The 71272-nt window shown below is 44.4% G+C and overlaps 7 protein-coding genes across 7 annotated transcripts; 6 read left to right on the forward strand and 1 right to left on the reverse strand. All coding sequences in view use genetic code 11, as the record gives it.

Annotated features, from left to right (window-relative positions):
- Positions 1–2864: 2864 nt before the first annotated feature.
- On the forward strand, positions 2865–3575 carry EGR_08619 (hypothetical protein; the record flags this gene model as incomplete). The annotated part of the gene is made up of 1 exon (XM_024497868.1): positions 2865–3575. The coding sequence occupies one exon, from the start codon at positions 2865–2867 to the stop codon at positions 3573–3575; it is 711 nt and encodes a 236-aa protein (XP_024347693.1).
- A 2976-nt stretch (positions 3576–6551) lies between these two features.
- Positions 6552–19886, forward strand: EGR_08620 (Reticulocyte-binding protein 2 a; the record flags this gene model as incomplete). Its single annotated transcript, XM_024497869.1, has 9 exons — positions 6552–6695; positions 7479–7634; positions 8907–9349; positions 13543–13583; positions 14344–14437; positions 18102–18327; positions 18482–18565; positions 18798–18924; positions 19855–19886. 9 exons carry the CDS (start codon positions 6552–6554, stop codon positions 19884–19886), a joined length of 1347 nt encoding a protein of 448 aa, XP_024347694.1.
- Positions 19887–20975: 1089 nt separating this feature from the next.
- Positions 20976–22342, reverse strand: EGR_08621 (Serine/threonine-protein phosphatase PP1-beta; the record flags this gene model as incomplete). Its single annotated transcript, XM_024497870.1, has 2 exons — positions 20976–22128; positions 22260–22342. 2 exons carry the CDS (start codon positions 22340–22342, stop codon positions 20976–20978), a joined length of 1236 nt encoding a protein of 411 aa, XP_024347695.1.
- Positions 22343–25165: 2823 nt separating this feature from the next.
- On the forward strand, positions 25166–25737 carry EGR_08622 (hypothetical protein; the record flags this gene model as incomplete). The annotated part of the gene is made up of 2 exons (XM_024497871.1): positions 25166–25216; positions 25528–25737. The coding sequence occupies 2 exons, from the start codon at positions 25166–25168 to the stop codon at positions 25735–25737; spliced, it is 261 nt and encodes an 86-aa protein (XP_024347696.1).
- A 12527-nt stretch (positions 25738–38264) lies between these two features.
- EGR_08623 (Collagen alpha-1(IV) chain) lies at positions 38265–56368 on the forward strand (the record flags this gene model as incomplete). Its single annotated transcript, XM_024497872.1, has 33 exons — positions 38265–38299; positions 44264–44333; positions 44810–44896; positions 44977–45111; positions 46315–46359; positions 46592–46654; positions 46735–46857; positions 47526–47561; positions 48237–48299; positions 48408–48578; positions 48655–48708; positions 48853–48915; positions 49004–49048; positions 49119–49238; positions 49316–49523; positions 49615–49908; positions 50205–50383; positions 50594–50791; positions 50905–51109; positions 51540–51620; positions 51712–51909; positions 52095–52235; positions 52313–52447; positions 52524–52838; positions 52912–53219; positions 53300–53540; positions 53622–53924; positions 54036–54140; positions 54488–54757; positions 54976–55107; positions 55226–55851; positions 55960–56220; positions 56273–56368. 33 exons carry the CDS (start codon positions 38265–38267, stop codon positions 56366–56368), a joined length of 5406 nt encoding a protein of 1801 aa, XP_024347697.1.
- Positions 56369–57562: 1194 nt separating this feature from the next.
- On the forward strand, positions 57563–58951 carry EGR_08624 (hypothetical protein; the record flags this gene model as incomplete). Its single annotated transcript, XM_024497873.1, has 1 exon — positions 57563–58951. One exon carries the CDS (start codon positions 57563–57565, stop codon positions 58949–58951), a length of 1389 nt encoding a protein of 462 aa, XP_024347698.1.
- A 1072-nt stretch (positions 58952–60023) lies between these two features.
- EGR_08625 (hypothetical protein) lies at positions 60024–61280 on the forward strand (the record flags this gene model as incomplete). The annotated part of the gene is made up of 1 exon (XM_024497874.1): positions 60024–61280. The coding sequence occupies one exon, from the start codon at positions 60024–60026 to the stop codon at positions 61278–61280; it is 1257 nt and encodes a 418-aa protein (XP_024347699.1).
- Positions 61281–71272: the final 9992 nt, after the last annotated feature.

A 71272-nucleotide genomic window follows, 5' to 3' on the forward strand; every position in this document is an offset into this window, starting at 1 on the left:
AAATGTCTGCCGACTTTAGTCTACAACTTTGTTCCTCCAAGTATGCGATGATAGCATCTCGCAACATCATCCACTGTAATCCACTCTTGTCTACTGGAAGCGTGAGCCCAGTTTCACGTGGAGTAATGGCAGAATTGAAGGTGGAGGGGCTAATTTGTCACTCCTAGCAAATAGAAGTATTTATTGCATTCGGTATACATTAGACACTTTGAGACTCTACAAAGTGAGAAAAAAATTGTCCATGGATTGCGAATTGCATACAATTAAAATTTAAATGAAAAACAAGCTTGAAATTATTCCATCGGTTGAGGAGTAGATGCCTCTGTCAATATAAAAGGCGGTGGAAGGTGAGTGGTCGGTCTACCCTGCAGTGAGGTTGAGCTGATTATTTTAGTATGTTTAGTTCGCAGCTATATCCTCCACATTATGTAGAGCAGGACTAAAGCAATCTGTGAATGACACTTTTAGTAAAGTTGTAGATCCAATTTCATTGAGAGGGATACGTGTATCCAGGTTCACTACACAATGTAATCGTCAATCACCGGCTCCAACTTCCCCAACCATCAGTTCTCAACAGGTTAGAAATTCGAGATGGACCCATTGTACACTGCTAATGTGGTATCTGCTTCAGCCGTATCACCCCGTAATTCCTGGGATTGTGAATTGTGTGATACACCTCTGCATCTGCAAACAGGAAGACAGACCAAATCCTCCGAATGGTCAACATCTTAGGTAGCTCAAGTTTGTTGACATGCAAATAAAACTTATTCTCTGAAGCTCTATATTGTTATTTCATTGTTATCTGGCCAACCTTGTATAACTCACTCCTGTCTCAACCACGACTTCAACTTTGTCCTGCAGGTACCTCCACAGGCAGCTACAAACCACCTCCACAGTTTTATGCATTGGGCGGTTGGTTGCATTGTCGCCCCTTCCCTTGCCAAGCTTGGATTTCAGTGTTTCATGAGTGGGCTCGCCTTGACTGTTACGCTGTCTGTATGGAATTCGACTGTTCCTGCTACTTTGCTGTGTTGTGTGGATGCTTGAGATCGCGTAATGAAATTTGGCCATATGATACACGAAGAGGTAACAGACTAGATGAGCCTAACCATCCATGAACATCTGAAAAAGAATGTGCTATCCTCACCCACGTATGCTCTTTCGCCCTTCAGTGCCAAGCCGACGCCTCAGTCTCCAATATAAAACTACTTCTTCAGCATTGCGTTCTTCCCCATATGTCGATTTGATAGCTATCTCAAAGCTAATTTGCACTTAAAACTATGATCTACTTTATGGTGTCAGTCCAAAGGAAAATAAACTAACCGATGATGAATGAGTTCTCCGTAAATAAGTTTTCTTTTGCGGAGAAAATCAAAGCACTCTGCTTAAATTGGCCTAAATATGTGCCTACTCTGCTCGGGTAATCATACCCCATCCATGACATGGCCATTAACAACAGGCACAACATCTTTTCCAGTTGTGTCTGTTGTTGTTAAATGTAGCCTCCTTCAAAATTTTATTTTGTGTGTCGCCCTAACAATGACCCAATTTGCATTAAGTCAACATATAAAGCCTAACGCATTACTGCATTCCAGCAGTTGGGTGCAGTGAAATACCTAAGAGTATCAAGAGAACCTTTCCATTAATGAGGCTTTGATGCCTCTGACGGGCATGGGGTGCAACACCGCCCAATAAGTATATGTAAAAGAAATTAAAGCCTGACTACAGTAAGGCCATAATTCTGGCTACTTACATTAAATATAATTCAGAGCATGAGTTAACAATAGAATACACTTCTACCGAAGTTGTCTTCAACAAGTAGCATGCCAATTTTCCCATTATTTGTCTGGAGAATGTATGTACAAGACAAATGCAAGTCAGCGGATTAAATCAATATGTTGTCCGTGAAGTTGCCATGGCGCCACGGAGAGGAACCAAACCCGTATCCACAAAAATATTACGTAGTTAGTATAATTTTCAACACCGCATTAACGCAAAATCTAATTTGTATGTAAGCTCAACTTCGTAAACTGAACACTAGCATTGGAAAATGTCAAGAACTTACAGTATCATATACTACAATAAAATATAATGTTATCGGTTGTCTAGTTAATCAAATTTGCTCTGGTTATTTAAAGTTTTTGATGGATACCTTAGTAGAACCGAATAAATAAATGCACCAACAAGGCACGATTTTGGTAACCTGTGTCTTTACCTAAGAGTTTTAAATTACTGCTTTCGTTTGTCTGAACAAAATGGGTTGAAATGACCTAAGACGTGTTTACGCAAGCCCTTTGGATTTTCAATGTGATATCTAGTTGGAACATGGGGGGGATGTGTGGCAGAATTCGGAACTTGTGGCGCTTATCATTTTTATTCGCGATAATATTAACAAGTCTCGCCAACCTCTTCAATTTCATAAGTTTTGTTTCTCCTCACTGGATTGTTTCAATAAATAAAGAAAACTTTGGTTTCGTCCGTCTGGGTTTATGGGAAGTCTGTTTTGACAACTTTGTTTTTGCTGGAAATTACATATCAAAGGCCTACGATGGTTGCTGGTACATTTTTAGGCAGGAATTTAAATATATCCGGTTTTGGATTAACCCTTGTAAGTGGTGTTTATTTATGAACCTCAAATGGTTTAGCGTGGTTTATATTTATCCAAGTAGCATCGATTGTGAACATAATATTTAGCCTTGGAAGCCTTTTGCTTATCCTCCAAAACGCTGCAGGGATAGAAACGATTTTCTGCAAGTTGTCAAATACTCCAATCATATTCCTTCAGTCTGTGGTCGGTAAGAACTTTGATGGCTAAAGGAGAACACTTTATTTTAGTTGCCTGTCTGGCGGTGATCACGATAACGATGGGCTTAATGTCTAAGGATCGAATGTGGCTGCCCTTCTCCGATCGCAACACCGTTGGATGGGGACTGGGTTTTGCTGCAACTAGTGGAATCCTCATGCTACTCAGTATTTTTTGTCTCATCGTTGACCAGATAGCCCACTATAGTGAGCAGATATACTACAAGCTTCTCGAAGAAGGCGGTTTGCCTGCAGTTCAATTGATTCCACCTGATTTCACCTCCGGTGTGGGGGAACTGCCTGCTCGGACAATGCCACCTGGCGCTTCTGCAATCGGTGCTGCTTCTGAGTCCAAATTGGGTGGAGTTCCTTCACTCTTTTTGACCGCCTCGCTGCCGTCCGTTGCCGGCAGTACGGAAAGTGGAGGTAGACATGGGGGTGGGGGACCAGCTGCTCGGATTTCTTCTGTTCTGGGCAGTGCTAAGAGCGCTCTCCTGACGCGCTACGGCGAGACAAGAACTGCGATTCCTGGGATGTCTATGAGGCCCGAGATACCAGCAACCTCGGGTGCTTTGGCGTCTGCAAAATTGAGGCAAAACCTACAGTGCGAGAGACCGACGGAACCCGTGTCGACAGCGGCAGCGGCGGGTGCACAACCATCCAGCTATTCGGCGCGCTCACTCAGTCTTTCGAGGATCGGTGGGAAGCAAGAAAAACCGGTTATCGTGTACGGAACCTCGCAAGGCAATATTCTAAAAGATTCTGCTGTCTAGCTCTGCATATTTCAACGTCAGATAATTCTTTCGTTTACTCTCTGGTCGTTTCTTCTTATGTTAAAGAGTCCAGTATTTTGGGAGCGTAGAAGTACTTTCTAGCCTTCTAAAAGTGCCCAAAAATTTTTCAGGAATATGAGTTACTACTTGGTTACCTCTTTCATAGTGCTATTTTTCTCACAAAAACTGGCACTAGTACCAGAAATAAACCGTGATGTTATTTTCTCTCCCACTGTTGATTGTTCACTGCAATTCCCTTCGATCGAAAATCATCCAACTTTTATTCAACGCCTAATTTTACCTAGAGGCCTCAGGCTTGTGTTGGGTTCTACTGAATTTCTTTAAGTAGCTAGTTGTTTGAATGATAGCAGGAGGTGTGCATTAAGTAGGCCAAAGGCTTTTCGTGTAAGTAAACTAGGTTTTAAAACAAAAGCACTACGGAAGCTTTGATTTGTTAGCAAGGCAATTTTGGGGGCATGTGGACTCTAGAATGACCTTGTTCCAACTCTAACAGGCGGAAGGGTTTAACAGTGTCATTGATAAAAGGCGGGAGCTGTCTTTTAATCAAATTCCACTGGAGTCTTGAAGGAATGGACGCACTTTGTTAGGGCATCGGGACTGGGGCGTCTTCTACGTGCTATTCGTATGAATAACGCATAAAGTGATGCATAGCTCTACTGGATCAACAGGAAGGGAGGACGGCCGTGAATGAAAGTTTGAGACAGGGATACTGTTGCTTACTACTTGAGTTGCCTACTTTGATTGCACATACATAGTCATCTGTCAGCACTCAGTACCCCTCACAGCGTCAATCACCTCTGTGTTTGAAGGAAAAGGTGATGGATTTGAAGGTGTTGGATATCCTCCATCACCGCACCTGGAAAACACACGTGAATTATCGCAACGGCGAGGGATCAAGAGCATCCACAATTTTATCACACGTCAATCAGTAACTACCAACATCTGTTTAATGTTATTCAATTCTCAATGTCATGTAAATTAGAAGGGAAAAAATGTCTCTTGAAACCTAAAAATAACATTAGTTTCAACCAGCAACAGGCTACTTTTGTATTGGTGTGGATGGGCAACACTCGTGTGTAAGACCATCCCCCATTACCATTGAAACCACTTCCATTTACTGCCGCTATCGTTGGGGCGCTTTAAGTGAGGTTGACTTTTTCGTGCCCGCCTACTCATCCCAATGAGCTTAGTAGTAATGATTGACACCGACCATGCTGCCATGCGACGGATTTTACTCTCCTGCTTAAAACCGATTGCGAAAAGTAAGGAAGTCACCGTCAAGTAGAGCGCCATTTACCGGACTCGGTATGAGAGGTGAAGCACCACCAGTGGTGCTTCACCTCATGTTCTAATCTCTGTCCTCTGATCCATAGCCAATTCCTGTCGTTGGCTGCCGAGCCGTGGCTAAAAGCAATTCAGGCTCGTGGTGGATGGGGTAGTAGTTGTACCCCTTCAAAGCCCGCAGATCGGAGACCAGAGACAGGCCAAAATTATGGATTGGAAGATAAAACGTGATGACCCACATCATGTCTCGTGAGGTCACCGCACTTGGTGTGAGAGCAGACCACGCCACCCTACAATTCACTATATCACGGCATTATGCTGATTTCGGCCTTCTGGTGAAACACATATTCACTTATATATTCTCGCCCTCACGCATCCGTCTGTCCTTCCATTTATTCATTCATCGAAGATCCACTTCGGGACTCCTTAACTTGTCTGATCGTGATGTAGAAGTGAACTGACGACGGCAGTTGAAGTGGATAGCTTACTGCCATTCCTTGAGCAAATTTTTAACAGGTAACGCACCCTTCAGCTTTAAGCAGTCACCTATCAATGCAATCGGTGAGGTTTTTTTTATGATGGCGCCATATTCCCTTTCCTCTTCTCTTGATTGGACCATTGGTGCGAGTCGCAAGGCGACTCCACTGTTTGGCGATGCCTTCCCGCCGGATTCATGTCTATACCCAAACTGCTCTCAACTCCGCGGGCTAAAATCCACCTTGTTTAGTCGGGACATCACACTTCCCTACTAAAATTCCAACTAGTCTTTGAGGAGAGATTCCGCATCCAAACGGTGGGTAAATTCTCCCGCATCTGCTTTCCGAATTTTTTAAAAAACACCGCTACTTACACGAGCATACGTCTACTCCATTTGGGTTATTTATGGTCGAGAGCCATCCCACCAGTCTGGCATTTGAATACCCGTTGTCATTGCGGCAAAGAGACGACTTGATGCTTTCGTTCCGCCAATCGCTTCACCCGCTTTCAAGGTCACTCCTGGCCTAGTTACAGGACTTGGACAATCCTCTGCAGGCACTTTTTGACCGAATTTTGCGCCGGTTCACAGAGTTCCCTCCGCCCAATTCGCAAGCAATGTCATTTCAACTCCGTCAACACCATATCAAATGTATAGCCTTCATTTTTTGGAAAAAATTTTCCCTTTTTAACAAATCTAGGTGTGGAAGAGACTCTGTGGCAGTTGTTTGTAAGTGCTGGCTAATCAACGACTGAATTTCCCCCCTTCTTCTTCTTTGTCCCCCTCCTCTCCCTCCTTCCCCGTCCCTTAATCCAGAATCCGACATGAGGTTTTGACACAAAGGAATGCCCCACGCCGATTGGTCAATTTGGCTCTGTTGTCTTACTCTCGCGCACCTGACTACTAGCCAAGTCAGCCAAACAGCGGTGCTGTTTACATCCGCTGACGAGGCATGTGATTCGTCGACAGCCCAGCCCCATGACTGGCTTTCATAACAGCGGAGACGTTTGGCATGGAGGGTGTTTACTCTCGGTGGGGCCTCCGCGCTCTAGGCGGCTAGACGGCGAACAATGCCCCAGACAACATCAAAGAATATCAATCGCTTACCTTCGTCTAGCTCGACATCCACCTCGGCAACGGATACGGAAATGCTACTGCAGTTGCTGCGGAGGGAGTTACTTTTAGCCTTGGAGAGTATGGATGGTGCTGTCTTTAGGATGAAATTGCAATGGATCTTGGAGAATGCTGGAGAATTTGTGGATTTGGTGTTTATGAGTGGACTGGATTTTGAGGGCAAAACCGCCCTCCACATTGCAGTGGCGAATCGTTTCGAAGAAGCGGTGAGTTGGCGTCTTTGCAAATGCTCACAATATGTTACCTCTTCTCGCAATTTTTGTTGCCTCGCGTCATCCTAACTTACTTGTCAGCCGATTTGGAAGTACACAAAATCACATGGCGTTTTTCCGCCGATTGTGTTTCATCAGAGAGGCAACAGAAGAAGTCCGGACCTACTGTCAATCGAAGTAACTGACCTAAGGGAAGTTTTTATTAGGAAACGGTTAGTAATTTTATCTTCATCTGTGAAAGTGCTTGTGATGTGATTACAAGTAATCAGAAGAGTTTCGGACTGTTATCTACAAATCCGTGTTCGTTTTTTGAAACATCTTAGATTCCGACATAAAAAATCTATCCCCTCTACCTCTAGTGAAATCTTTTCGGGTGCTATCAAAACACGTTTCTCCAGTTGTGGTACAGTGGCTCTGATATCTTTATAAAGGCGTAAGGGGTACTTAAGTCGATGAAAAGATGCAGTAGCTTGACAGTATGGAGGAGGGGCCTACCACTTAGTGTTTTTGATTACACTGCAAAAGTAATAAATGGATCTGACAGCTAGTAAGCGGAATCTCTCAATTCTTGCCATAAATTCTATGAACAACGGGGATTTTTAATTTTGTTTCGAAAATCCACGGCTAGATAGGCAGGATTGGCATGTGGATTAATGGTCCCTCTTAATTGTGGCGAAAAAAACTTTCCTGAAAGTTTATCAACGTCGTCGCTTCCCCTTCATTTTCAGCATAAATGAATTTCATTTTTTAACTGCAGGAAAAGGTTGAGTAAAATAGGTGAACAGTCAAATTAAAGCACAAAAGTACTTTTGTACTTTACCAAGTAATGCAGCATCTCACTTGGGTGGGAGATCTATGAATGTGCGTTCCAAAAGTGGAAAAAAGGATAATCCAATTTTCTCTTTCTACTTCCAGTCATCGCCTAAACTTCATGTAACTTTTAGAGTAGTCCATAACATTACAGCTGCGGATATTTATTGCCAAGATTTGTACTTTAATCCTAAAAAAAACAACAATGCTGAATAAAAGGGAACGCTCTGAGTAACTCAATTTTGCTGAATTTTGTTAAACTCCCAGTAGGATTCTAATTATATGCGGTTTAGGAAGGTTCATTGCTTTGAAACATTACTTTGCCAGGCCCGGCTTGATTTCTTTGAGTGTAACATTTTTGCAAATAAAATTCGCTCGAATTGTGGGTTTTTCTCTTTAAAAAGGACAATTGAAAAACTCACTGACATTGGTGTTCGCACAATCCACTTTACAGGAAAATGGTTCGCCCTTCCCGTCAAACTTTAAAATGACTGTTGTACCGCCTTACCAATTGAAGTGGTGCTTCGGTATCATCTGCACTGATAACATTGGACATCTTACCTTAATTCGCCGTATGAACTGTGCAAAAATTGGGTGTTTGAAGAAGTGGTTCGTGTGGTTTCAGGTGTAACACACCATAATAACTCATTGTTGTTTGCAGGGATCCAGAGGGTGCATTCGATTGCTTTTTTTCGCACATTACGGGAAATAGATTTGCACTATTCTTACTATGGTGCTGCTTATTGTACTCGGCCGTAATTTCCATCTATTTTGGAAGCATACTCATTTCATCGACCTATCATTGTACGTTGTGGATTTGACTCCAGTTTGCCTTGTGCGCTCCCAGAAACAAGTTGAACTCGGCTCCAAAGGTTAGCTTCAAGCCCGTGATAAGGCACTCAGAGAGGGAGTAGTAGCGGAATGCGATGGTAGAGAAGGGTGCCTCTCAGTAATGATCAACAGTCTAGGGTGATGACACACCAGGATGGATGCACCATATGCAGGAATTGCTCTTCGAGATTGGAACAACTTGTTCGCGCCTATGCTGGAAAAGCGGGCGAGATGAGCTGAAGGCGAAACAGATGCGGCTGAGATCTGTCAGCTTCGTAAAACTGGGAAGAGTGCAGCAGTAACTTCTTCAGGAACGGTGAATGTCCAATCAGTCACTTTAAAGAAGTTTCCCTCCCTCCACAAGAGTATGTAGCAGAACCTCTTACTGCACGCTGCATGCTAAAAAGTTGAGTCAGAGGATGACCTCTTGCTACTTGGAGTGAAGGTTTTTGGGGTATATCCCACCATTGCTACTTCTGAAGACTCTGAGAAGTGTGTTAATCGAATGGAGTGACAGTGAAGCCGTGAGGGATATCGCACTAATCTTCTCTACATCGTTTCAAGGTCAAACTTTTGGTCTCTACGGCCAAAGTCGACCTCCTTGCAACAGCTGGAGACAATGGATGGAGTGCTCTACATACTGCAGTTGATCTTGGTGATGCTAAACTTACACAGCTTCTTCTACCGACCCACAATACAACTCTAACACCACATCACGTCCTCTCCTCGCTTAAACAAGCCACTGCTTCTCCCTATGCCGTCACAGCGCTTCACATGGCAGTTCGTCGAAATAGTGTTCCGTGTGCTGTAATGCTTTTGCATACAGCAAATGCCCTGCTTAATGATCATTCAAGTGGCTGGACATCCTCGGAGGAGGAGTTAGCAGTAGATGAGATTCAGCAGAAACACCACTTCCATGGACAGGCAGGCAAGGGCTCCAGAAAGTTGAATAAACTGAAGGATAGGAATGGCGATACACCGTTGCATTGGGCAGTGAAGACAAACAAGTAGGTCATTTCAAAATTGGGGTTGCTTAAATCGGCTTTTAGTGGTAAATTTTACAAAGTATTAACGCAGTGTCTAGTTTACCACTACAAGGCGTAGGAGCACAGATATAGCCCTTTTACCGACTTATAGGAGAGGTTAAAGGTCAAGAACTGGTTTGAGTGCTCCATAGTCTTTTTTCCCTCCTCATCTGAGTGTTGTAGTCGCTCCACCGTCCGAGCCATCTCAGGAGTTCCATAACCACGAGACTTTTACATTCGTTTTTGAAATGAATTTGCATCAAGCCCATTCCATAGGTCTAGCGCCACTTTTAGCAGCTTATCAAATTGCGATAGAATCGAGATTTTGCATTCCAACGTGGCATCTCCCTCTCAATTTGGTTTTTGGTTTACTATTGAAATCGGGCATTTCAGCTATGCAATGGCTCGCCTCCTTTGTTCCTATGGCGCCCATCCGCGTCATTCACACAATTGTCAGGGCCAGACACCCTTCGCTTTGGCCAAGTACGTCCTACGTAACACCAAAATGACCAAACTACTGGCCAGCTTCTCACCGACATCCAGCACAAATACCAGTGTCACCGACAATTTCGAAGATGATAACGAGGAGACTAGAATCAAGGAGGATGAAGCAATTATGCCCTTGAAACCACCTTCACCAACTGAGTCAACCCTTCGAAGAGTCGTAAAGGCATCCGAGGTGGATGGTAGTTGCCAAAAGCTTCAACAGACGTTGATTCGTGTGGAGGTGCCGACTCCAACGCCGGGGACGGTGACGGCAGTAACAGCGATGCCTGTGAAAAAATCGCCTTCCGGCGAGGCATCAAACGGAGGAAGCATTTTAGGAAGACCCTACCTTCACCGTGAGGTCAAGTCAACTATCCCCCAAGGTAAATTTATTACTCGCGAGTAGAGAAAGGGGGATCAAGTTTGTGTACTCTTTAAGAGATTCGATGCAGTTCGCGGGAGGAAGGGGAGAGAGAGGACATATTTAAAGTGTGTCCGCCCACTTAGGGGATTTAAGGAAAAGCTGTTATTGTTCAGTCTGCTCTGAACCATTCATTTTGTTTTTTTCTGATAAAAAGGCGGCAAAGCTGAGTATCTTCAAAGAGCCGAATCGACTATAGCATGGGAGGATTGGTGGTGGGAAGTTTATGCTTGAATGTGCTAAAGCATAGACCTGGGTAGTTTTAATGTTTACGACTGTAAAGAGACAACTGGGTTTTGTTATTTTTTAATAATGAACAACTAACAGCAGAAGGTTTCGTTAAATATTAGAAGGGTTTATTTTTCACCATAGGTAAGCAACTTAGCTCTAGCCGCATCCATCTCTGACTCCTTCTCTCTCTCAAGTATTTGTCATACTTTCCATGTGATGCTCATCACTTGGAGTTCGGTGTAACAGAGATAGACGAGTAGGGGGAATAAGGGTGAGAGTAGGGTCGGAGATGCAACAGTATCTCCATCCATGCGTCCATTGTCTTTTCCATCCTTAAGTACGACACGGGGTCACCTCACGCATAAGTTTTGCCGCTTGTGGTGTGTGTAAAGAAGACCTGCATTGTCTTGTCATTCCAGTAACTAATGTACTAGCCTTGACCACTACTGAAGACGATGGATTAGCTACTGCTCCTGTACACGTCTCGTTCTCATGAGGTTGAGAGTCCTCGGCTACATTTGTTAGGCCTTGAGTTGGGGAACATTGTCCAATCAGCAGTATCGTCCGAAATGCGCCAACCACAAGGCAGGGCTTGTGCTGATGAAGCGATGAATATCTCAAGGGGTCTGGAGCGTTGGAGGGTAGGTTGGGTGAACTAAAAAAGTCCTTCCTCCCCACAAGGAAATCAGTAAGTTGGTTAGTAAACAAAAAATTGACAAGTGAGAAGAGGAGGAACAGCGATTTGAGAGCTCTTCAAGCTTTTTGTTCGGCATCTATGGGTATATGCCATGTGGGTAGAACCCATGTGCTTATCTTTCACCCCGGTTTTTCTGCTCTCCTCTCCTCACCCTTTAACCCCACCGTGGCAGCTACTCTAGCCACGAGATTATTCACGAATAAAACGAGTAATTCTTCATCATCATGAAGAATTAACGAGATATGGACAGAGGGGTGGATGAAAATTGAGAATGTGATTGTTAAAAGAACCGCCTTTTAAACACATTTCTCAAGAAGTTGGAGACCGATCCACCAGATTCATTCTCTAGATATTTAATGACGTCAAGACGGAGTCCAAATGAAAGGCAGGTGCAACAGGTCGCTTCAGGAGACCCCCCAATGACCTAGTACACCTGATTGGAGTAAATGGGTGCTTATTGTTAATTGCTTTTGACGTCGCTCATTTTGCCGTATTCCTTCAAGGGTCACAAAGTGGAGAAAAACAGTTTATTCGTTTCGTGGAAAAAAAGACACCCTTTTGAATAGATTTTTCCATTGATCGCTTCCAACCAATCACGTTAGTGATTCTGGTTAGGTTTTTTGAAACTCCCTTTTAATTAAAGGCTAAATTTCTTGTAGCATAGCCAACAAAAGCTCCATTTTTAGTACTAACGGGTCACTGTGGTCAGTAGCTCTGCCGAAACTCCCAAGCACTTGTTTGATCGTATTTGACAACCGCCATAGGGGGGTGGAGTTGAAAAGCCGCTAAATGGCGGTTCTGATAGGTCCAACTTTTTTCTCTTCTTTATGCCAAGTTTTTCGTTCTCTCTTGTTAGAAGTTTTCTCCAAAATTTGGCACATTTTATTAGGCTTCTGGTAGATTGTCCGTGGGCAAGTATTTGGATTTTTTCCACCTGTCACCAGTCAGCGCCTTTTAATGCCATCCTGATGGGACATTAATTAGTTCAGCTCTACAAGTTTTTTTTCGAGGAGCTGAGAAGTTAAGTCAAGACTTCAAATCATCTCGTTACATGGCTTCCCTTCTCCGGCCCTCCAGATAGTCTCTCCTTCGCCTCAGACATGAGGGCTCTTTAGGCTGCAGACTACATTGAAGGGGTTTGTTGACGTACCACTCCTTCAGGTCGTTCAATACGCCGAAATTAACGCGTTTTTTGCCTGAAAGCAGAGTCACTTGATAAAACCCGTGCGGCAACTTCACAGACCTGATGTTCACGATACATTCCCTCCTTGCCACTTCGTTCCTGTCTCCATGCTAACCAGTTCACCACCTCGGTTTCACTCATCTGGAGTAGGTATAACACCTCGGTTGTTGGCAACTTCTTGGCAATTAGAGGCCTGGTCACTTCGTTTCACTTTGGTATGGACGTCTGGAGCGGTTGACGCAAGTTGACTTGAATTTAACACCTATTTTACGGTTCCAGCTCTTCGCACATTGTAGTTGGGTGTTGAACCAGGCCAAGGGAGTCGCGACCATTGTTTTTTTTGGAGCTGATCAAGGTATTGATGCAATGAAGTCTTCCTTTTTGAGAAGGCGCTACCCTCTAGCAGTGCTACATGCTGTTGATCTGGTGCAGGTCCTTTAGCATCGAATCCTTACCGTCTGCTAGAATTGGGAGTCTGTCAGTGGTAGGCACCGTTTCAACTTCCCTCTAACCATCTACAGCACACGTCTACTTCTTCGACGTTTGGATTTCGCATCCAATCAGTGGAACGGGTCCTGCTGTCCATTTGAATCAGGGTCGACTGCGGGTCGGGTGTCACCACTGTAGCGAGATGAGTAGCAAGAATGAGCTGTCTTCTTGTCAATGTCAAGTCTCTTTAGCTCACGGGAAGGCGAGGGAAAGAAAGCAGATGGATGGGTGGACGCGGATGCCGGCAAATGCAAACACGATTGATGAGGTGGAATTTTTAAGGACTTTCCATCGCTGAACAAGATAGTGGCCACTAAAGAACTGTCAACTTAATGATTAATGAAATCAGATAATTTTTAGCGCAAGGCTGTCAAATTTGTCTTCTCTTGACAGGTTCACTGGATATGAAGGTCGATTCGGACACCCTGGAGGCGTGTAGACTTCGATCAAACAGCCTGAAAGTGGGACGAAGGGAGATGGATATGCTGCGTCAGAAATTACCCGGTCTCCTTTCTCGACCTCTTCTCAAGAGAGCAGTGGTGAGTTGCCAATGAAGCCTTGTCAAAAAGAGCGCAAATAGGTTTCTAAGCTGTCAGATGTGTAGTAAAAAACATGACAATTGGAAGGTGACAGCTTTAATTGTGGCTTTCCTGTTTTTATTAATCAAGATTTCTGGATTCTGTTTGCGTTCCTTCTGAACATCTGAAGTGTTACGTCCACTTTTGACACACATCGACACCTGGTACACCCCCTAGCCACTATGCCCTCCTATTTCTTCCTCCTTGATGGATCAAGCTTCAGCTCAGGGTGAAGCAGTTTGAGCAACAAGGGTATTTAGCCGAGTAAATACGCCTCCTCCTCCTCCTCCTCCGTTCCCTTCTCCTATTCCTCCTCTCCTCACCTCTCATTCATCGCTTCCAAAAGGCAAAGAAAGTAGACGGTGAAACTTTATGAATGTCTCATCCGTGGTGTAATGGTGGATTCATTAGTGAAGGCAAGATTATTCTTAAAGTCAGTACCTTGGAGATTGCAGGATGACTAGCAAAGTAAAAAGATGTGAGCTAACTTCTTGGCTATGTGTGGCAATAAAAACAAAGGAGGGAACCACAAATCTGATCAAATTCCGCAGCTTTGAAGTACTATGGGAACAAGGTCTTCCGTCCATGTCACCAAGGCAGAAGTTCAGTAAGCAGTAAAGTAGGTAAAGAAAGGCTACTTGGCTAGTAAAATCGACGCTAAAAAGGTTTCCGCTGTAAGGGTGAACTCTTGTAAGGAGCGACGGAAATGGAGGACGAGGAGGAGGTCAATTCTTTGTGAGGGCTTGATAAACCAATCAGACACCATTCGAAAGTGAATTTGTTTTCCTTCTTCTGCAGCACTTTCTCTGGTTTCCCTCAGTCCTTCTCACCTCTAGATTAATCGTTTAAGTGATTTCGTTTCATGGAAATTTGATTATTTTTAAGAGGAAGTTTTACCGGATGATGGGGAAGATGGAGAAAATGGACTGTTGGATGAAGGGAAATCGAAAAAAACATTTCGTGCAAATTTTCTTCAAACACGAGAGTAGTATCTTACAATGGAATAACAACACCGCCTTAGCCTTATTTATCAAATAAGCATGAACCAAACAAGCAACCTCGTCCTACGCATCCATTTTTCTACCTCCAAACTGTCAACACCATTTCGCATGCGGTCAAGTGACTGTCTAGCGTGAAATGCTGAAAGAGGTGGTGCTCGTCATGAAGGGAGGCTTGGAAAAAGTGGTCTCAGGAAAGTGAAGAGGGGGCAGCACCTCTCCCCCATCTTCAAATGCACTATGAAGTCCTTTCATGGACAAGTTTTGCGGTGTGACAGGTGAACAATGAGGTTTCTACACTTTCAGTAATGCCTTACCTAGACAACTTGGACTTTCATCTCATTTGGAACTCAGTCTACATATCAACACACAGGAAGGCTGAGAGACTATTGGTCTTCAAAAAAATACTCACGTTTGATTCACAAGTTAACAGGACATCAAATTATTATCTCTTAGGTCCACCGGCCACGTCCAGTTTCCCTGAAGGCTCGTCGAAAGGCTAGTTTGATGGATCCCGTCGAGTATTATCCCATGGCAAGTCCGCGACGCGGTATCTGTGTCGTGATCAACAACATGACTTACTGGCATCCCAAGTTTCAGGTGAGGTGTTCTTCACTCACATTCCTACTTCTCACCTTGGAATGCATTACCCAAGTCCGAGTAAGACCTACCATTAAAGTGGATTGTAGACGGTAGTAAGGCACCATAACATCAGGTCGGTGGTTGGAAGTTGCAAAGATTGAGGTGATTGTTTCTTTCTGAAGCTGCCTATGCTCGCTCTCCTCCTTCAGCTGTCTCGTGAAGGGCTTTCAACGATGGAGCGAGGATGCATGGGTTCAACGACGCTGAAGTCCCATACAGATTTTGATGAAACCACCACCTTCATTGAAGAAGTTCAATGGCTAACTGTTCCTTAAGGTGGGACAGCGGTCTGTTACAAGCGCATTTTATGCGCCCTTTGCTGCTCATCTAAAAGCGGAGTCATTTCATTAAACCTGTAGGACAGCTTCACAGTCCTCCTTACCACTTAGGCTACTGCCCAGCTAAGTACTGGAAGCCTGAAATGAATATAACGTCCGGGTTATTGGTAGTTTCCAAAAAATCTGATGGGATTCTGGGGGCTAGATACAGTGGAGTTATAGACAGTAGCTTAATCAAAGTATCAGCAAAGTTGAAACACTAATAATCCTGTTGCAGAATCGCGGTGGCTGTGATAAGGATGAAAAGCGAGTGGAGAAGGTCTTCTGCGGCCTTGGCTTCCTTGTAAAGGTCCTCCGTAATCTGTCCTCCGGTGAAATGCGCTCTGAGCTCGCCTTTATTGGTAACAAGACTGACCACTCCGCTTATGATGCTTTTATCGCTGTGATCATGACCCATGGAGGACTGGGAGAACTCTACGGAGTCAACGGAGACGCCTTTCCAGTTCACCAGTTGACCCTTGACTTCACTGCAGAAAGGTGTCCATCGCTGGCTGGTAAACCGAAGCTCTTTTTCATTCAGGCCTGTCGTGGCGACGAATATCAATTAGGTTACGCGTTGCCAGCTACTGGAATCACCGAAGATGCAGTAACGTCGAATCCGGGATCTGCGTTGCCGAATCCTCTTCAAATTGGTGACACGCAGGTGGAGGGGGAGGCAGTCGAGGAGGCGACAGATGATGTAGAAGAGAAGCCGGCGATAGTTGCAGCAAAGCTGCCCCGGAAACAGCGACTGGTTCCGAATTATGCGGACTTTCTACTGAGTTATGCTACTTTGGCCGGTTTTAAGGCGCAAAGGGATCCGCAAAAGGGATCGATCTACATCCAGACCCTGTGTCACCACCTGGAGATGCATGGAAGGTCAAGAAGCTTGTTAGATATCGTCACCTCGGTGCATCGAGAGGTGTCAGAGAAGGTCTTTCGAGAAGTGGAATCTCCCGATCAGGAGGGCACGGTGTTCCAACAGACCCCTGAAGTTCGACACACCCTGACTCGGAGGGTTCAGTTTGTGTGATACTTTTAAACAGATGAAAATGTATTTAGAAACAGACTTTTTAATGCGTAACGAATGGGTTGAGGCAAGTCGGCCTAGCAAAAGCAGATGCCTGAGTGGGTGCCGTTCATTAAGGTCTGGCGAGATTTGGGGTTTGAGGGTTGGTGAGTCAGTGACAGGAAGACCTCAGTGAGGAGTATGTCCCAGTCAAATTGTTACACGATTGGGGCGGCCTATTTATTCATCTTGAGAAAAAACTTATGGGGTGGGATTGACTCTACGTACGGCCAAACTTAGCCATCGGGTCGGCTGTTGTGCAGCATCTACCGTCGTATTTTATTTTGGGCGCTAAGGGAGAAAATTAAAAAAACTTTATTGAGACGGTTTTGAAAAGCTTGACAAAGAACTAAAATAGAGTTCAGCAATGTTTACTACCCCAAAGACTAGACATGTGGAAATCTGAGATTCCCACCTGCTCAGAAAAGGTGAAACACGACTTCTTTCTCTGTGTAGTTTATACTATGGAGATCCAAATATGTCCAAGCAGCTGTCAGTGATTATTAAAAAAGGAATTCAACAAGCTGTAACAGAGCTAAACAGCAAAGAGTGTATAAGATTACAAAGGAATATTTATATGTTCATGCAAAATCCATAATGATTTCATAAGCTCCTTGCAAGAGTTGATTGTACGTTAAATATGCAAACTTGTGTGTACTGCTTTGGTGGTTTTCCCTGCTTAGCTTTGCAAATGCGGACTTTCAATTTTCCATCAATTGTTCTTCCACTCGGTTGCATGGCCTTCTAAACACGCAGGTAGACTCTATTCCTCTGTAATCAAGTAATACATTTCCCTACACACCACCTTGCCATCTTGGGACTTTAAAAGCCTTAATCACTGATGCTGTGATTAAAAATGTTGGCAGAAATATGCTGTTTAAGTACAACTGTTTAACTTCACAATATTTGCTTCTCAAAGATGGATGCCTGGCTTGATATCCTTACAAGTGCATCAAAAATCACCTATGTTAAGGCGCTAGATTAATAATATTTTTAAAATTATTCTGCTGAGAGTGGGCATATTATCTTATTTGTATTAAATAAACTTTGATCCCTTTTGATCAATAATGCTGCATCCAGATTACGAAAATATTAGTCTCGTGCCAATTGTATTCAATTTATTTATAAATTTTCATCGTAAAGTCAGGATAACAGGTTTTATCATAGGAGTATTTGCAGATCTTGGTACTTGCGTCGGGTGAATTTTTTTACCAATAGACTCACAGCTGTTCATTCTGACATTGTCTTTTCAGCCTATTGGCATTTAACCTTTGTGCCAGTGCTTCTCGCTATGGCCAAAGAAGAGGAGAACTCTAGCCTCTCCAGATCTTACTCGCGGAACAAGACAAAGTTGGCACATTCGAAGGTCTCATTTTTTAAATAGACGTGTCCACAGTTCAAGCAGTAGTGAGAGTCATTCGCACAGTGGGTTAAAAAATGGCACCTCCAAAAAAGAACGACTTGAAGAACAGCGAAAGAAGGATGAAATGAAAGCTGAAGAAGAGAGACTTACGTAATTAAAGTTGCCAATCATTAAATCTAGGTTTTTTGTGCATTATAATACCAAACTCAACTCTTATTTTGCGCATTCTGACGTTTCTTTTACACTGAACCACCTTCCAGTCGTCAGCAGTGGGCTGAATCGAAACTTCTTGAAGAAGAAGTTGCCAGGCGCCTAGAAAGATACCTTGAAGCAGAATTATCCGTCCTTTTGAAGGAGCGAGAGGCGGAGTTTAATGCTGAGGTTGAGAGGCGTGTTGCCATTGAACGAGAGGCGTTGGAAAAACGGAGGAAAGAGGAGGCTGAACGAAAAGCCCGAGAAGAGGAGGAAGAAAAGCGTAGAAAAGAAGTAGGGCATGTTAACCGGTCATTTTTTTGTATTTTAACCGCTAATTTTACCTCATAAATCTCGTTTATAAACTATGCTACTGTATTCTGATACTATCGTCGAATCATAAAAGTGCAACTTTTTTAGTTGCATCTGCCAATCTCATTTTTTTCAGGAAGAAGAACGCCAACTGAAGGAACTTAACGAGCGTTTGGCTCGTCAGCGCGAAGAGGAGCTAAGCGAACTGCGCCGGAAGGAGGTAAAGTCACTTCCGCTCCCCCTTCCTGCTAGTGCTACCCAATTTGTTGGTTTCTTCATTCCCTTGTGTAATCTGCTTACTCGGCTACTTTCATCCTTCCCGCGAGTGTTCAGTTTGTGCTCTTGTGGCCCACGGACAGCGTGAATAGCATGGCTTTTCTATTTGAAATTTATTAGTAGCAATGCTTTTCGCCCACCGTATTGACCGCCGATTTCATGGTTCTTCCATTTAGGAGGAGGTACGCCAAAAGCAGTATGAGGAGGAGCTAAGAAAGTTGGAAGAGAAGCAACGTTTAGAGGCGGAGGAACAACGGAGGATAAAAAAGGAGCAGGAGATAATCCTTAATCGTAAACGGGTTCGTCCAAAGCTAAGTTTTACCTTGAAGAAGTAGCCAACCTCTGCGCCTTACCTTCCTGTCAAATAATGCTTTTCAGCCCCTCCCTTTGTTGCTTAAATTCTTGTATTCTATGCTTATCGGTCTTCCTCAACCTATTTACGTGGGCTAGGCTACTTTTAAGGTCATCCCTCAAGTAGGTCTGGTGCTGGAGATGTGATCCCTTGTCTAACCGTCCGTGGATGTTTGTCCGTCTCCTTTTTCCTGTCTGGCCTCGCGATGACTAATGACTGGCCTTAAAGCGGACCAGCGTAAATGTTTTCCCATTAGTTTTTCTTGCGTTTGAGGCCAAATCAATGTCGAACTGGCAATATTTTACTCCTCTTCCTGCTGGATTGGAGTCATCACTTCCGAATTTTTTCGTGACGTGGTTATGCAGCGCTTTGGGTCCTCTTTGAAAGTCTGTTGGGGAAGAGCTGAATAGCTATGGGTTTAAGGGTTCCTTTGACATTTTGGATATCAAAATGTCGCTCCCCTTCTCGCATTCCTTTCACACAGAAGGCTATTGCTGACTTGTCTTTCTGGCAGCCTTTATCTGCATCAGTGGAATCTGGAGGAGCAGTCCACTCACTCCGTAGTTGTTCCTCCCCTTGAAACATATATTTCCTCTTCGACGTGGATGTTCAGTTGATTTGATTGATTGGCGCTTATCAACGATGCCAAATGACATGGACTTTTGTAGTACGTTTACACGCAGCAGATCTCGAGGGTTCCCTGAACTTTGGCACTTTTGCTCCGCACCTTCTACTCTCACTTATCAGCCTCACGCACTCTTATTTGTTTGGCCCTGCTCAGGTCAAGGAAAATCGCTAATTAGCTGACCATAGGAAAGTAAATTGTTAACCTACTGGCGATAGCCGTTCACGGACGCTTTTTTTTCATTTCTTTTTTTGAGAAAATCAAATGGGAGAGAGTTTAGTTGGTTGATTTCAATTTAGAGAGGCAGTGGGGGAGTGAGTAGGCCTTATTTGGAAATCGGCATACAGAGTAATGAGAATTTGATAGACTGGAAAAATTGCGGTTTTTGTGGTGCCTTTTTTTGTTTACTGTTGTTGTTTACAACTGAAAGAAGATTGTTCGGCATCTAAAGAGGGAGGGACAGAAACTGAAATGATAGCAATAAGCACAAATTTTTTGGGGGGAGAGGAAAGATGAGAAGAGGTGATTGAATCACGAGAACACACACTTTGAAAGGCATTGATATCGAAAAATATAATTAAATATTTTTTTTGTCCACGTCTAACATAGAAGACATAACTTCAAATTCAAATGAAGAGGTGAAATGGCGCGCTGCTAATAATCTCTTAGCTGGTCGTGGTGGGTTAGTGGTTGCATTCACAATTTCGAAGAAGACGAAGGGACCGTGGTAATGCGTTCTCAGTAGCTAAAATGTGAAAAGAACGAGGAACAAGTGAGGAATCAACGTGCCACATCACTCGAGAAATGACCTTAGAGTAAGGTGGAGTCTTGACGTTCTACCTGAATGGATCTGGCAAGGATCAGAAATGAGTGATCGAAAGACAGACGGATGGTTGGGTCTGGTGAGGACAGCTAGGTTGGGGGATGGTTCCATCTGGTCCGGACAAAGCGGACGAGGAATGGATGGGTGGATGAATGAGGCCTAGATAGGCAGATCGGGTGTGGATGGACTGAGGATTGGAAGGGTTGACCTTTTTAAAAAATGGATGAGCGGGCGAATGAACAGAACCAGGATAGATGAACAGGCGAGTAAAGAAGACGCCTCTTTTCCACTGTGGGGTACAAGGTTGTGTGGTCTGCGGTAATTTGTCTGCCTGCATCTTCTAGTACCTACAACACACTGAACTAGGCCTCGGGATTTGACCTTTCATGTTCACTGACCTGGTAGAAAACCCACCCACAGACAAGATCATTCATGCTACCAGAAAAGTACTCCGTGAAGCGTGTCCTTAAAGGCAACAGCTTCATTGAATTGGAAGGACATAGGAAGGATCACTACTTGAAAGAAGAGGGGAGATTTTTTGGCTCCCTGAAGATTTACTCAAAACTTATGCGGGGTGAGGCGATCCCAGGGAAGGCAAAAGGAGGAGGCACGTACTTCTTAGCAACGCTGCTCCGTCGAACAGTGGAGGAGGATTTCCGTTTCTCCGGATATAGGATCTGGAAGCTGCCCTCTAAGTCAATCTCCTCTTCATTTGAGTTCGGTTTAACGGTGACATTTCGGCTGAGGCAAAAGATGCCACCTGCATTGTCAAATTCACCACAGTAATTTGGCGCCGAGAAGATAGTTACAAACGATCGGTTGGCGAAGAATTCATAACCATCCTCCACCACTTGATGTGCTCTAACCATCAAATCTAATCCGAATCTACTTAAAAACCGATCTACCACATCGGGACTGAAGACATACGAGACTCCGCGTTCATTCGGTCCGAATCCTGTTTCCGTGAATATCGGCGGTAGTTCATCAGCATCTGGATCCAACATGTCAGGATTTAGTGGATCTGCCCATAAAAGATCGCAAACAACGCCCTCTTCGGGTACATCTGTAGGCCGTGGAATAGCTCGGATTCGCTGTTTGAGATCCTCCAAATTTGTATACTCAGGTTTAAGGAACTCTGGTGAAATACCACCATGACAACAGAAGATCTGATTCTCAATCACAGCAGCCACTGGAAGACAGTTGAACACGTCCAGGAAGTGCCTCCACAATTTCACATTGAATCGCCGTTTGCATTCATCAAAGAATCCGTAGATGCGAGTAATCGCCTGGCACTCGTGATTACCTCGCAAAAGAAAGAATGTGGTAGGATATTTCACCTTGTAGCCAAAGAGGAGACAAATTACCTCCAAACTCTGCTTGCCTCGATCCACATAGTCTCCAAGAAAAAGGAAGTTTGTAGTATCCGGTTTGCCGCACAAATCAAAGAGACGAAGAACATCACGAAATTGACCGTGAGTGTCACCACACACCTTCAGCGGGCCCTCCAATTCCAGCAAGACTGACTGACTCATCACCACATGCTTGGTCATCTGGCAGAGGGTGATCATGTCCTGCTCCTTCAGATTCACATTCTTCACACCTCTGTCCTTACTGGTGGCTAGGGCCTCCACAAATTCATCAAGGTTAAATGCGGACGGCCGCAGGGTTGACTTTCGCGATTGAACAGACAGCTTGAGGCTACACTTGCTATTGGCGGATTATGGATCAGTGGACGGACGGGGAGCATGCGCTGTCTGCGCTCTAAACGCGCCTTCTATTTTCGGCTCGTGGTGACCTATCGAATTTTGAGAGAGGCGGGATTGCTAGTCCCCTCACACCTAGACAAACGTGACTCCCAGTCAATCGATGGGGTCGCGTGAGGGCGAACGCCTCGACAGTCACGCTTGCGTGTCTCCAGCATGGAAAGCCTTCAGTCGAAAGGTGACCTTGAAGGAGGTGGGTGTAATGAGGGGTCATTTTCTGTCCCTTAGTAACTTTTTTCAAGGTGTATAGACAATCTCTCCCAGAAAAATATGCGTTCCACGTTTGTAAAGGCAATTTTTGAATATAGCAAACTTTTGTTCTGGTTTTGGAATAAAAAGAGAGTAAATTTAGTCTTTTTTTGTAGTGAACTGGTACTTGTTTGAATGCACCTTTATCTACGCCGACTCGTTAGTACTCGTAGGACTTTGCAAGCCACTAGTCAACCGTACCCCCATATGGTTATGCCTTGTCACGACTTCAGAGACGCCTGGGGTCGCTGCATTGTAGCTAGTGGCAAGCCAGTGCCCAAACTTTAACTTTCTCGAAGGAGGGAGCGCTTAATATACGGAGGTTTCCATACCCACCTTCCCGAATCACTCCAGTCTTCTCTTTTCCAGTAGGGTAATTTAAAAGTGGGGCAATACGAGACCTGAGGAACTTGAGGAGATCGTTAGTGGAACAGTCTACGGGGATGCCTGGATTACACGAGCAAGCGATATCCCCTCCTCCGCGTCTCCGGTAGCTAAATGGAAACCGACTAATGGGGACTGGTAAATGACATGTAGCCTGGGCATTGCAAAAGCATGATACAAGTGATCACTCGACCTTTCTGCCCTTCGAAGTAGAAGTGCGATTAAGCTGTAGTGGTTGGATTTTGTTTAAACTGTATATTTCGCTGGGCGGGTCCTTCGGTTCCGATCAGGTGTGGTTCCATCTCAGCAATATGGCCTGCCGGTTGTGCTAATCACCATCAAATTCTTCTCCATCTTAATTCTAACTCGTTGTTTACATTAATGCGGCTTATCACGACTTTAGGGTATCCTTAAAGCCTCCATTACTGACCCCGTAAATCTCCGTAAAAAGTAAATTAGTGGCATACGATTGGCCGTGGAAATGAGGAATTGTGACTGCTTTCCAAACCAACAAACAATCTCTGCTAAATTTACAGCCAGATGAGGTTGCATTAGTGCCAAAATTGCATGTGATTTCCTTTTCATGTGTGCTAATTCATTTCAAAATGGAGAGAAAGTGATTGGGGTATTTTTAGTAACCATTCCTATCGCTGACTGATGTGCAAAAAGGATCTGCCTGCTTAGTTTGGCTATTTTTAGAGGGAGCAAGGCGGGCTAACAATCAGGAAAATACCACCACAAACAATGACTAGTCCATTTCGGTGTAATTTACTTTTCGTCTTTATTTGGCTTAAATATATTCTAGATTGAATCTATTGCTTTGAATGGACTTTGCCTCTCCCCGCGCTCATCGTTCATTTTTTTTTCCTGCGCAAAGCTCCTACCTCATATCGCTTTCATGTATAAATAGTACAATTGGTACAGATGTCGCTTTTTGCGGAGATAGGCCAGATCTTTGTATGATTTATTGCCGTAAAGAATATATAGGAAAATGTAGATCGCTCTATCAGCGATCTCGGAAATCTCAAATCTCCAATAGCAGTAGCATTGGCCAATAAGAAGGCAGTCGATAAGCTATTGGTCGGGCGTTAAACCAATCAGCTTATGCCAACGCAAATCAGATTGGTTTTCAATCAATTATTTTTTCCTTCTGAATACAATGTAGAATGTGCATTCATTTTTTGTGGGGCACTAGTTTGCTTACAAACCACTTTGCTAGCAACACATCTCGATTCCATTGTTAAATTTACGTTCTTCAAAAAATACCGAGGCAAGGAGAGCCATACAAGGGAGGGATAGTGTTGCGCACAAAGATGCGTTGTCTTTTTGTGATAAAAAGCACTGCAGATTGGTGCACATGTCCACAAAATCTCCGCATTAATGTGTACCGAAACCCGCAGGTCATTCAATCGGATGTGGATGCAGAAAATACAGAGCGGCTATTCAGCTGTTTATTTTCCTTAATTCTTTGTTCCTCAAATAAATTATTATCTAAGCGAAAATTAATGCTTTAGAAGTCTTAAAAATATGAGAAATCTTGGCCACGCAATCTTTTCGTCCAATAGCAATGATGATGTTCAGTCGCATTTTATTGATTTCCTTTTTTCAACCGACCAATCAGAGCTCCCCTGAAAAATAATTGGTTGGTTAGGAGATATTTAAACTAAGAGCATCTCGTCTCACTTTGCGGATCTATTATCGTGTAGTGTTCCTAATAAGTTGGAAAAATAATGGTTTATTCTAAGCCAGAGTGGTTGCAGAATTGAATTATCTAGCTTGTCGTAGCGAACCGTTGGAAGAGTCGATTGAATGATCAGTTGAGTGAATGTCGTATCCCTGAACATACCTAGGAAACAAACACTAGATTAGCCCTAGTACTTTGGAAATCTCCGAGACTGAAGCTGAAGACATAGGCTTTCTTAAAGGTCTGAGGCCAAAAATGCTAAAACCTCAAATACAAAGTAAACGGTTATATCGCGTGAAGAGGAAAAGGGGAAAGTTAAAATTAAGTATCAATTCCCCTCCAAACATCACATACATAATTATCTATAGAAACCAGTTGTCCAGGAATGCGATCTACCGGCTAGATGTATTTGTTAGGACTTTTGCGTCTGGCCAAAAAATCAAAACACGGATCATCAGACTGGCGCGAATTCGCCACTGGAATTGGGGCTGGTTGTCCGTATGAACTGCCCAACTTAAGGCACCGTTTTAAAATAATCAACCGTGTTTATTGTTGGGAAGTCAAAAAGGACAAATTTGGATCTACCTCGGGTGCATTGGGGAGTATTTGAATGAGTGCATAAGTGCCAAATAGGTAGGCGAATTTCAAATTGAAAGGTAGATTGATGGGTCGCCGATGGATAAATGGTTGGAAGGAGGCGTGGGATGAATTACAGGTGAATGGGTTAAAGAATATATGTGGGAAGGTAGGAATGCCGTGTGGAATATATGGGAAGGAATAAGATAAATAGGCACATTCAGAAATGCTGTAGGAACAGATAAAATGAGGAGATGCCTTTAAATTAATGGAGAAACGGGGTGATTTGGTAAACTAATAAATGAGTGACCGTTGCAGCGCCTTTCCCTAAGGCTAAATAGGCTCAAGTAAGTAAGTATCTTCCCACAGCGGAAGTGGTGGCAGAAAGAGATTCGCCCCTTCTACTCTCACATTTGGCTCTCTCGGTCCATTTGGTATACTGATGTCCAGACAGCAGCCAGTCATCATCACTATCCCGTCATCAATGCTACTGCCACTCCACATCGTCGACCCACCCCACTTTGGCTAGACACCGTCCAACAACTCTTGAAAGGTGGAACGGCCATCTGTCTATTTCATCGCCTCCGCCAAGCTGATGCAAGTATGCGTGGTGCCCTAGCTACTGCCTATTTACGTTCGCGTCGCGTCACATTGCATTGAAGACTCCTCTAACGGACAGGTATAATATCAGAAGCTGCTGCATTCTTTTCAGGATTCCAAGCCTTCTCACTTGGCTGCCGCATACTTGTCCGGAAAACGACTTCTAACCCTACTTTTAATACAATTGAAAGGGTGGAACAACACTTTTATTTTGCGTGCTTACAGCATCCCTCTATCGTGCGTGGACTTTAAAGGCTCCAAGTTCCAGATTTCATGAAATTTCTCGTCCAGACGCCAATGCCCCTTTGTGAGAAACAGGATAATTACAAAAAAATCAAGTAAAACTTCTTAACGCCTTCTCTTTTGCTATAATTTCTGCAGGCAAATTAACTGCCACAGCCCAGATTTTCTTGATTACTCCAACATAGAATCTACCTTTTGCTCTTTCATACCCCCAAAACAAACCTTCAGTTATCCTCGGATTGAGAGCATATCGCACCTAAATTGCTGCTTTAAGATAAAACAGTTTGTTAAAAACCCAAAATCGGTTATCTAAAAGGGGCGAAATGCATGTCACGCATTTGTGACTGACGTAGGATTGTATAATTGGAGCGTCACGTATGTGTGACGTTAGTATTTTACATGCCATTTACCAAATTTTGATGAATCCTGCTGCACAATACAACTTCAGTAATCAAGTTATAATATTTTAGGTCTTTTAAATACTTTAATTTGCCGATTTATTACCCTAACCTTCGTAGGCCTAAATTGACACTGTATCTCTTCTAAAAAATGAATGGCCATTTTCTTTAAGCAGTTGTGTTCAATCTAAAAAAAGGATGCCTTTTCTCTCCCTTCGCACCGTATATAACGCTTGTGCAGAAAAGAATAAGCGTGAAGAGGGTGAAATAAGAGTATCCAAGACAGAAAGGCCTAAGGTGAAAAGGGCCGGTGCTATTGACGCACAGTTCTGTCTCTAATGGTGCTACTGCTGCTACCTCTGACACCATTGTTCGGGTTGGCATGCACTTTGCACGACGCAAATGTCAGTAGCCGCTGACGGCATGCCACTTGAAATCATTGTCAAACAGTGCCTTTAGAAGTAGGCATTTTACGAAGGGGTGTCATTAAGTCGGTAGTGATTTAAACCCTCCCCCTCACCCGCCGTCATAGCGGCTGAAAAACTAAGTGACTCTGCTCCCCATGCGTTTCATTATGATGGCTTAAACAGGTTTTGTTTAAATGGGTCCTAATTTTCTTTTTTATATAAAACTTGGAGGGTTTTTTGAGTTTTTTTACATATTATTGCTCTGATGCTTCAATGCCTGAATCTGGAACGCTCTCTACCCGGTGTGCTGAAACTCTTGACCCTAGTGAAAAAAAGAATGCCCTAATTTACACATATGACCTTCTAATTCCTCTGAAATTGATAGTCTAATGTTGTTCATATAAAAGAGCCTGAATGCCCTGAGCGGTAAGAATATCTAAAGATCAAGGAAAATCTTCCCCCTAGTGTATACACGCTGTCATTTGACATTCATTGGCATTTCATGCAAGATGAAGGGAGGTTTACACTGCGACTTTCTTTTTTGGTTGCCTTTGGAGGCGGTGCACTGGTGCATTGCGGCACAAATTGCAGCACTGCGCGGCACCACCCACTCATTCCCATACAGGAGATGGAGGGCCACATTGGAATCAATCAGCCGATGTTGACTGTGGTGTGGCAGTGTGTCCCTGATGTTAGGCCATTGTGACAGCAAAATTCACATGATTAAGAGTTCTAGAGCTCACGGGAGAGCTCAAGATTTCCGTTTTCTGAACTATTCGATGGGTTTAAGAAAACGCAGATTTATTATCCAAATCGGATAGTTTGCCGTTAATGACCTTAAAGTGGCTGGTACCGCTAACTTTTTACCTGACCCCACCTGCTAGGTCATGAATTCATGGCAATTACTTCGTTGCCAATTTGTCGCCAAGTGGCTGCCATAACTCGTGTTAATAATTAATTGGTAGATTGTAAGATGTTTGAACAGACTCCGGATGGTCTTCTTCCAAGAAACGAATTACTCACTCGACTTTAACGTTAGACGCGTCCTCAAAATCTATTAAATATGCCATGTAACATGTTTCAGACAAATAATAATCTGTATATTTTGCGATTTCGAAGTACAAACTCGTCATCATGTGTGCGCTGACTTCACGGTTAAAAGTAAAATGGCCGTAAAAGTGTGGAATCATCGCCCTTCTAAATGAATAGGATGCTTGAAAGGAATAATTTTTAAAAAGTCTTGGTATTTTTGCTCATTTGTTATACATCTCGCCATTACAGTTAATGGGCTGGACAAGGTACAATCTTATTGGCTAACAAGAGTCCGCTCTACTCCCATTGGCTCTTTGGCAATGCAACTCCAGTGTTTAACCTTCTTGCAGGAGGTCCTACTTTTTCGAGTAAAGAATGGTCAATCAATTTCAATGGAGTAGTAGTATGGTTGCACCTAGGAGGTATTTGCGAAATAATCTATTTTTTTACAAATTAGGCACATCATACAGCGCTGTCATCAATATGGCACCCTGGGGAAAAGAGGTATCAGATTAACTTGAAGCCAAACTCACGTGACTGCAGACATGTGTATGGGATGTTGTCTTTGGCAACCTTTACGAGGAATGCCGTAATTTTCATGGCAACGGAACACAAAAAAGTGCACAGTTTCGTACGCGTGTGTGGGCAACAGAAGTAGATTGATGGAAGGGTGGGTGGTTACTTCTAGCAATTGAGGGAAATTGTGTGCTAAAAAAGGCATTCCATACCTTGCTTTGCAGTATAGTTATAGCTAGAATAAGTTTTTGTAAGTGAAAAAATCGCATCGAGGTGACCTAACTGTTGAAGGAGCTTTTATCTTGATCGCGTAGGGCGATTTGGTGGGACTTGATACTGCCACCTTCAAATAACCACGCATAGATTGTGTGTGGGGTGGTAAAATCAGCGCGAAAATTGCCAGAAGAATTAACTTGACTACCCCGGGGTAAACAAATGTCGCAGCCTCCCAACTTTGATGTTAAAAATCATTCCCCTTACTTGCGACAAGATCTGATGCAATGCAACCACTTACCACAAGATAAAAGGGAGCCTTGGATTTGGCCCTTTGATGTGCCTGTGTTTGAGGAGGGAAGGTTTTGCAATATAACAGTACGCTCGAAAATTGGTGAGAAAATGCACGAAGTCTATTCATGAGTGGAACTTCAGCTTCTGTTTTGCAGCTCACCTGACAGCGTAGGCTGTGACAGCGTGGTAGTGATTACAACAATAGCACCTACGCACGCAAAATAATGCAAATAGGTGATGAAGGTATCAGTGGTGCTCGCCATAAATCTCCACACCCCCGGGGTCATTTCTCTTACCCTTACACCTCTCCATCTCACCCAGGTGTCATTATAACTGCATGGAAAAGGCTGTAGCACAGGTGCCACACATACTCGGACAGCGTTGGCGGAGGCTATGGAACAGACAGACGGCTGCTTCATCACTTATGTGGTGATTTACGTCGTCTAGGCCAAAGTGGGGTGGGTCGACGACGTAGAGTGGCAGCAGCATTGATGATGGGACAGTGATGACCACTGGCTGCTGTCTGGATATCAGTGTGCCAAATGGACCGAGAGAGCCACTTATGAGAGTAGAAGGGGCAAATCTCATCTGCCATCATTTCTGCTGTGGAAAGATACTTACGTAGCCTATCTGGTGATGGGGAAGGTGCTGCTGCGATTCTAGATGAGGTAGGAACAAATGCTTCTAACCAAAGGGGTCTATTGGGGTAAATGTTGAAGTAGAGTTGGCCACAGGTTGGACGATCTCCCAACAACTCTCCAACCAAATGGAATCCCATGCTGTAGACAAACTCAACCGTAGGGGCTTTCCAACACCGGCTCTCTTCTCCGCGTAAGAAGTACCAATCTTGTATTTCAGAACCGCTTCGTAAAATCAGGGCCACGACAATCGTCTTTAGTGCATGAGAGTCTGGAGCTGTGGACCAGTTTGGAGCTCAGAATTGCCTTGAATACACTTTCATGGATTAACTGAACTCCTCTTACATCCAATATCAAAGTATGTCTAGCAAAATTCAAAATTGCATATTATTATACAAAAATCTACCTCTTTTATTTTTCTAATGTAGCTAAAGCAGCCGCTTTTTTCCCCTTTTGTTCAGCCTTTCTGTGTGTGGCGCCACTACAAAACTCCCATCATTGCATCACCAAATTTACCGACGCTTAATAAAATCGTGGAGCCGATAATCCCCGACTGTCTCCTGAACATCTGTTATTATAACTTAATTGACCAATAATTTTACTTCCTCCGCATTGGATGCCGTAGCAACCAACCAAGAAAACATCTTTTTGTGTACCGAATAAGAATATTAAGCTTGTCAGGTGATATAACACCCATTTGGCGATTTAATTTCCAAGCGAAGTACCTATTGACCCAAATCCTTTCCTCCCTTGCTGGATCAAAAAATATCAATTTTCGGTATGACAGGTAAGCTGATACATTAACACAAAATGTTTTTAAAGCAGTGATTTTGCCTACAGTGCCTACTGGGACACTGGAAGTCCATCCCCTTACTGGGTCCACAATGGCCTATTTATAATGTAGTTGCACAGGGCGTACTGCCTCAAAGGTTAGGAGGGTTGTGATTGTATGCCTTTCTTGATAAATTATCGTAAACTCTAGCAATGGGAGGCTGGACCCTGCCTATCTTACCAGCGCTATGCCTAGGCGAGGCCATTTCCATTGTTACTGCTTTAATGGCAAGAAGCTTCGAGATCACCATAAAACAAGCCCGGCAAGCAAGTAAACGGGTGTTCTCCAAGTGGATGCAGCGTCGGACTTAAAGGAATGATGCTTAAGTTGTGTTAAGATTGCTTGTGATTCAACTATTTGTCAAGATCCAAACTTTGTTTAACCTTAAATCACGACATTTGCTACTGAAATTGCCCCTATTAAGTAGTTTGCTAGTCATGAAGATCAGTATTTTTGTGCTTTAAGAATGTCAGATGCATACCCCTGTTAGGAGAAAATAGAAGATAACAGAATGGAGTAAAATGTTGCACGCCTCCCGGTAGATGATGACGGCGATGCACGTATTTATGGTCCACTCAACTTCTTTTAGCGAGATATGCTTTTGTACAACTGAAAGGGAGAAAGACACTCCTCCTCCAGGATGAGTAAAAGGAAAAATGAGCATGTGAAAGGAAGGCAAAGTCCACAGAGGTTCCACCTCAGGCGTCTGCACGACGTAGGTAAGGTCCCACGTCTACCTTCACTACTCCAGTCTTCCTGTCTCTTTCCTACTCATTCCGTATAACCCAGATCCATTTATCCATCCATTCCTTCATTAATTATTTATCCTGCTAGATGCTTCTCATCCGCATTGTCTTTTTTCAAGCCTCCAGTTAGGAACAGAGGGTCAATGCGCTAGACCATTTAAAGCAAGCAGATGAAGTGAAGAATTTGGGTAGCAAAATGAGTCCATTTTTGGCAAAAATTGGATTCTAGAAAAGATGATATTCATATTTAAGCGTGCCTCTCTCAACAACATAGTTTTCTTTCCCTGTAAATTTAAAGACCATTCATATGTTGCAAGATTAAAACATCCATAAGTGGGAAGATCAACCAATAATTTTACACACTGAAATTGAAGAACAATAGGCTTCAAATGATTGACGTTTTGGACACAAACAGTGCGTATTTAAATGTGTTTAATCTGGAAATGAAAAATCTTGCAATTATGCAAGGAATTACACTCACCGGTTTCCTAATATCGATGTTGGGTAAAGAGTAAATTGCAAGTTTTTAAGTAGTATATTTCGAAGAAAAACTTGAATCATTATGTATTAAAATGCGATTGAAATCCAAAAGACTTCATAGTACATGCCGCTTCTTTGTAAGGGATACACCCTTCGAAGGCCGTACTCACACTGTTGCGCCCTGACCAATCGGCTTCAGCGAATGGTTGTCCAGCTCAACCAATGAAATGAGAACGCGGAAGCATGCGATTGGCCAATAGTAAACGAATGTCAGAGTACATGTCATGACATTAGCCTATTTTATTGAGACAGAAGTAAGTTGATGTCACCTTTAAGAAAAAAAAATTATTGAGTGATGGAGGCTTCACTTAATTAGATTTTATCACTCAAGGTGAGTTCAGGCTTCCAGTCTGCAGCCCATGCTGGAATACTATCCTACACTCAATCTTAGACAAAAGACAAATTCAGATTCTACAGCCACTCAAACTTGTCGAACTGTAAGGGCCGTCAAGCGGATCATTTTTGGTTTAAAGATGAGCCCTAGCCACCTTTATCTCTATCCCGCTTCTGCCTTCTAACCTTCTACTTAATACCAGTCCCAAGAGGTTTGGATGATTAACCTTAAAGACGATGGAAGAAGAGGATAAGGCTGAGGCTCCAACCCTTGAACACTATCTGGCATCTGCCCATCAGTGTTTGAATTTTGAGATTATGCGCATTTTTTTCTTACTGAATGACTAGTCTTGCCTGTTTCTGGAGAGTCAACCTTTTCTGCCCATCCTTGAGACGTTCCGTGTTGATATCTCCGCCATGATTGGTGGTTGGCAGGGTTTGGTAGGCATTTACCTCCCAGTGACCATTTGCCACCGCAGTTTAAAACACACACACAAAGAGAGAGTGGTATTTTACTTGGAGGTGAGTGAGCCATCATGGAATAGAGGATGATAACTTGGCCAGCTTAACCAGTGCCTCATTACAAAAGTCAATTATCCTTTCAAATTAGTGGGTAGACAACATAAAATTGACGCCACGTATCTACGCCATAAGTGAAGGAGGTAAAGCTTACTACCTTAATTTTCTGCTACAATTTTTTGCTTCCAGTTGATGTAGCGCAGCATAATTGTTCAAGCATTCCTCTTCCATTGACCAATCTCCAGGTGGCTGTTCTTGACACGTTTACCTCCAATGAATTATGACACGATTCTTCATTACCATGACCAATCAATGGTCTACCCAAATGAAATTTGGTATCTTTGAATGATTTACCACCCAAAACACTTTTTATGCCCCACTGCTACCACATGCCACATTCTTTCCAAAGAATATATGATGGATTAAACAGAAAGATAACTTCTGCAGCCCCGGAACGCAGCCCGCATCACTACACCTCCATCAGGTTTGTTCATTCGACACCTGACGTAATAAGAGCGAGTTTGAAGTGGGGAGAAAGTGGAGGACGACAGGAAAATGACTAATTTAGTGGGCTAGTGCCAAAGGCAACCGAATCTTGTCATTTTAAGTGTATTGAGGACAAGTTGAGTAAATTGCAGCACCTGCGACGAATGCGGAGCCCTCTATACCGCCATTCTGTCTGCCATCACACCTACAATAAGTGGAAGGAGAAGCTAAGGCCTATCTTACAAAAGAAGCTAATAAGAGCAGATAAAGGCGCTTTGGATCATAATGGTGTCAATTACAAAATAAAACGACAAATGAAAATCTGCAGAGAAAATCGCAGGTGCACTTTTGGGGGATCAGATGTTGTTGGCCAATGCCTTGAAATGTGGGAATCTTTGCTTCAATAAGGTACGTCACGCGTGGGTGTTATGGTAACGCGAAACACTAAAAATTGGCACGAATCCAGGATTATTGCGTCGTAAAATTGGATGACTGTGCTGGGAAGTGAAGCCGTTTAATCTGACCTACATTTTGGCTTTAGCTCGATTGTGGACTTTTTAAAGGAGGGCTTACTTCAAGACGGCTGATAATTGCCCACTTGTAGGCCCTTGAAACAAACTTCTAGAGGAAAAAGGCTGGACTGTGCCTCAAGTCCATCAATCACTCTGAATTAGACTTCGGATTGGTGACCAGCGCTTACGGAGAAACCAAAAGAACCAATCAGGTTGCAACTTCTGATCACCTTTTTTCTGTAGTGCGTTTTGTTTAACAAACAATATTTCCCTCCCAGTTCTCACTTCCTCTGCATCCACCTTCCCCCCTACAAATAAACGTGACAGTTGAATGGTGAAAGTGACCTGACCTAGGCACGGGTCAAGGTGTTTAATGCCTACGGAGTTGTCATCCCCCCTCAGTCAATTGGATTTAAGAACTGGGCCCTAATGATTTGACATTAAATGGCCAAATAGGCTGTCAGTCTCCTGCAACTAAGGCAATTTCTTCCCTTAGTGTTATGGAAAGGTGACTTTTAGACAACAAAATTGGTTTAAGGTTTTAACAATGCTTCAAAAAGGGCATTTCAAGGGTTCAGCTATTCAGGAAAAGTTTAGAGATGGCTTAATGAAGGAAAGCGGAGACCTTTTAAATCTCGTTATTTCTTTCCATGTGGAAATTTCTTGATTTAGAACTTCCCTGCCCTCTCCAAAATCTGGATGCAGGCTAGTAGTGGTTAATTTTGGGTTAATCATCCTCATCAGTTTTCCGCCAGCTTTGATTTTAACGGTCGGGACCGCCTCAAAAAATGAGGAACTTTCAATCCCTTTTAAAAATTAGGAGGCTCTCACGAAATGCCGACGGGCATCACTGTGAGAGAAATTTCACTCCACCGGAGCTGCTGCTACCCGAGTGCATAAATGTGTCGGTAGCTGCCTAGCAGAGGCGCCTTTACTCTTTTTTAGTCCCTGTCTTCAAATAAATGTTAGATCGAGCCGTCTTTGAGGCCGCTCCTTTTTTACTCGACACAAACAGTCGTTGTTTCTTTGGCTTTTTTCTCCCAGAGGTGACGTGATGCTGAAATGGTGATGATGAGGATGCAAATGCATCGTCAGGATCATGGCACTCACTCACTGTCAGTACTCATAGCACTGATTGCCTAATCTGTGCATTTCCAGGTAAAACACCCCATCAAAACTGCTAAACGGATATAAGAGTTTTGTGACATTACACAAATATTCTCTTACAGAAAAAACACAACCGGTGTACTTTACTAGAACTGGACTAATCCCGAGGGGAATCCCATTAGAGTCTCCAGTCCGATTAGTCAACAAAAGAAATCAGTACAGAAGGAGACGGCTGGCCGGGACGTGGGGGATGTCGGGGATCCTAGACTATCTCAGTCAAGCGTCATCACAGAAACTGCAGGACCTTAGAGGGGTTATTAGTGGGATTAGCGTGCGCCTATACTTGATATTAGCCAATCAGGAGGGGGTAAGCAAGAACTTGATAGTCTGGAAGGCTCGCTAGTTGACCATGAAGATGGGTCCTTCTGAAAAATCGAAACGGTCACTCAAAACAAAATGCTGGCCTATTTTTTGTCCTAAGGAAATAAACTCTGTAAATCTTGCGTCCTCCTTTATTAGGGAAGCAAGTGAATGCCCATCGGCAAATAGATTTCAGGGCAGATTTTCGGATTGTTTTAATGACCGAAACAGGTGGCTTTAAACCGATTTCCCTCCCTTACTCCTGGTTACTTCCATAACCCTGACAATTTTGGGACAATTTTTTTCATTTAATCTCGTATCTGGTGGATTAGGACTTTCCGAGATTTGGGATCATGATTTCCGACAGCCTCCTAAAAGGAAGTCTGGAATTTGCCGAGTTTTTGGGATGCCGAGGGTGGTATGAAAGTGATCCGCATTGTAGTGCCCCGAGACTTCCTTGAAAACGAAAGAAGACACGATACTCGAGCATAATGCGTAGTATCGACGCACGGCGGGACTGAAGGGTACCGGCATAGGAGAGATGTCAGCCCACCCGGCGAAGGTACAATGGCGGGAACCCAAAGTAACTCCTTAACAAAATCAGAAGTCAAACGACCATCGTATCCCGGAGCTACCCTTGGTCAACCTCCCGCGTCAGTCATCACAACGTAGTCGGTGCTATAAGGAAATACCCACGAGCCGGCCTTACCAGCCATCAAATTTCTATCCATCTGAGGAGATACTTCACCACAACGTCGCTAATCCCTCTTGGCAATTTCACTGGATCTGGAGTTTCATCCCGCATGGAAACTGGTTTCGGGGACTGGGGGGTGTGCTGATTATCACCCGCATCCACCGCTAGTCGGAGGAACACTGGCCTAAAAGCGGAGTCATGTAAGAAAGGACGGGATTTAAAACAGTACCTTGGGAACAAGGATTCGCTTCACTTCCCCCTTGCCAAGTTGTTCTTACTTCAAAGCCGCCCCGCTATAGCCACCCCGGTTCTGTCCGGCTGGCAAAGGAGTGGCGGAGGTGTCGCGCGTTCACTTAATTGACACCTTCATCCAAATAGCGTAGACAGCTCTGCGATAGAAAGCCAATCACCTGAGGGGAACCAAACGGCTCCCCAGTTTGAACAGCGCTCAGCAAAACGGCATTTAAACCTGTCATCAACGCCAAGCTATTTAAAATAATCAAAAGCTTTCTTTTTACTCTCTCATGTTTGATATCAATTAAGAACTGCTTGTTAATTTCGAATTGTTATTTATTTCACTTCCCTCTTTTTTACAATCGGTATCCAATAGGTTATTAGCCAACCTACAGTGTTATAAAAGTATAAAACTATTAATAAATAGGCAGAATGCTTCTGGAATTTGAGGAATTCATTCCTTCGCCAGTACAAATTAGTCTAACATTGTCTGTGATATTCGAAGAAGAAACACCTTTATTCAGTATTTACCAACAGGGACTAAAAGCAATCCCCATATTTTCCCGAAGAAAGGTTTACATTGTTGTTTGTACACTGGTGGGCATGAGATTTGAGGTGTAGACTTCGAAATGGGATAGTCTGGGTAGTTGGAAAGATATCGGGGCAGTGGGATTAATACAAGTCTTGCAAACTACGGTATAACGAGTATTTTGATGGATAAAATCCTTCACAAATTGCCAAAATTAAAGGGTTTATCAACGGAGTTACACATGTAACCCCCCACTCCCCTCTACCCCAATTTTCCTACCTAAACAGAGAAGGTTGAGGCAACCAGTAAATTTGATACGTGATACTCTTGATCTGCGGATAATTATAGACATTTTTCCTTTTCACATTAAAACAATAAAACCCATTTGTTGCGAAGGTCCTTTTGAATTCTGAAGCTCTGAGGGGCGTAAAGCCCCTCCTCTAGATAGGTACATGGATTAACTGAAAGCCAAGAACGAAAATGGCATTATCTATCACAATGTAAATCAAAGCAAAGAAAATCAAAAACTCATTAATTAAATAAAAGTGCTTTAAAAAGTGGAAAAGAACATTTGCGGATTGGTCTTCTTTTAAAATAAATCTACCTATCAAGAAATTCTCTAATTTTGCGCCATAACTAGAAAAAAAAATTAAAAAACGGAAGGGAAGTAATGTACTTTATTGGGGAAAAGTTGACATTTGACACCTTGAAAAGTGCACATTATTGGATGACTCACCAATCCCCGTGCTTTTACGTTTCTATGGTCCCGTTTGCACTACTTTAATTGTCAGACCACAAAAGTACGAATTATGACAGGAATTTGAGAGGCCTAAGTGGAAGCACGTGGAGTGACTTATATCACCTTCTCCAGTTTGAATAACACACCCCTTTTCCATCACTTTTGATTACGCGACGTATTTTATGGGTTTCCTTTACAAAGGAGGGCTCACAAGCGTAGCCACCTCCTTTCTCTTCTTTAGGGGGTCCTAGTAGTCATCTACGGTTTGAGACGATAGTGACCAAGACTTCCAGGTAGCAAAGATGGCTTCAGTCCAGGCAGAACTGCTCCCAGAACCCTTAGAAGATGGCGGCATGGTTAAAATTATCCAATGGAAACTCACTAAGTCGGGTTTTATTTGTAGAAGGAAAAGGGAACAAAAACATCATTTGAAAGCCCTTCTAGCGTGCGGCAATCAAGCGATTATTTACATGAAATGAACACCTAAGCGCACGGATTTTGCCACCAGTTTGGTGCCTATATTTCATTCCCGTCACTAGTGGATGGCGATGGTCACCCACCGCCCCCCGCTCTCAGCCTTTCTGCACGCTGATGCAGGACTTGACTCGCGGACCCCACGATTTTCATCACACCTTTCCCAAAAGTCTTCCAATTTTTATGACTCATGGAGGTTTAGGTGATTTGGGAGGATTGTCGAGGCAGCCAATCAAGCATTAACGGAGCTAGCGATAGCTCTGTTCCATACTACTAACGCCCATTTCAAGCGTACCACCGAAGGTAAAGAAGCCTTTACATGCGCCCACTTCTCAAAACGTGGCATTTGCATATTTTTAAGTAGATTTTTAGGAGAACACACGTATAATGCGTAATTTTATTTCCAACTCCCTAAAATTCACACAAAACAACTCTATTCACTGTCATTTTTGACAGTAAGCGTTCCCTACTTTATACTTTTACATTAGGTTTCATTGTCATTACAACTAGTGAACAGGTCCTCCACCTCTGTCTTCTCATCATAATCAACTTTTTTAAGCGATTTGTTAAATTCTTGTTGTCATTTTTAAGCAATCATTTGTCTCCTAAGTTCAGGGGTTTAAGAGATTCCCTCCTTTATTGGATCCGAATTCCATTGTGCTAGATTTGTAAACTGTTGTTCCATTTAGCGACCTCTTCAGATGCCGACATTCCATCAAGCCGTTTCAGATCGTGCTGGAAATGTCGCACCAGAAGCCAAATCACCAAGAGGATAGGTAATTCGCGGAAAAGAGAAGACTCATCACGATGATATCTAGACAAACATGGTTTCTTTGAATAGCCACCTTCTAGGAGTCGTCCTTATTGCCTTCTGCGACTGTAACGAGACATCCTGTGAAGGATGGTCATTTGCGAACGGCATCTGTAATAGTGTGTCCTCTGCAAAAAGAAGTGTATCGGTTGACCAAAAGCAAGGAAATTTGAGAGTTCAAACAATAAAGTGCTTCATTTAAAAGGGTGTATTTTATACTAAACCATTCCAGAGACGTATTACATGGTGCAAACTACTGGTCGACTATTTTCCTCGAAAGAGTAATCCATTTATACGCAGGAAATAGGGAATGGGCAAATGGTTACCATCATTTCCACCTTTTATGGCTGTCAGATTGCGAGGGATCTTTAATTACCCTTGCATTCCTCCCCAATTCACATAGATTTTCGATATCTAAGACCTGCACACTGGCATTGTGCAGTGCTGTTACTACCCTACACCTTTGGGCCTTCTTTTTTATGCTCTGATTTGATGCCAACAAACAATAAACAATGCTCGCATTGTAAATAATCCAATCTAGTTGTCAGATGTGTAGAAGCAGACACATATCAATAATGGACAAATTAGTTCATGTGATTACAAAAATGCACCAATTCTCTTAGATCGAATTTGAAAATTGGGAAAAATAGCGGAAAGATTATAGAATAAACCATCAATTTTTCCTTACCTGACGCCCAATCAAAAGTGAGTGTCGAAAATTATTAGTCATCGATTGGCTACCGATCAGCCAATGCTTATAAAGCGCAATTGAGAATTCGAGTTCATTTCCACCAATCAGCTTCCAGTCAAGAGAGTTTATGAAGCGCTCCACTCTTCCCCTCCTCATTCATTGGCTTTAAGTCATCCAATTTATTTGGCGATTGAAAAATATCATTGTGTCATAAAATCGGGTGATTTCTGACATATTTTTTACGCTTTTCAAGCCAATTGTAGGTCTATTTAATCCGAAATCGGCGGATTAGCCAATACCATTCATCCACACGGTCAACGGTGAAGGTGGAGGGCTTAAAGACCTCGAAAGACCGCATGCTGAAAAATACCTTCATCTGACCACTTCACGCCTACCACATTAACAATCCCATTTGTTAAACACGAAAGCCAGTTTGTGATATTACTCTCAAAAAGATTATTTCTTCTTCATGCATAGAATCCAGTTAATCGTAAAGAAAAATGGCTTACTAAAATTCTAACGTGCATTTTGGGGTTTTATTGTCAATCGATCCCCACGTCAGGGCTCGAGGTAATACTTGGAAGTCAAAATTTGACGCTCCACGAGAAGGATATTAAACTTGTAAGCGTCAAATGTGTCCACTTTTTCCTTTCTCTCTTTTTTTAGTTAAAACAAATTCCTTGCGCAAGTGGTTTCAGAGCATGACATTTCAGGTATTTATCGGGTTTAAATATCACAGCATTATTTCGCCAAGAGGCTCAAAAAAGTGCCTTTTCGACAACTCCACTGCACTGCAGGGTGTTAAAAATCTCCCTCTTTTTCTTCTTTTTACTCCTCAGCTGAAATGCGCAGAAGTGAAGACCCCATTGTAAGGTCTCCTCGTGTAATCCCACACCATTCCCAGAGGTTGATGGGAGTGTACAATTCCCACCCTCTTACTCATGAAATGCCAATGCCACAAGAAGTATGCCTTCTAAAAATATGTGTGTGCATGGAATAGAATGGCGAGTGGGAGTTTGGATGCATTTGACCAACTTCATGTTGAAGTAAAATTAAAAGTAACCTTAAGGTGATGAAGATAATAGTGAAGGGTGGTTCAAATTTGCTACTTATGCGTCTACTTAAGAGAATTCCGGGTTGATGAATAAGGCTTTATGTCACAAGCAATTTCGTCAAACATTCTAACTTATTAGGACACCTTTTGGAAGCTGCTGAAGCAGCTTAAGTTTTAGGTGGCTAATTTTTTAATTCAATTCGTCGGCCAAAACACATATGCAATTCAAGCCACGTTAAATGGATGAGATGGATGGAATGATTGATACAGGGCGGACGAAGGGATAACCCAAGCGTGAAGTCTCAAATGCTTGTCTATTTTTTGGCTTGGACTAAGGTTCCATAGTCTTCAAGCGATTATCCACAAATAAATTCGCTTAAGTGTCAAACTCGTTGCTAAGGGGCCTCCCCTCACCAACAATCGATGTTTTGTTTTGTGCATTCTTTTAGCATGATAGTAATATTTTGAACGTTATACTGATTTAACGGCCTCGGATACCGGCCCTGCGTGGTACCGCCTATGCTAAGACAATTCGTTTCCATTGTAAGAAGCTAAAACTCAGTTGAATTAGTTGCCCTTTTCCTCACGTCCACACCACATCGCAGCGTCCGCCGATCCCTTGAGTTGATGCTACAAGTTGTGTGACTTGAGAAAAGAATCCTATTAAACGGTTGCAAGAAATACGAACTGCGCATGGACAGCCCGGGATGACCTTCCCAGGTCAGTGGGTCGACTTATCCATCCGTCCATCAGCAGGCAGGCAATCTCCTCCGCGCACACACATGCACAGAAGCACACATTCCACCTGATTGGTTGGGGTGGGAGAGGCCAATGGGGACTAGAGGAGAGAGGCTGTGATGTGGTGCGGTTAGGCGATGGGTGCGTTGGCGGGACTATCACTGAAGGTGGTGAGGGGAGGAGATTGGTAGTAGCACACACTTTGTTTCCGTGTCTACGTACACGTAAGCGCATAGGCACACATATACGCACATACACGCAAAAACACACACACCCACATCAACAGCGGCAACAGTAGCGTGGACTATGCTGTCGAGAAAGTGTGACCGCCAAGGCGTTAGCACCCAATTTTTGGCGTCTTCGGCTTCACAATTTAGGTAATTTCTTGATGGTTTTCATGCTCTTTGACTTCCTGATTGACCACTTATCATCCCCAAGCTAAGTGCACTTTTGACCCGATCAGACTGAATCAATTTTTAGTGGAAAAGATCATTTTTTGCCTCTTTTCAAATGCGCGGAGCTGATTCCAAAGCGAATATCGATTTTTCGGTCAAGTAACTTCAAACAAAATTTGGCGGTTTTTTTAATAAATTCCCAAAGCATTAGGTACTTCTTGAGCTCGTTTTTCCGGTATTTTATGCATCTATATAAAGATTATTTCAATGAGGCAATTTGCTTGCTACGACTTTAAAACAAACCGGTGGGTTTGCAAAATTCTGTGAATTATTTGCGAATTATACTAGCTTTTTTATGGTGAAGGAGGGCAAGGAGAACCCTTGAAAACACGTGCTGGTGCGAAGTACTCTGCCATGGGTTGGTAGCGATCAATTTCAGTGAAGGCATGGAAAAAGAGGAGAAAGAGAATTATAAACCATTCTGCCGCTATCAGAACTTCGGGTGTCTCTAACCTCCTTCTAACCCTCCCAGCCGATGTAGGGGACGAAATCCACGACAACTCGATTCGTGCTTCGCTCTATAAAACCTGAAAAGTTCCATTATTGTGTCAGCCTATTCTGCTGCCTGAGAAATAAGTTCTGTATGGTGCGATCTGTAGCACGCATTTATTTTATGCCCACTTTTTGTTTTTTTTCTGATCCTGTCATTGGACACAACATGTGGGCTTATTGTTTTTGTCCAGCCTGTGTTCAACACAGTAGATTACAATATGTTTCTGCGCTGTGGGAGACGTTGCCCTGTTTACTTCTCCCGAAATGTCACCTTTTTGTCCCTTACGTCCCCATTTTCGCACCCCATGTCCCTGGTGAGGCTACTTCACACAACGCCTCCACCAGTCATCCGGGAAGTAGAAAAACTGGACATGCAAAATATGGGCCTTTGTGATGCTATTTATATGGGTTTTGGTAGCATATTACTACCTTGAAATGTCCCATCGGGTTGACTCAACTTCACGTCCGATTGACAAGTCGCGTCAGATGCATTAACTCGGTAAATTTTACAATCCCAACAATGTTCTTGACCCTTATTCATTCTTTTGGTTTAATTGGCGATTTTTAACGTGGAAGAAGTGATCCGCCCTCAAGTATCGGTTTGGAAGTGCTTCCATTATTTTCCTGTTTACTCCCAGCTAATGAGAAGCAAGGTAAAGTTTCAGCCACTTTTTCGCCAAATTCTGACATAAATAACAGCAGGTTGAATTCTGATTAGCATAGAGGAGAAGTTCGCCTTCAAGTGAGTCCTGAAACATCCCTAGCAAACACGACTTTATAATCCATTTTCATGGAACCCTGAGGAACAAAATCTCCCCATGCACCAATAAAGCATAGAAGGATAAGCGACATCTCTTTAGCCCTCGTTGACTCACACTCCTGATTGTAAAAATGTCCTTTTTTAAAAGGAGAAAGTTGACGATGTGCCTGTTTCGGAGTTTGTCGTTAAGCTTAATGTCAATGCACAGGTTAACGTGTGACCATTTCCATATTTTTTTCTTCCCGGCGTTCTTCTTTTGTCCCTCGCAAAGTGAATCACCCCCCGGGACGGCAATTAGTACTGTAATTTTAAATCCCCGCTCAAGGAGAGACCTCTCATCGAAGTGGAATTAACGGCAACTTCAGAAGCCCCTCCGCCACCATCCCGTGGGAATTGGCATCCTCGAAATCGAGGGTTTGATCGCCAGTTGTGGCCATAAAAAAGATCTCAAATTTGGCCGCTGAAAGCCTTTTAAATGCGGCTAATTTATTAGCCTCCGCCTTCTCCCTTTCTCTGTGTGTGTTTATGCGAAAAAGGTGGATTTTGCGAGAGGCCCGGTTAGTAGTGCAACTTCTTATTCTACAGGGAGCAAGATTGTAGAAAAAAGACTATTTTTTCTGTTTGTATTTCATGTTAGCTGCTTTAAAAGCGGCGGTTCCATATCAGCTGATCGAGCAGTCGCGAAAGCAGCTGTTTTTGTTACACTTTTGACTTACTTAAACAAAAACCTGCGAATAGACAACAAAACCCTCCCATTTTAATCAAACAGTTAATTTAAAAATTTATTGCAAACATTTGCTTTTCCCTTTTTTGCTTCTTCATTTGACGACCGCTCACATGACTCTCACGAGGCGGATTTTAGCCTGTTGGAGCGATTGTTGTGCAGATTTTTTGACCGCTAATCGGGCCACGGAGTTGAACGGGCTTGACCGCACAACCAGATTGAACACCTGTTCCCACAGTTCGCCCCACGCACTGCATACATTTGCCGACGCCGCTTTCTTCCGCCCACCCTCCGCCTCCCCCCTCCCCGACCGTTCCCCCTTCGTCCTCCTCTTCATTCACCCAGCCATCCGACCAATCATCGCCTAGCCACGACAACCACCCCTCAAACAGCAATCACATTCGTGGCATTTTCTGCTTGACATCGGCGTGACCTTGCAAGGCTACAGTTTGGATTGCTGTGGTCGCGCAAGTGACCCGTGATACCGAGGCGATCAGTTCAAATAACCTGGAATTATCTACCCAGGGGATATTTCCCCTCCCTATCCTTCTCCTCTCTCCTCCCCCGCTCTCCTGCCTCCTCCACGGCCATATTTCATTCTATAAATGTTGTAATTTCGGCAAAACCACCTTTGCCCCTTATTTCTGTTGATTCGCGAGGGAGGTTTCTTCGAAGAATCGGATTTAAGGCTCTAGAAGCTCATCCGACGCACCAAAAATTGGGATATGTTTGCGGATATTGGCTAGTGAAAACTTTTACAAAAGAGAAAAGTATGAAATACCCAATGCTTCAAAGTGCCAAACTGACCTTCACGAGACGCTTAAAATCAACTGCCCAAAAGCAAAGGCTTTTGACATGTTTGATTGACCCGTTTTGACAGATCTGTCGTGCAAAATGTTGATAAGGCAAAAGGATTATTTGCCACCTCCTCTCTTTCCCCTCACCCCATCCGTCAAATGCCAAGTGGATGTTCGAATAGCCTTATATGCAATTTTTTTGCCTTTTTTGCATCCAGGCTTCACTCTTCATACCTCGCTACGGTGGCTATAGCCCTCCTTTTTTCCCTCGTCGCTTCTGCCTCAGCGGTATGACAAAAAGCTTTTCTTATTTTCCCGACCTCTTGCTACCTTCTAAACAAACTGACAGTTACTCTTAATCGTGTGAACGAAAATATCTTTTTTTCTTTTCTAAATTCTCACAACTTAGGTTTTTTGGTCTTCTACCTATAATGCCGACTCTCTTCACTAAATGTGCTCTCCATTGTGGAAAATTTATGATTGGCTAATCATGGCTTAATCAAAAAAATACATGCGATTATTGGTAAGCAAAAAAATACTTCCAGAAGCAGAAAATTGAATTCTTGTCTCTCCAAAAGTATGCAATTATTCAATTCCTCAAAGGCATACTTTACCACTTCACTACTAATTTAACAGCCAGTCTTGTTTATGGGAAAGGAGAAAAAAAGTTGTAATTGATCTCAAAAAACCCACCTGATGGTAAATAAATAAATGGAAAACTACTAGAAGTAAGGTATTAAAGAAAACTACTTTCTATTTTAAAGCAAATCCCATGGCAGATTGATCCTGCGCGATGCCAATTATTGTGCACACCAGACCAATGCCAATGCGTCGGAATTCGCGGTCCCAGAGTACGTCCTCCTTTACTACTCAAATCCATGTTTCAGTAGATAGGTGGGTAATCGTCTTGAGAACCTAACGTTTGTTTTAGGGACCACCGGGCGAAGTAGGACCGGTGGGAGCTTGGGGACCTCCTGGTGATGTGGGTATGCCCGGAGTGCCTGGCGAACGTGGTGATCGTGGCTACCCTGGTGCTCCTGGGCTTCAGGGTCGAAAAGGAGAACCGGTGAGCACGTTTGAATCCTCACCCTGGATATTTATTGATATTAGATTAGTCAGAAGGCCGTTTTTCTCATTTGATTGTATTTATATACAAACTATGCTATATATAGGAATATTTCGGCAAAAATTTGAAAATCATTGGTTCAGAAAATTCAAAGTTTCCAGTCAAATTCAAAACAAGTTTGAAATCTTGCTATTGTCCTCCTTCCCTCCCCGAGTAACCTCTGAAGCTTGTAAAAGTCTGGAGAAAGCAAAGTCATGATACCTCCCTCTTGTGAGAGCAGTCGCATGAACTCCCCTTGCCTACGCTTCCCGTGCAGTAAGCACTGCGCAATCAGCATTTTGAAAATTTACCGGCGAGGTGGAAATGCAAGTCAGTAAGCCGTAAGGAAGGCGAGATGATGCTCAAGTAAAGCGTCAGTAAGGCACCTTGTCAATTTTTACCGCACCTAGAGTTAAATCCCTTCCATGAGCTGCATCGATGAGAGGTTCAGGCCTAATACCATTCAAGACTGAGTGGCACCCCAAGGATGCACTCTAAATGGCAATATTTACTCGTGGAAACACCTGTCCAGAAAGACAAATTATCAAAGGATATAACCGAATCTAGGCACAAATAGCCAGCGCTTATCCTCAGTGCTCCTTGCTAACTGGTAGTGACACAACAGCGCCCCCTCAAAAGCCAACCTAACTTTTCCATTAGTTTTTATGATCTTAAAAAGGCCATTTGTACACTAGTCGCATATATTTGTCGATGAGTATTATAAGGAAACGTCGGCTAATTGCATCGAACTGGCAACTAAAAACTACTTTAATAAGAAAAATTGAGCTACTTCACAAGAAAACTTTAAAAAACCAGTAGGCCTCCATTTGAATTATAAAAAGGAGTAAAATAAACGAAAAATTCGCTCACCTTCACATGAAGCAGTTTAAATTACATTTAAGCACAAACTGTTGAAATTTGTAGAGCTTCCTCTAACTGTGATTTAAAAGTATTCGTTTTGGTAAATGTTAGTCAAAAACATAGCTGTGCAGTTTCCATAACGTGGTTTTCCAGGTCAACGAACTATTTTTTAAAACACATTTTGTCTTTACTTAATCAGTCCAAAATATGTTTGATAATTTTCGACAATCATCAGCAGATAATTTTCACACCCTTAAAAAACCAAGTTAATAAAGATTTTTTAAACTTATTCAACTTTTTCAGGGTGTTCAAGGTCCACCTGGATATGCCGGCATTCATGGTTTGCAGGTAACTTTCTAATTGGCCTGCACTGTTTTATGACACGCCCTGAGCTTAATGCATAAATAACAAAGAATGGAATGTATGTAGTCAGAATCGTCATTCTTGAACCAAGGCAGTGGCTTTCAATTTTGGACCCTTTAGTTACTAATAGTTCAGCCGTAAAGATGTCTCATTTGGCCTTTTCTGGTATTTGGAAGGCTTGATCTATGAGTTTACCAATTCCTTGCTTTTATCTCAGGGTCACCCTGGAAGAAGGGGGATTAAAGGTGCACGGGGTGCCACTGGATGTGAAGGCCCTCGGGTAGGCATTATCCGCATACTTCATCAACCAAAAAATAATGCTTTTTTCCAGCTAATCTCAGATCCTTCCCTCCGTGTTAGGGTCCAGATGGAAGTCCTGGAATAGCTGGACCCTCAGGTATTCAGGGACCCCCTGGCGAACGCGGTCCCCGTGGTCCGAAAGGAAACCCTGGATACATGAACGCTGGACCTCCCGGTCCACCGGTAGGCTACTAATGTAGATTTAAGTGAACTTCGTTTATTTTAGTGCCTTCTTGTAAATTCTCAAACCGCTTATTAAGCATACAGAGGGTTAGTAGGCTTTAAGATTCTGACTATATACCTCTGAAAGGCCATTTTTCGTACCATATATATGTAAACATGGCTGAATTCAACAACTGTGCCGTCCAAGTTTTCTCGAGGGACGTAAAAGTTCATAATTCTCTGTCTGTGTAGAGAAGGGCTGAATCGAAAATCAGTAGCGGAGTTTGTAACACCATCATGGAAGCTGACTCGTGATAGATTAAAGCTGCCGGCGTGACTTCCTAATTGAGCGAAATATCCTTCACTCGGCGAGGCAATTGCGGGTGGGATCTGTCGACTCGACGTAATGGCAAAGCTCGAACAACATCGAGAAAAGCTTCATCTTTGGAGACATTCAAGACCAGGCAGACATCGAAAAGAAGGTTCTCTTCCCACAATACAACACAACGCGTGACCGCATGCCTCATAGGGAAGAAGTTCCACTCGTTAAAAGGTTTTGATAGACATTTCGGGATAGGCGTTAGGTACTGTCGCACCTTCATTCACTTCCTTTTCATTCTCCTGGTTCTATTTTATAGAGCTCCAAGAGTTTCTTACTGCCTTTCTTGTTGTTGTTTTTTTTTTTTTAGGGTCAGTCGGGCGATGTTGGCTACATGGGTCCACCTGTGAGTTTTGCAACCTAGATTTGCTCTCTGTTCTACTTTATCTTCCATGCATTTTGTTTTATCAAAACAAGTCAAAAATATTCACTGTATTGGCACATCAAGGCCTTGGCGATGCCTGAATGTGCGCGCATTTGCGTCTAGACAGTTTCACAAATCGGAGGCATTAGGTAAGCCCCCGGCGGTCAACAACCCGCCTTCCCGTCTGTATGCCTACCTACAAGTGGAGATTTGTGCCCACCCATAGTTGAGAGGCCAACAGAACCGCGGTGGAATTGTTGTCTGGCAACGCACAAACACTCCAATCTTCTAGACGCGCAATAATTTGTGGTGGGACGAAAAAGCCAGTTGGTGAGACGTGGGGCATAATAGCGACCACCTGTAGTCTTGTCAAGATGTGGGTCATGGTGTACCATGACAACATGCCTCCGACAGATGTCTAGACCTCAGGAAAGTACCAGTGCGGGCAAATCTAAGACAGATGGTCGGTGGTGGTCGGTCGGCCTTGTTTCACTTCACCAATCGCCAACTTTATTTATCACCAGACGGGAGGTATTTTCCAAATGTCAAAATAATCAGATGATCCAGTGCAAATTTTTGAAACTACTTTATTTGAGCATGTAATACTTCCTCATTTAAAACTGCACTTTAATCAATCTACATTATCTTTTGTTAAAGGGTTTTCGAGGCCCTCCAGGTTACGATGGGCCCATCGGAGAGCGCGGACCTATGGGTCCAAAGGTAGGTCTGCTTCACTCTACCTTGCCGAGCACTCATAACTTTGGTTGAAGGTTCCCACACCCATGGGAATAACTGTCTGCTTGAAAAAAAGTTGTGGTTGCTTTTCAGGGTTACAAAGGCGCGATTGGACCACGCGGTCCACCCGGCAGAGACGCACCGACAATTACGATTGAAGGACAAAAGGGTGATCAAGGCTTTCGTGGGGTGCCCGGGCGTGATGGACGACCTTGTGAAGTTCTAGAACTCCTCTCTGGACCGCGTGGCCGGTCTGGATATCCAGTAAGTGCTCCATGCTACTCAAATGGAGGTTTTAAGCATAGGAAAGTAGATGAATCAGTTTTGTTTTTCTCTATAGGGACCACGCGGGCCGAAGGGAGATCGTGGAGAGAGGGGCACGGAGGGATTTCAGGTAGGATTTTTTTTCCCAATCCATCTTAAAATGGAAGCATTTATTTTCTAATCTTGGTTTGTTTCCTTGATAAAGTTACGAATTTGAGAATTTACCAATGCAGTTGCGATTTTTTGTGGTAATCAGTGAGAAAAAAAATTTCAGGGACCAGACGGATATCCGGGTCTTCTGGGAGAGAAGGGTCTTCCCGGCCGTGAGGGTGATCGAGTGCGTTTGCCACCTTGTAAACGTTTTGTGAGACGGTGAAACAATCTACGACAAATTTTTAAAATTTTCCTGGTTTTTATGAATATAGGGTCAAGTTGGTGATATTGGCGATCCGGGCCGCGTCGGTGAGCCCGTAAGTTTTCCACCCATTCGGACAGCTGTTCTTTTGGTCAATCAAGTGAAGGAAGGCTTTTATCTGATAGGGCGATCGTGGTTTTGACGGTGATATGGGAAGAATGGGTCCAGCTGGAGCTCCCGGTGAACGCGGACCTCCTGGAGTTGACGGTCTTCCTGGTTTTAGAGGTCCTAAGGGTCGTCCAGGGGTAAGTTATCCTACCATTAATATGTTTGCATTTCCTAAGCAGGGCTTTTCATCGACATTTTCGGTGAAATTTTTCAGAGCCTTCGGGACTGTGTTGGTCCTCGAGGTCGAAAGGGCGAACGCGGACCTCCTGGCGCGAAAGGTTTCCTTGGCTACAGAGGTCGCCAAGGTCCCACAGGCTACAAGGGTCCCAAGGGTGACCCAGGTCCCCGTGGTAGGCCCGGACCTCCTGGTCGTATGTGCGAGACGGGTGAGATGGGACTGGTAGGCGAAAAGGGTGAAACTGGTACGTATTAGAAATGATTTATTAACTAATATCCCTGCTGTATATGCTTACTCAAGTACATATAAGAGTATCAGTTAATTTCCTCAACCAGGTTTGCCAGGAAGACGCGGAGAGGACGGTGATCCCGGTTACATGGGTCCTCAGGGTCCCCGAGGTCCGGACGGTCTGACCCCAATGTACGGACCTGTTGGAGAACCGGGAATACCCGGTTCACCCGGTCGTGTAGGCCCCAAGGGAGACCCTGGTCTTCCTGGCGATCGCGGTGATAAGGGCTACCGCGGTACCCCCACCGTCGGCCTTCCCGGACCCCGCGGTCCTTCTGGCGATATGGGCGAACCCGGACGCACCGGTGCACCCGGTCTAATGGGCCCGGCCGGCGAAAAAGGTAAGATCTTTGCCCTATCTGTATGATGAAAGCACTGATCTATTCCGGACTGCGGAGTTTAGTTTCCTAGACTCGAATCAACTGAATCACTGAAGCACCTAACCACCTAGCTGCCAAGCTTTAGATGAAGCCACTGAATAATGTCCCTTTCTGGATTTAAATTAGGAATCAACTTCAAATCCTCGGCTTTGGAGATCGTAACTTTACTTTATAAAGCCTCAGTAGACTTTGCTTAGTTAAACAGTAGATGTTAGTTGGCTAAACAGGACTAACTGGAATTTCGACGTTTTTTTAAGGCCCTAGAGCTCCACCCTGCGATGCCTGCCCCTCAGGCGAGCCGGGTGGAAGAGGTGAGACAGGAGAGGACGGAGAACCTGGACAGCCCGGCCAGCCGGGTCAAAGAGGCCAGGACGGCGACCGTGGCATCCCTGGGGCTCGCGGACTGCCCGGTCTGCCTGGTCTTGACGGTTTTCGAGTCAGTTTTGTGTTTCATAACGTTGTGTCTACTTATTTGATCTGCGTGGCATGAACACTATGATCTTACTTTGTGTCAATTTAAAATAAATGACTGTGAATGGCTTAGAAATCAACATCAAACTAGCACTCCTCATCACCTTTGCAACCTCTGGAATCATTCTTCTGCTAACATGATTTTTCTACCTCCCCATTTACGCTTTTTTGATAGGGTCCACAAGGAGTTGCGGGAATTCCCGGTCTCAAGGGTGAGCCGGGTGAAACTGGTTTTGTGACACTTGTCAATCGTCAGGTCATCCCCGGCGACCAAGGCGATCCTGGAAGAGACGGATTGCCCGGTGCTATGGGAGACCGCGGTGCAATGGGTCCTCCTGGTTTGCCTGGTTTTCCTGGTCCTCGAGGTCCTAAGGTAATCTGATTACCCACGGCTTAGATAAATGCGGGAGACATTATCATTGAGGCAGCGATAGGATTGTTTCGGAGTTTCCCTACTTCATACCGGAATTCTGCAATGTTTTGCAGGGTCGACCGGGTATTGATGGTATGGTCGGCTATCCCGGTCTTCCTGGTGATAAGGGAGAACCGGGAGAACCCGGAGAAGATGGTTATGGTGTCAAGGGCGCCCAAGGCGAACCTGGTGACATGGGCATTACTGGACCGCCGGGCCGTAAAGGCTCTCGTGGTGGGGTTTTCGATTGCCCTTTTGTTGGTCCAGTCTACAAAAAAGGTGAGAAATTAAAGTAATCCTCTCAAAACCTTTTTTTTTCACATTAATTTATTGGGATTTGGGGCCATATATAAATGACGTATTTGCTTGCTGAAATTTTATTGGTCCGTTCGAGGTCAGGAGGTAAAAATTATTCCTGCGGTGTTTACAACAAAAAGAGGACTATTTATTTTCATTTAAAGTCAATGCCAGATAATTGTGGTGGTCTTTGAGGCATCCATCATGGTCATAAATCATTTCCTTCTAATTTTATCACTTTTTCTTTAGACAGTCAGCATACTCAATTCTAATTAATTCGTCCAGCAACACTGGTTCAATTCAAGGAGGTGTTTATGTTACTTATCTTTAAGACAAAAGTTGTCAGATAAATTATATAATACATTAAATTCGTCCAATTTTAATTACTCAAAGTACTGATTTACTCAAATAGGTGAGCCCGGATACCGTGGGCCCAAGGGTGATACAGGTTCAGCCGGACCTCATGGACAAACCGGTCCTCAGGGCACAAAGGGTGAGTCACGTCCTCGGTCGCACACGTGTAGAGACGCAGCTCTTTTCCTATGTCCAACAATGCAACCTTGTCTATTCGTTTCCACTGGTAGGCATCCAGGGATTGGCTGGCCAGCGTGGATCCCGCGGTGATCGTGGACCTCGAGGCCCCTCTGGCCTGCCAGGTGACATGGGTATGCCCGGCTCGAGGGGACAGGACGGACGAGAGGGCCCACCTGGACCAATGGGCGTTCCTGGTCAACCTGGAATCGCCGGAGATCCCGGCTACCCCGGAATAGTTGGAGAGAAGGGTGAGTGGTAATTAGGTGATTGGTTAGTCGATTGAAAAAAATGACCAATTTCGTTATGGGTCGGTTATTTATTTGAATGATGGGTTGACGTATTGATGGCATATTGGTGTATTTGTTGGCTAACTGATAGATGGGCTGGTTAAGGTGAGGGCAGGTTTGAAAGACAACATTTGCTTTTTGGCTAGGCGAACGTGGTGAACCAGGAGACCCAGGTAGCAGAGTTGGCGGTTCTCCCGGTGAAAAGGGTAGACCGGGCCTTCCAGGCTTTCCAGGTGACCGTGGTCCTCCAGGACGCGCAGGACCCATGGGTGTTCGAGGCCGGCCTGGTAAGCGCTCCCCCTCCTCTTTCCATTTCTATGCCTCTTCCTAATCCCCTAAAATTTCCCATCTTTTTATTCCACAGGTCCTCCCGGAGTCAGTGGGATACCAGGAGCTCCTGGTAGAATGGGTCCACCTGGCGAAAAGGGTCCACAAGGTCTTCCAAGCACAAGATTGCCTCCAGGCCTCCCTGGTCTTCCGGGTGTTCAGGGGCCTCGTGGTGGGTATCTACTCACTACTCACTTCCACTTTCAGTAGGCTTGTGATAATGTACTTTTGCTTATTGCTCCTTCCAGGCTCCGTTGGATCAAAAGGTCAACGCGGACCCTTTGGGAGGTGCTATGGACGAGGGCCTACTGGGGATATGGGTTCTCCTGGTGATCGCGGATATTCTGGAATGCAAGGACTCCGAGGTCCAGAAGGTCCAGTTGGATTTTCAGGCTTCCAGGGCCTCAGTGGGAGACCGGGAGAAAAAGGCGAACGCGGTGCGAGGGGACCGACAGGTGAACCCGGTAGACCTGGACCAACGGGTCCAGCTGGCCGACGTGGATATGCTGGACGCTCTGGTAGATCTGGCGAAATTGGACTACCCGGTTTTTACGGACAAAAGGGTAAGTACAACTAGAAATTGCAAAAAATCCACTTTTGAACTGTTTTGTAATCTAATTCTTCAATTTCCCATAGGTTATATGGGCCTGCCAGGTATGTCAGGACCAAAAGGCCGACGTGGACGTCCAGGAATCTCTCGGGATGGGCGTCCAGGTGTGACTGGACGTCCCGGTTTGGAAGGTCCAAAAGGTGAAAAAGGTATTCGTGGAGTTGATGGCAAAGATGGCAAGCCTGGCGAACCAGGTCGTCCTGGGGTTGGAAGCCCTGGACTTCCTGGAGCAAAGGGTTACAGAGGACCTGTCGGTGATCCAGGTCCCCCTGGCATGGACCCAATTCCTGGACCTGTGGGAGATGTCGGCTTCATGGGCAGAATGGGACCTAAGGTGGATATTTTCTTCCCTAAAGTATCAACTTTTGAAGTAGAGAACGCAAATTCTTTAGCATCTGCCCTTTCCTGAACTAGGGACCGCGTGGACTTCCTGGACCTGTAGGCTTCACGGGGCGTGAGGGTCTTCCAGGCAAAAAGGGAGATCGCGGTGAGCCCGGAGACGATGGATTACCAGGCATCGCAGGCGATCGAGGTGATGAAGGATATCCAGGCCCGCCACCAAGCTTTATGAAGGGTCGTAAAGGGTATGGCGGTCGTCCTGGACCTAAAGGATTTACAGGACCTGCGGGTCTGCACGGCGGAATCGGCCCTAGAGGTACTCTCTCACTTCAATGACTAGATTAAACGTATCTAAATCATGTCTGAATATATTTTATTCCTCCGATTTGTAATTCAGGAAGGCCCGGAATTGCGGGACCAAGTGGACGACCTGGTTTACGCGGGCTGGAGGGTTATCCAGGATTGCCAGGGGACACTGGTACACCTGGCTATCCTGGACGTCAAGGCATGAATGGATCTATGGGTCAGCCAGGAGACGTAGGCCCTCCGGGATTCCAAGGGCTTGTTGGGCATCAAGGACCGCCTGGGTTAAAGGGCGCCAAGGGCAGACCCGGTTTCTGTCCAATACCGCCTCCTGGACCGAAAGGAGAACCTGGACCTCCTGGAAGGATAGGGCCTGACGGACCTCAAGGAGACAAAGGTGACTGTTAATAGGACATGGCATTTTAAGGCAAAAGTTGGCAGCGCCTACGGGACAAACTGACAAAGTCAAGATTTTTCAGTAAGAAATCAATTTTTTCACCCTTTGAAGGTATTGCGGGCCTTCCCGGTCTCAAAGGTACTCCCGGTCAGCCGCGAATGGGTCCAGAGGGTCGTAAAGGCGAAAGAGGCTTTGATGGTCAACCTGGAAATGCGGGTATGTAGATGGATCTGTACGCTGAAGTGTCTACTTATTTTTTAATAAGTAAATGGCGCATACAGGCAATTTGAATTTATGGTTTCGTCGCCGTTAATTTTGTGGCGAGTTAGGCGTTTAATCGATGGATATAAGAACTTCGTATGACACGGGTGGCAAGATATCCTGCATATTCCAAACATAAAGCATGATAACCTGTTGTCCAGGCTTTACATCTGGAGGCCGTCAAAACTACCGCTGGCATACTACTGCATAGCCCAAATTTTCTTTTATCTTAGAATCTTTAAAAATGGCTGCATACTGCTCACTCGCTAACAAGTAGACAAAAATCTATCTTCTCCCCAAAGGGTTACCTGGAGACCAGGGTGATCGTGGCACACCTGGATACCGCGCCAACCGCGGAGAACCTGGGGATATGGGTCCACCTGGACTGCCCGGAGAAAGGGGCCCTATTGGACTACCTGGTAAGAACGGTCCACCCGGCTATCGTGGGGCTCCCGGCAAGGATGGTGTAAAAGGCAAACCTGGACTGCCTGGCATTTCTGGGCGTCCAGGACCCGATGGACCCGTTGGCGACCCGGGTGAGCCCGGACCTCGCGGTTTCGAGGGGTCAAGAGGTGAGTTAGGCGCCTGTGTTAGTATTAGCAGACTGAATGGTTTTGCTTTGGAAAGATACGGCTACGAAGTACTGATGTGTCAGAACAAAAGAATGAGCAAAATATATCAATTACTGGAATTGAGTTATCATTTGTGGGCAATGTGTGACCTTTGGACTTGATCTCTTCGGTCTGACGACCTGATAATGAAGTCACAATTTGATCGCCTTTCTCTCCAGGTCCTATTGGACGCCCAGGTTATCCCGGACCTAAGGGACCAAAAGGCAAGTCCGGCTACGGTTTTGTCGGCAGGTCTGGAGATTTCGGCGAACCTGGACCCCAAGGTGAACGCGGCTACTCTGGATTCCAAGGTGAGTCCGCTTTTTATTTACTTAAATCCCACTTCAGTAGCGCCTAAATAGGAATAACTCCAGTACTATAACTGAATATCTGTGCTAACCCTTTGCCATTATTCATTGAATCTGTAAGGCACACCGGGCAGAACGGGACCTCCAGGCGAAAAGGGATACAAGGGCTCTGCTGGTTACATTCCCGGTCCTCGGGGTCCCACAGGAGAACGCGGTCCACCCGGCGATATGGGTTATCAGGGCATAAAAGGTCAGCGCGGTCCACAAGGGTACCGCGGTCCCGACGGTCCTAACGGTACCTTGGGTCTTGGTGATGGCGGATACCTCTTCGCTGTTCATTCGCAGAAGGATACTCCACCCAGCTGCCCGGAATTTACTCACGAACTCTACACGGGCTACAGTCTGGTGACACTTCAAGGCGACGATGATTCAATCAGCATGGATCTGGGCAGTCCAAGCTCTTGTACTCGCGTCTTTTCAATCATGCCATTCGCCTCGTGTTTCAGCTCTCCCCCCTCTGGTGCATGTCATTTCAACATGCGGAATGGAAGGTCCTTCTGGCTCTCCACACTGGAGCACTATATGACGGAGCCTTTGCCCGTGGAACGCATCCAGCGATACATCTCCCGTTGTGTGGTGTGCGAGTCCAGAACGAATCTCGTTGCCTTTCACTCTCAACGACCTTATCTGGAGGAGAGCTGTCCACCTGGATGGGAACACGCCTGGAACGGGTTCAGCATGCCCATGGTAAAGAATTGTTGATTGATTGTTTGGTGACTGAAAGACCGACGACGTGATAACTGATTGGTTAGTTTATTAACTCTCGCATTCAATTTATCCGTTTGTGCACTACAGGTCGTCAGCGCAGCGGTGTCAGGTGGAGTTCAACCACTTCACTCGCCGGGCAGTTGCCTCATGAACTTCCGTGCTCTCCCCTTCATCGAATGCAACAATCACCATGGCAATTGTTTCCACTGGCAAGACGGACGTTCCTATTGGCTGCGAGCGATGACCTTCAACGAGCAGTTTACAAAGCCTGCAGGAGCCACTTACAAGACGGACTTGCTCAGACAAGTTAGTCGGTGCTCCGTCTGCCGAAAATCGATGGAGATGTTGGTGAAGTAGGAGCGGTTGAACCAAAAAAAACCTCCATACCATCACCGATTAGGACTCTTTCATGATCTCTTCTCCTCGCACACCTCCTTACACCCTCCCCGCTCCCTCCCTCTCCACCTTCAGGAGAAACCTCCTCTTTAGTGCCTAATCTAGTACATCTTCAATGCTCCCCTTATTGGGTGTTGAGTATTTTGTCCCTTCCATCCAAGAGTTATGCTAGGTGTATCGATGTTATGCAAGAAGCCATTTGAAATGCAACCTCCTATGATTTTCTCTATTTAAAAAATTGATGAAAATTTAGAAATTACATGCTTAATTATTTATTTTCCATTTCTCCTTATTGTCTGTGTCTTTAAGTGCCCTCTCCCCCCACATCCCCTCTCTCCTAGCCCCCCCCCTCCCAACCCCGCCGTCCCTCGTCACCCCTGTCACTTGCAGCCTTGACTTGTACATGGCTTTTGCTAGTAAATTTCAGGTTCCAATGGCAGATTTTATTCTTCTTTTTCCTCTTCCTCCTCTTGCCCCCCGTGCTCTTCGTCTACGGCGGCAGTTCCATGGAGAGGTTTACCTCAGGATTTTTTTGGCATTCGGGTCAAGTCTGCACTGCTAGTCTGATTCACTTCGTACTTGCTGAAGTGGTTACCCTCGAGGCACTCGGTTATGTTGGGAGATCCAACTAGGTCATGGATGAAAGGTGGATGTGGCAAAGTTCTTTAACCACCTCGGCGCTCCACCTATTCTGCCACTCATTGGATGGCTGGGGTTGAGCACTCCACACAGGCTCAATTAATGCCCTGCGGAAAGACAGTGGATTGTCAAGGTTGTCACTGACGTGGAGGGATACCGCGTTTGCAGCAATCGTCCGTCTTACCCTGCGACTGAGAGTTCAGGGTCTGCTCTACAGTGTTTGAAGGCTTCTATGTAACTAGATATCATCCGGCTTTGGTTCTGCATCCGTGTCCACCACACAGCACGCCATTAAATTAGCACAGTACCGTCAAAAATTGTCATCTTAACTAGCAAGTGTCTAGACTGGTGCGGATATACGTGGGTACCGCTCGCAAGTCCCCAGTCCCGGTTTGAAGTGAACGACCTATCTCTAAGACATTAGGGCTTAAAATTTGGTAGATGAAAGGCTTGAGCAACACCCATCATAGTAAACTCGGCAGTTGTCAGTCAGATCTGCCGCATTTTTCAGTTCTTTTTGCACTCCAAGTAAGGCTGCGTGTACCGCAACCACCTTCCATGACCCGATGAACTCAACTTCAAGTTCAATTGATTTCCTGTGGTGGAACAAAGTCCACGAGATGCGTGCAAAGACTGACGGCGGTCAAAAATGACAATGAAGTTCTCACCGGCGTTGGTTTTGTGTCTGCTGATAGGCAGCGATACCTTCATCACCTCTGGAGTTGCACACCAGTCAACAACTCCTACATCGAGTAGTTTTGAGGCCACAGATTTAAGTGCGTTGACTTCGGCTGTTGAAAGAACTGTTGGGACGGCAGAAGATGTGGAAGTAGAAAGAGGGACTAAATCTACCAAACTTTTGGTGGAAATTGCAAGCGAGGGTTCTACAATCTTATCAACGCCAGGAAGTGGGCTTGAATCTGCTAAAGCTTCCATGGAAGCTTCTGAGACATCGCAAATACCAGATTTAAAGGAATTACCTGGAATTCCGAAGTCCTTCACAAACTCACGTGCTTTAGAAATTGGAGTTTTGCATGCTGAAGCTGATTCGTCGACCACAACAGAAGCGTATACACCAGAGTCGGCAGAAATTGGGGGAAGAGTTTTCTCCTCGGAATCGGCAGAAGCCGCTTCAAAAGTTAACTTGACGACTCAACTTCCAGAATTGGATGCTGGAAGCGGATCCAAGTCTACTAACTTATCATCTGATTCTTCTATGGCTTCTGAAACTACCTCCAAACCAGTTGAAACACCGACACCGACTGTGGAGATGAAGACTTCGATAGCAGAAGGAAGCGATGAGAGCGATTTTACATCGATACCGGTAGAAGCCTCCACAAAGCTTGAATTGACCACTCAACCGCTAAAAGTGAATACAGAATACAAATCTACATCTGCTGATGCATCGTCTGGCTCTTCTGCAGCTTCAAAAGCCACTTCCAAATCCATTGAAGCATCGGTATCGACTCTGGAGTCGAAAACTTCGTTAACGGAAGAAATTGGTAAAAGCGACTTTACCTCGAAATTGGCAGAAGTTCCCGCGAAATTTGACTCGACTATTCAGGAGCCAGTAGTGGACACGGAAAGTGGACTTACGTCTACTGACGCATCGACTGGTTCTTCTATGGCTCCTGAAACCGCCTCCAAACCCACTGAAACGTTGCCATCGACTCCGGAGGCAAAGACCTCAGAAGTAGAGGAAAGCAGTGGAAGCGATTTTACATCTGAAGCAGCAAAAGTCCCCGCGATATTTGACTCGACTACTTTTACGGTTTCTGAAGCCACCTTCAAACCTGGAGAAACGTTGGTACCGATTCTGGAGGTAAAGATTTCGACAACAGAAGAAGTGGAAGCCACGGAGTCATTAAATGATAGAAGTGGACTGATAAGGAATTTGATAATTATGTATGTAAAACAACTTCAAGCCCAAAGAGATGCAGACAAGGTGAGAGAGATGAGAGACACCTTGATCAGACTTGTGCAACTCTGTCGTCAGTACTTTGGAAATGCAGGAGAGTATGAATGTATCCCATGGTTAAAGTAATTATTTCCACCTCCTACTAATCGCCTTAACTTCTCAATTTCCTCTCTTTGTCTTTACCTCGTTTGCATACCTAAATATGTGCAAAAAAATAAAATAAAGAAGGCTAAGTTGGGAGGGGTTTTGATCTTTCTTGGATTGGCTTTGCTTCCAGTTACCATCACGGTCAAACATCGAGGTTTTCCTGAAGTAAAAGATGCTGGTTTTCCTATTACTAGTATTGTGGAGGACAACGAGTCATGCCTGAGGGTACATAGAAGGGTGCGGGATGGACGGATGGATACGGTAGGGTTGATTCGGGATGGATGGATGGATACAGGGTGGATGGATGAATGGATGGATGGATAGATGAATGGATTGATGGATGGATAAATGGACGGATACGGGATGGATGGACGGGTACAGGATGGATAGATGGATGGATGGATGAATGGATGGAGGGATGGATAGATGGATGAATGGATGGATTCAGGATGGATGAATGGATGGATAGATGGATTCAAAATAGATGGACGGATACGGACTGGATGGATGCTGGAAGAATGGGGTTCGAGCTGGATGAATACGGTCAGGATTGATGTGGGATGGATGGATGCACGATTGACGGATGGATATTCTAAGCCATTGAAAAGAGATATGCTTCAGCTAGTGTTGCATAGCTTAAAAAATTGTTCAGCTGCTGTACCTGTCCACCGTTTTTTTGAGGCTTTTTCCATTCTTAAAGACTGCCAATCACTTCTAACCCTCTTTCTCCTGCTCACGCGCTAGCTTACATCCAAACCATCAACCACGGTCCATCCTGCTACCCAACCCAGCTCCACATTCGATGGCCTTTTCACCTCTCTGACGTTGCGTCGACGCCTTACACGACGGCACCTTGTATTCAAAATCACTTTAAACTTCTTTTTTTTTTGCAAAAACACGCAAATCTTATGTCAAAGTGAACTCCGATCACAAAATCGAGGCGTGACCTTTCAATCAATTTACCAATGGCGTGACCTCATACAGTACATCATTGAAGATGTCAACAAAGGGTGAGAGCTTCTTTGACTGCACTCCCAGATCCATTTGAACCATGAAGGCGCTTCTGTTAGCAGCGCTGACGCTAACTCTAGTCAGTCTGGCTTTCTGCATTCCAGCAGCAGCAAGGAATGGCAGATCCACACAAGCCTCAAGTCGAAGTAGAGGAGTGAAGATCGCTGGTGAATCGGAGAAGGCAGTGGTGAAAAATGGGCTTCAAAATTCAGAAAGGGAACCCGTTAGATATCTCATCGAATCTCCCAGTGTTGGAATCATTTCTACGAACCAGAACGCAACAGATGGTGTCAGGAAGAGTAGAAAAAGTGAAGAGAAGAGTAGAAGTCGTGGGAAGAAGAGGAGGACAGAAGGCACTGTAAGCCCTACCACAACCACCACAACAACACAAGCTACTGAAAGCACTGAAACATCGGAAAGTGACTTTGTCTTCGAGAATGACAAAACCGTTCAACATGTAGATGAAGAAGAACCTGTGGATGAATCGACAAAACCACCGCAGATTGGCGATTCTAAGGATGTAACAACTGAAAGTGCTGTGACCACAAACAAAGTGAATACCGTGGAGGTGACGAGTCAAAGCAAGCCAGTAACTTCAAAGAAGCAGGAATTCGACGAGAATGTGCCAGAACCAGCCTTTGTTGACGGATATCATGAATACTGGCCACAATTTAATGACTTCCAGGAGAGCCTTCCTGATTATTCCATGCCGCAAATGGAAGCGCTTCAATACGAACCTCCGTTGGCAAGTTGGAATTTCAATGAGCTGCATAACTTTTATCCATTACCACTGCTAGAAGAGAGTTTGCCATGGAGCCCCTTTCGAGATCAACTGTACGAGACTCCCGACTATTCAATGTGGTCAGAAGAGGAGCAGTTCTACGAAATTGAACCGTACTGGTGGAATGGCGAGGTGAGTACCAACGAAGGCAAGTGTAATAGCAAGACAAAGAAGAAGACGGCAACAACGACGACTACGACTTCAACGACAACAACAAGGGTGACAACGACAGCGGCGACAACAACGTCAAGCTCCGTTGTCACAGAACCAACAACAACAGCGACAACATTTCCAACCACCACCACTACTACTGCTGCCGAGACTACAACTGTAACGCCAATTCCAAACCCAAGTTCAACCTGGCAGGGGATTGAAGATCTGTTGGAAACGTACAAATTGGATGTGACGAATGACGCCGATGCTTCGAGTCGTGGGCAGTTGACAAAGCTGTTTCATGAAATCCTTCAACAGTATGAACCCCTTCTGAATGGTTCTGGCAATAAGAAGGCGGAGTAGGAGCTGGAAAATAATGCATCTCTTCCTCCCTCCTCTCTTTTTCCAGACAAAAGTTTAAAATGAGTAATTCCTGAGCCTTCTACTTGAGAAATCGAGACGTTGTATTGCTAATAACTTTGATGAACTACCCAAAAGCCCCTCAGTTTTGTTGACTTTAAAACCGTAAGTTCTAGAAGTGAATATGTAGCATTATTAAATCGGGTTGTCATTTTTAGTCAGCTATAGGAGCAGATTCAAAGGACAAAGTTGCCAGTTGTGCATTAAGGTCGGCGGGTGTCTCGAAAGAGCCCATCAAAGAGCTTCCTGCAGAGTTCCACCAGTAAGGAAATTGTAGTATATTGAAGGTCTGGAAGTAAACGCTTTATTCGCTGGTCAGGTGAACCGCAAGTTCAAGGGAACTCGTTTTAGTGTGATTCTACCGTCGGGAAGGGGAGTGGCGGGCAGGAGCTTAAACGTATCATTCAGAAGGGGGTCTCCACAACCTCGGCAATTCCGGTTACACATCACCATATCACGATGCGTCACATTCAGAAGGACCCGGCAGTCATTCAAGTAATGTGCCATTGAGTGTCCCCCCGCCCTCATTCGAGATGAGCACGCGAACACCAAACGTCAGGCCAAGTCATGGTGGAGGCTGCCAAGCGAACGGGTTCCACTTCAAACAGTGACCACGTACACACGCGCCAGACCTACCGTATGCTTTGCTTGTCAACAATAAAGGACCACGTCCCGAGGTCTTACCTCTCGACTGTCTCCGCGTTCACATGCACAAGCAATAGAAGGACGGAGTGCGGTAATTTTTTTAATACTAAAATTACGTCGCAACAATACACGCTTCGGGGGGAGGAAACAGGTTAGCAAAAATGATCAAGTGAAGAAGCGATTCGAAAGACACCCCCCTTATTTCCTGCGGTTCTAACGGTGGGTGGTAGAGAAGAAGGCCGCTGTTCGGTTTCTGAAAAAAAGGAAAAAGAAAAACTACAAAACACCTGCAAGCAATCCAACATTGGTAAAAGATTGCTACTTATAAATTATTAGTAGCATACATAATAGGGTCAGTACCCAACGCGAACGTGATAGAGGAGGAAGTGTAAACACTTACAAATGAAAATCACAGTGCGCTATTTACCGGTCGTTGCCGTGTTGACCTAAAAGTACAAAAAAAGCTTCACTTTGAGTGTTTTTTTGGACACTCCACTAGGATTCTACAAAAAGCAGTGCAGCAGTAAATGCAGAGCTCCACATTTTTTTTTCGCACCTCTACAAACATATTTACCCCGGTAAAGGAACAGAAAGTCACACAAAAGTCAAAGCTAGGATATCAAAGTAAAATTCATCGCCACAGACCACAAAAACTGCGTTCTACTGAGTGATCAAATAAGGTTCCAGGGATTTTTGGATAAGGCTAAATTTAGTGACTTGTTGGCAAGTGGGAGTACTCGTAAATGACGCGACTGTTGATTGACACTATAAGGCATCAATAAGTTTCGGCCGACCAATTTGCTGCTCTTTGATGTGACCCCTCTTGGGTTTCCCCTACCTTGAACCCAGCCACAAACCCCCACCTGCGGGTCGAATGAACGCTGATGGAAGTGATTTGGGCTAGCATAACCTGGTTTTAAAAAAATAATAACTTCTTGTCAATTTGTCGCATAGCGTTTAGAGAGGCAGAAGGGAGAGGAGGAGCGGTAGACAGCGGCAGAATGCACCATTCAGAAGAGGCGTCTCAACAACCACATCACCAGGACATATTGCGGCACATTCTGGAGGACAGCCTACTCCTTCAAGCACTGCACTGCTGGGGTGAACGTGCAAACACTAAACACTAAGCACGCGAACCAAAACTTCAGTGATGGAACAATCAAGCCACAGACGCATCAACTGAAAAAGCTCAAATCATGGTGGAAACTCCCAAGCGAATAGATTCCGCCCACTTGTCCACCATGCAATGAAAGTCTCCTATCTAGAAGGCGACAGACAACCAATTTGGAAGCCTATCTGCTTGTTTTGGCGTGTTTGCCTGACTAACTGACTAGTTGGCACGTGATGAGGAAGGATATTCATATAGCAGTCGTCGTTAAGTTGGTTATTTCCGAACAACCTATTCAACACCCACGTCACAAGCTTACAGTACCTACCACCTCAGCTCCATTAGATTATGCTTTTTGTCGCTTGCCCTAGAGTTCTGATTGAAGGAACTCGAAGATAGACCAGAAAAAAATTTCTTCGTGGTCTCAGTTCTAGATCTATTTGCAGAATACACCACAATCAAACGTTTGAGACATTCAATTCAAAATGTCATCCGGTGAAAGATGAAAAACTTACAGATTTCAACTGAATATCAAGGCGAAATATCATCGACACAAAAACGAATCACATATACCACGACGGTTCTAAATTACATTTCTCCTCAATGACTGATGCTTCAGACGCCAATAACTTCATCTTAAATGACGTTCATTTCTTAACATTGACTCACCTACTTTATTCATTGTTTTTTTTTCTGCTAAAAAAGAACAAACTAAAATCCGCTGTCGGCTACTTCAGGCCGACCAATCAGCGATTTAGGTTTCCTTCCAGCCAATCAGCAGTGAATGGACGTTAAAAAGTCTCGCGCGTTTGATTGGTCAGCTGACGCAAAATGACCTTTCCACTCAACTTTATCGCATTTAGATTCACTTTCCTACCTTTTTTCTCCCCTTTTTCTGATAATCCAGTACCATGAATGTGAATCCACAACTTAATTTTTCATGTATTCATTCGTTCTGAATTTACACATGCATATACAGGCACACACGCATAAACAGTGTGCGCTTGGAGCGACTCCGTGACATTTGAAATGGACCTATAAAGTGACAAACAGCGCAGTTACATAGAAACAAAATGTTATAATGTTGCAAAAGTGTCACACCGCCATTTAAATGTACTTTATGACTTTCCGAGTCGTGTCTTGGAATGACGGATAAGTGACATGCTTGTGATGTCGTTGGATATGCGTTTCAATGTGGAATAAATCCAAACCACAATGATGACTGATAACTTGTGGTGCTGTTCTAAAAGGGGGTAACATGTGTCAGGTGAGGAGAAAGTCTAGAGTGAGATTAGAATGGTGAGTAAGGTGCCGACATAACCATCTCAAACTACACGTGAATTGGCAGTCAGTCAGGATTCAGCTCTGTCACTCGCCTAGATACTCCAAGCACTCTCGTGCCCTTGTAACGTCTACAGATGCAACATAAGCAGCCCTTGATGTCTCTTTTCCAGTTTTAAGTGAGTAGAGGGAGACTCACTTTTCAATTCAGCATTGAATGTTGCCATTGTAGTGGAAAAATCTCGCGGCAACGGACTATAGACTCCGACATTCACATGCGGTAAGTCGACTTGAGAAAAGTTGGGGCACTTAAGATCGCATTAGGCGCCGGGAACAGCCAATTAGGATGAGATGTCAGCCAAATTCGCAAAAAGGAATTTTGTAGCCTCGAACGGAATCTCAAAATGTGCAAACTCAAACACCAGATTTCGCATTATTTAATTTCCGAAGACCAAATGAAACGATTTCCGGTTTTAAAACGTTATAAAGTGTCGACCTAACAATTAATGCGCATTAATTCACTCAAATAAATGGATGGATAGATGGATGAATGGGTGCAGGATGGTTGGATGGATGGATATGAGACGGACGGATTGATGAATGGATGGATGGACGGATAAACCCAAGACGGAGAAGGAAATGAAGAGAATGGGTGGATCATTATGTAGATGGAGGTGTCGCTAGATGTATAACTTGAGAGATGGTTACATGATAAAAGCTAAAGCCGTAAACACCCACTCGCCTCCATCAAGTGGTTTAGTCTTCCCACGCCACTTGAAGATAATCGCTCTCCCTCAAGTACTCCACACGGCCTAGAAAATCAACCATCAGCGAGTGCATACTCATTCAGTCAGACGTCTGGAGATTAACACCCTCTCCCTCCAACCGAATTAAGTCTCAACTTACGTGGTTTTGAGAACTTGTCGAGGTTATCCACACTGAATGACCTCTGAATTGACGCCACCTGAACATCCTCTCCAACTAGACGACAATCCAAACTGGAAAGTGTGGACACACCAGACGTTGTAAGCGAAGAGTTGGAAAATATGTAGCTTTCCATGTCTGGCACGTCCCTCCCCGCCCTCTCCGTTGGCACCTTTGCTTTACTCGTCGTGGTCTTCTGAGGAGGTGATGATGCCGTCAAGCCTTGACGGCCATCCCTCCCTTCGGTGTCACTGTCATTCGGTTCACTAGTGACATCATCAATCCACGAGCTGATGGGTTTTGAAAGAATTGGATCACAGATGGTTGCGTCATAGACAATGAAGCCACCGTCCATGTCAATCTTCAAGGTGAATTGGTCCAAATCGTCCAGAGGATTGTCATCAATGTAACCGTCGTCTTCGTCATCGTCTTCCGCGTTGACGAATGGACTGTCGCTGTCTGCAGGCATCTTTGAAATTTCATCCGACTGCGTGCCGATGGCCACTTCTCGGCGAATATCTGTAAGATTGGAAAAAATCAGCCTAGAAAAGAAAATGAGGGAGGAAATTAATTTGGAGAAGTTGGATTGGGAAGGATCTATGGCAGGAGAGAGGTCATGTCGCAGCAAAAGGCGGAGGGGTAGTGAACAGGCCCACAAGATGCATGCTTCACCATTGAAGAGACGAGGAAAAAAGTACCTCAGAGTAGAAGCCAAAGAAAAGCCAGGGGAACAACGTTTCCATGGCTATGAAATCAGCCTACGGGGGAAAAAGGGATAAGAGTATTTCCGGTGAGAATGAGTTCTATTGAAGAGGAGAGTAAGGAGGCAATTAACAATTTATTACCACAATCCCTCACTCTTGCCTAATGAGATACGAGCTTAAACTACACTTAACTGCAGCGCCTTCCATCTAGGCGCTCCGCATGTGCTTCTGTAGTGCCAAGACCAACATTTTCATCCTAAAGTGCAGTATAAGGCCATCCGACGAGTCAGTTTTGCTGCATGAGGCATGAAGTCTGGCGATTTCGCCCCACCGAGGGATCAATCCTACCTGTTCCTCAAAAATGAGATGGTGAAGTACAGGCAGTAGTCCCCTCCTTCTCACCTTAAAGCAAGGCAAATGGTCATTTCACAGGTAAGTCTGCAACAGGGTGGGGTGTGGTCCTCCGCGTTTCTGTTAAGAAGAGGACTTTCATTCCTAAAAGTTTCTGATCCAATCACAATTAGCAAGCCTGAAGTAAATACCCAAGCACCGAAGATGTCGTATTTTAATGGCACTCCTTTCGTAATCATCATTCCTTTCTTCTTTTTTTCCTTTTTTCGCGTTTTAGCAACTAAGTGTTTGCATTCTAATCTGTACTTAGTCAGGAGTGTGGAGGTTAGCCCGCACCTTAACCGATCGCTCTTTCAAATGGTGATGATGATGATGATGAGGAGGAGGAGGAGGAGGAGGAGGAGGAGGAGGGACTCGGTGACCCGTGAGTGAAGCGAGTCTTTTACGAAAAGAGACAGGAGAAGTAAATGGAGTCCAACATGAAGCCTCATTTGCATTAACTCCTGCTACGGGTACATCGCGCAATCAAAATGCGCATTTAGTTGGACAGGCTTGTTGATCAGATCACTCTCACTCTCGCTTGATCACACCCTCGGGTGCCCAATCGGCTTGCATTTGTATTCTGCTTCCCAGTAAGTGAAGTGTGCATAAATTAGGCAAGAAAGGACCACACTGGTGCAGTAAAGTGAGCTTTTTTGTAACGCCCTGCATAGCTAAGTGGGTCACCAATTTGGTGTCATGACGCTGTATTACTATGCTCTAGCATTTACTGCCTTAGCGACAGAAGTAGGTGATTTTGCAGGCTGAATACAGCGCCAAAATAGTACTGAAAGAAGGCACCTGGCGGGGGTAAGTGAATCTACAGAGATGCAGTGACGAAAAACCATTGGACACCAGGACTACCTCAATCTGTCGACATTTAACCCAAAGAAAAGTTCATGCAACGCAGTCGTTGCACAGGCAGAAGCTACACACAATAAAATGCCATTCTTTATAAATTCTTAATCTAACAAAAATTTGCTTTTTAGGTGTAGCGTAATGAGAGTACTTTCCTGCATATTTAGCCCAATTATTTCCCGTGCTGTTAAACATTAATGTTAATATTATCAGTCGCATCTAAGGCCGTTTGTATCAGGACTATCACTGCCCAACATTCGTCTGAAATCCGCCAACAGCTACTTGACGTTACTTACCAGTATTAAGTAGTATTGGTCGCCCGAGTTATGGTTATACTACTTAATACCAAAAAAAGTAACATTAAGGAGCGGAACTATTCGTCTGTTGCTGAGCTTCCACTTACAGCTTTGAAGGTTGCATGGGAATAAAGTTTGTTTTCAGGGCAAAACTCACCTATCTTCATGGTGAAGAGCTGTAGGTGTCCTACTAACTCCTTCGTGAGTAGTACTGGCAGTTTACATCCTCTTGCGACCGAAGACAAAAACATGTGCTCTACTGACTGTCTTGTAAGCAGCACCACTCGTCTCCACGATGAAGGAGTGAAAACCTCCAATTAACGGTTTTATAAGCAAAACTGGAAACTTACTGACATCTTTACTACGGATGACGTTGCCCCGTATCCAGCGGCCGTCACTGTCTTTGGGGAGAGGTGCAGGCGGCCAAAATGTGGTGGTTGGTTTAGACGGCGACGGGGGTGGGAATGCCGGTGGTGGTGGCGGCACCATCTCATGATCAGGAGTGTGACGAAGTTTTACAATTCTCTCCGACGCCCTAAATGAGTTGCGACGAAAACGCGGTGGTAACGGCTGCTGCGGCCGGAAACCGCCTCCACTGCCACCACCGCCGCCGCCACGATGGTGGTAGGGACGCGAGTTTTGTGGCAGGTTCCAGGGGTCCAATGAAGGCATGGATTTTGCCGGAGTCAGAATCTGTTGTTGCTGTGCTTGCTGGTAGTGGTATTGTTGTCCATTTCGTGGGCCTGATGTAGAATGGAATGGAAAAATAGCTGGATACCGAATAAGTACTACTCATACTACTGCTTACAATAGTAACACTCCTTACATCACCAGCTATGCTACTTACTAAGTAAATAAGTAGGTAAGTACCAGGTAGGTGCTTGTGAGTCGAAAGTACAAAACGTATGATCCGGTCTTTAAGCATGTTACTTTTCTAGTTTTTAGCCCTTGATAGGGTTAATTTACCCATCCTTTTCACGCTTCTATAAAAGCTATTTTTTAAATTTCACCGCTTTGTAACGTCTTCAAGTGAAAGTCACGACGGTGTGCTCGACACCTTTCACTCCACCATGAAGATAAAAAACAACCTCAAAGAAGGCCAATGAATTAACCAGCTACTTTTAAATACTGTGATGAGTAGAGAGGCAAGAATTGTCAGACTGTTACCAAAAAGTCAAACAAAGAAAGTAAAAAAAATGAGAATTGAAAATTTTAAGCTGCCAGAGGTCAGTAAATCCAGCTCAGATAGAAGACTGACCGGCTACTTCGCATTAGACGAGATTTTATGCGAGACAAGGTGCCGCATTATTGAGCAATAGGGAATAGAGAAGAAATGGACTTAAGCACACCACTTCACGGCATTCTTTATCAAGGCGGGACACAGAAAAGATGAAGCTCAGAGTAACATCCTAGATAAATCACTGAATTTGAGTGGGGAAGACCTCCCACTCTGGTGCAAAAGCCATCCACAGGAGTGGATGAAAAGAAGGAGCTACAAACAGCACTGAGGGGACGGTGGCAGAAACAAAGAAAAAAGCTTAGGCTTTTCAACCTCCATTCCTGTCTCATTTTTGCCTACAAGCGTGCATTCGACTTCAAATCTAAGTATTCGGAGCCAATGGCATCGAGGAAATGAGGATGAGGCAGCGTCCTCCTCTCTCTTTCACTCTTCCTTCCTTCCTCCTTCCTCGAGGTGGCGTATGAGCCCCTCGCATAGGTGACTTTTGCGGCAAGAGGTCTCGCGGTGTGCTTTCTTCCAACCAAATGGCTAGCCCTGCCTATTTCTCAGGAAAAAATTTTCTTGCGCACATTAGAGTTGCGCCGAGTAGATCAATCGGTCTCAGCACACCCACAGGCACACAAAAAACAGCCACAATCTTGTGGGGATGAGGGTGTAGGCGGTGTACATGGAAGCCAACAGATTCACTACCACACAAGTTAGAGATCACAACAGCTTGTTCTTCACACGCTAATCTCGAATTAGCGGTAAATGGAGCACACCCAAACATCTATCCCATCTTCTTCATAAAATTTGACAAGAAGTGAGTTTTTAAGGCTGTGGGACCGAGTTTAGCTTGAGTTGTGGCGCAGAGGGGTACAAATCTCATCATACATCATGTTCATTCATCCCGAGTCACTACAAACTCCAAGACGTCATTCAAACGAGCGGAATAAACTTTTAAATTGCCTGAGATAGAAGGACACGTCATTAGCCCTGTCGATCACTCGTACGTCGGCCTCCGAGAAGTACGACCCCTTCGGTAGCCTTAAAAAGTCACCGGAGTGGTTACTTCATCCTACGGACAAAAACGATCTGGGCAAATAAAATGAGCAATTTTTTGGAGGGTCGCAAAAAAACCCACAAAATCAGGCATGAAATAACAAAGTCCAAAGGAAGCGTTTAGAACTTTCCAAAATGCTACAAGTGTCCCGTGTTTAAATTAACTACCGAGTACCAAATCAGCCCGCGTGGTTTGAAAAAATCTGGCGCGGTTTTCGATGTACCTTGGCTACACCAAAACACCTCTCCACTTTACGAACCGAGTTGAACAGGATTTGAAAGCTCGAGAAGTTCACTTCACGTCAGAGGAGGAGGAGAAGGAGGAGGAGGAGGAAACGCCTTTCACAGTAGCAGAACAAATCAATTCAGGCAGACCCGCCGCTTCGTAACGATTGAAAATGAGGTGAGATGAAATATTCGGTTTGCACCCACATTAAGTGGGAGGAAGGAGGTGAAGTGGAAGCTGCTAGGCAAGTGAGGTTCCACCCACACACTCAAACAAAGGTATTTGGCAACCTTATAAACTCATGACCTGTCAAATTGACACAATCAATCAACCTGAGAGTGCATCCTTAGGAAAGAAAATGAGGTTAGCCTAACCAACTGATTGTTTTAACCACGAGGAGGTGGCTAGAAGAAATTGCTCTCAACAGTCAGAGGATCTTCCGCAATGTGAATTTAAGACAGGTGGAAAAAAGGCGGAAGGAAAGTGAGGGGAGACATCTATCCTCGTGCATGGTGACGTTTCTTTGGCTAACAATAGACAAGCTGAATACGTGACTACGACAAACTTGCAACCTCGTCTATAGCCTGATCAGGCGAGGCTACGTTGTGAGGCTAAAAAGATGACAATTTGAACTTCTCGGCCAAGACAGAAAAAAATGTCCCATTGCCCAAATATAGCGCCGATTGGCAAAAAAGGGAGTATCTGATGTTGACTTGATTCTGGTGATCCGCTCACGCCACACGTCTCGGTCTTGCGAACAATTAAGAGGTTCCAATAAAGAATATCATGGTGTCACATATATGCGACGTTGATAACGAAAGCATAAAATCCTGCGCTTCGCGCTGTGCACTTTCTATTGTCGCAACAGGTTACAATCCGAGTGATCTCATCTCCTATATCAGTGGGTTACGGGTTCCATCAGAGGCATATTATGGGCCGGAACTCACAAAATGCTGGTGAACTGAACGGAATGGAACAGAATGGGCAGAAATGTGTGCCAAAATTGAATAAACACATCAGTTTAATGTTGCATACATTCCTCCGCACACTTTGTGTCTGATAAGTGGAGTGGGGGCCACATATGATGATTTACAACAAAAGGGAGAAGGTTAGAACCAGGTGACACCCGCACAGGAAGTATGCATTCTTCTTCTTTTTCCCTTTTTTCTTTCAAACAGCAGGTAAATTACCTTTCCATGTAACCTGTTGGTACGGGGAGAAA

The sequence above is a fragment of the Echinococcus granulosus genome (genome assembly GCF_000524195.1).
Source record: "Echinococcus granulosus chromosome Unknown EG_S00113, whole genome shotgun sequence".
In the NCBI taxonomy this organism is placed as follows: Eukaryota; Metazoa; Platyhelminthes; class Cestoda; order Cyclophyllidea; family Taeniidae; genus Echinococcus; species Echinococcus granulosus.